At 36.0% G+C, this 72,089-nt stretch overlaps 2 protein-coding genes across 3 annotated transcripts; both read left to right on the forward strand.

Moving 5' to 3' along the window:
* Positions 1-5,898: 5,898 nt before the first annotated feature.
* On the forward strand, positions 5,899-26,613 carry LOC149231766 (uncharacterized). 2 transcript variants are annotated; one of them, XM_089379278.1, is made up of 6 exons: positions 17,767-17,948; positions 18,038-18,279; positions 21,152-22,068; positions 22,167-23,301; positions 23,418-23,771; positions 23,877-26,613. In XM_089379278.1, exons 3-6 carry the CDS (start codon positions 21,530-21,532, stop codon positions 26,109-26,111), a joined length of 4,263 nt encoding a protein of 1,420 aa, XP_089235404.1. In that variant the 5' UTR covers positions 17,767-17,948; positions 18,038-18,279; positions 21,152-21,529; the 3' UTR covers positions 26,112-26,613. The 2 variants fall into 2 exon arrangements, with proteins under 2 accessions (XP_089235405.1, XP_089235404.1); XM_089379279.1 differs by lacking the exons at positions 17,767-17,948; positions 18,038-18,279 and adding an exon at positions 5,899-6,035.
* Positions 26,614-48,535: 21,922 nt separating this feature from the next.
* LOC149231767 (disease resistance protein L6-like) lies at positions 48,536-51,899 on the forward strand. The gene is made up of 4 exons (XM_089381740.1): positions 48,536-49,038; positions 49,138-49,379; positions 49,772-50,253; positions 51,627-51,899. Exons 1-4 carry the CDS (start codon positions 48,536-48,538, stop codon positions 51,897-51,899), a joined length of 1,500 nt encoding a protein of 499 aa, XP_089237866.1.
* Positions 51,900-72,089: the final 20,190 nt, after the last annotated feature.

Genomic DNA, 72,089 nt, shown 5'->3' on the forward strand with positions numbered 1-72,089 from the left:
AACACCAGTGGTGTAGATAGGGAATTTTCCAGAGGACACCTTGACTTTATTTGCAAGGAAGGAAGGAGGAACCTGCTAAGTAACTCTATGAAGGCAAGAAGAGGGACAGGTGGCAGAGGAATCATTACTTTACAAATTCCCTTTGTATACCCACCAGCTGGCCGTCGCTAGCATCCTATTTTGTAGAGTAGATGTAAGGCAACCCTTTAAATAATTGAATTTTTAAACTCCAGTTGTTGAGATGGGGAAATTTCCAGCGACACCTTCACTTTATCACCCGCCTTTGTTTTCAAGGGAATACATTGAACAATGAAAAATAAATAAATCTACACCTTTCAATAAATAAATAAAATAATAATAATCACTTCTTTCATAATTAGGTTCGGTTCGCTCTGCTCTTATCCACGCAATTTAAACGCAAGTCGTTGAAATGGGGAATTTTCCACGCAACCCCTAACTTTTCTTTTCAAGGGACCCATTCACATGCAAGTTGCGGGGAGATCTACGAGGAATAAGGAGCAACCCGCTGGCCGTCGCTCGCATCCTACAAGAGGAATCATTACTTTACCAGAAAAGGGACAGGTGGCAGAGGAATCATTACTTTACAAATTCCCATTGTGTGCCCACTCGCTGACCGTCGCTGGCATCCTGTTTTGCAGGCTAGATGTAAACGTTGTGGACTGTGAAATAAGTTTAGGTTTTGACTGTGAAATACAGGAGCATCTTGGACAACTACATAGAGAGACAGCTAATTATTGTAACTTGCTTCTACCTGTTATCACGAATTATTTTTCTTATTTTATTTTAAATTTATAAATAAAAATAAAATATTGAATCGTAAATTGAATGGTATTTTAAATGGTATATAGCGTTTTTGGCTTTATTTATAATACTTTTATTTAATTCATGAAAAATTGTTAAGTTATAAAAGATTAGCTTATTTTTATTCATATAGATCATTTCATAATTCATATTAAATTATTATTAATTAATATTATTGTTTTTTAAATTTAATAATATTTTTTAATTTTTATTTTTGAATATATTATATGATGATAATTAACTTCTATTAAAATTAATGTGGTTTATTGGATTTTAAGAAAGTAAGATATTAATTCTGATTTTTTAATATTTTATTTCTACAATAAAAAAGAAGAGGAAGAAATGTTCCTAAATTACTATAATTTTGCTGACTTAACCAGTCAAGAAGGTTGGTAGGTGTTATGGGAATAATCCAACACTGGGTTTCACTTCAAAACTCATGATAATTGGTTCTTATCTTCGCACTGTTCATTTTCTTATTAGGATTGGTTAAGACACATAATTCTAGTTAGTAAGAGTGGGGTTAATTGCCTCATTATAATATCTCAACTTCTTTTTCCCCTCTAGCTCCTTATCATCCCACAACTTATCTTTAAATTTGGAAGTAATAGTATTTTTAATATTATCCTTATTCTCCAAGATGATGTCCTCTTTTATTCAATAATGGTCGAGCCAAGCCTGGGCATCCTTGTGCCATTCTCGCTTGAACTGGTGATGGGGTTTAAGATAAAGTTCCACTTTATCTTAAATCACTTTCATAGCTCTAAATTTTGTAGATTTTATTTTTAATTTATTTGTTTCTACATTATTTATCTATGCATATAAGAGACAAAACTTGCCTATTATATATATATATATGTGTGTGTGTGTGTGTGTGTATATATATATATATATATATATATATATATATATATATATAATGCTATCATATCTATAAACATTGAGTTCACCACATGTACTCTTTAGGTTAGCGGCCAACAAAGTCATTATTTTTCTGAAACTATTTTAGTTTTCCCAATAATACGGAAAAGAAAATTATGATAACCATGATTCATATTTTCCTCGAAATTTCTTAACTGCAAAGAAAAATTCATCAAAACCATGAAAAAAATAAAAATAAAATCTACTAAACAATTAGATTCCCCTCACTATGCCCCGCCACCGCCCAAACTTTAAATAATTGAATTTTTAAATAACAATGGTTGAGATGGGGAATTTTCCAGGCATCACCTTGACTTTATCACCTGCTTTTCATTTCAAGGGAATACATTGAACGATGAAAAATAAATAAATCTACTTCTTTCAATTAATTTTTTTTAATAATAATCTACTTCCTTCATAATTAGATTATGTTCACTATGCTCTTAATGGTCCCCTTCCACGGCCCAAACATTAAATAATTGAATTTTTAAACACCAGTGGTGTTGATAGGGAATTTTTGCGGGGACACCTTGACTTTATTTGTTAGAAAGGAAAAACCTGCTAAGTAACTCTATGAAAGCAAGAAGAGGAACAGGTGGCAGAGGAATCATTACTTTACAAATTCCCATTGTGTGCCCACCAACTGGCCGTTGCTGCCATCCTGTTTTGCAGACTGGATGCAAGGCAACACTTGTCCCAATTGCAGGTTCTCGGGGCCAGGCCTTCGCCTCCGTTTACATAGACGGAAGTTGGTGGGTAATACTAAAGTATTAATACTTTCCAGGCGACACCTAGCTTTATTGTTTGCTTTTCTTTTGGGACCCATTCACATGCAACCTGTTGGCCGTGGCTGGCATCCTGATAGAGGAATCATTACTTTACCAGAAGAGGGACAGCTAATTATTGTAACTTGCTTCTTTTTAAGGAAGAAAATCTGTTATCACGATTTTTTTTTTAAATAAAAATAAATAAAATAAAATATTGAATGGTAGAGTGAATGGTATTTTAAATGGTATATAGCATTTTTGGCTTTATTTACAATATTTTCAATTTAATTTATGAAAAAATGTTAAGTTATAAAAGATTAGCTTATTTTTATTCTTATAGATCATTTCATAATTCATATTACATTATTGTTAATTAATATTATTTATATTTAATTTAATTTAATAATTTAATTAATTAATTTTATTTTATTTATTAATAAGTATAAGATATTTATTATAATTTAAACACTTATATATATTATTAAAATATTTATCTAAAAAGTTTAAAATTAAAATGTTATATGTATTATAATTTAATATATTATATATTATTATTTTTTATGTGTGGTTTACAAACATGCTAGGGTTGGAATTTCAAAATGGACTCACCATTTAAATTTCACTGTTTTCACACCTTCCTGATATGTCTACACAATTTTAAAGAAGGATCTTGAAGGTTTTGTAATTTTTTAATTGTATTTGACAAGCAAATCACTCCCTGACTCACGTGCAATTTTTTTGTCAAATTCCATCCGTAATGGTCACTACATAGACAGATCCACCTAAAGGGATCACCTCTCATTGCCTCATTAGCAGAGCCTAACTCTGGGAACATCAAGAATAATTGACCCCGTGAACTCCCATTAGCAAAGTGCTTTAATGATGGAAACTAACCCCTTTTTTTCCTAAAAAAAACAAGTATTTTCATTCATAAATTGGATTTGAAAAAAAAACAACAACATCATTCTGTATATGAAAAAAAAACAACAACATCATTTAAAATGTAATAATTATATTATGTAAAAAACAATATCCACATACACAATGTGAACAATACATAAGAGTAAACAATATGGATTATGAGTATCATTGCTTTTGTGTGAAATGTTTAAAATTTTAAATTTTGATATCACATCAAAAGAATTGTGACTTACTCAAAAATAAAATAAAAATTATGGTTGTAGTAACAATCAAGACCATACTTTTAAACACAGATTTTAACTAAATAAAAAAATTTCATGTTTAAAAAAAAAAAAAAAAATAGAAAAAATAAAAATAGTGATGAAAATAATACTGTGACTAAAGTAAAATATAGTTTTTCTATAAAAATAAGAAGAAACGAAAATAAATCAATAGAAATAGTGATGGGAAACATATTATAAGATTACTTCTTTATTCCATACAGCATCATCACTTACATATTCCAACAAATCCTAGAAATTCCATTTACTCAAATTTAAAATTAATAAAAGTTGATGATAAAGTAATATATTTTCAAACATTTCAATTTCTTCCCTCTATTTAACCGGTCCTTGGATTTAGTGATGCCTGAGAACTTGCTCCGGTTACCGTTTTCTGGCTAAAAGTATTGGCACTCGACGATCTGGTCTTCTATATACCGTCCATCTGGCACGAAGAACGTGCAACTTACCAGCTAGCTTGTAATACTGTGTGCTGGTTAAATACTCAGGCTATCCAGGGCTTTAATGCGCCTGGTACACAACACGAGTAAACCCATACGACGGCTACCCTCCTGGGTTCCTATGCCCATTCTTACGGTGGAGATGAGACCTCCCAGATCGACGGTCGAAATCAATCGAGGTATGGGTGGTATGACTTAAGAGAATTTGCAAATTAAGTAACTCATATTAAACTGCAGGCGTTGGAGGTGTTTCAGGAAAAAAGGAATCATTTCTAAACGATACATACTCCAAAGTCAAGTAGCCAGCGACGGGTGGCAAAATTAGTTTATGTCATTGCCGTCAAAAATTCATTGAAAAGTGAGGGAAGCGTGGCTGTATGTTGTTGTTATTGCACTCAAGTATTCATAGAAAAGTGAAGAGTGGTTGTATTTTTAATTTTTAATAATGTTTGGTTTGCAATCAAGTATTTATAGAAAATTGAAAAGTAAGGAGTGGTTGTATTTTTAATTTTTAATAATGTCTGGTTTGCAATCAAGTATTTATAGAAAATTGAAAAGTAAGGAGTGGTTGTATTTTTAATTTTTAATAATGTCTAGTTTGCAATCAAGTATTTATAGAAAATTGAAAAGTAAAGAGTGGTTGTATTTTTAATTTTTAATAATGTCTAGTTTGCAATCAAATATTTATAGAAAATTGAAAAGTAATGGCAGATGAATTTCTTATTTTTATTTTTACATTGTACCCCTATTCAGTCAGATATATATTAAAAAATGAGACTAGTGATACTGAGATCCAGCTTGCAGTCATAGACTTTCTACACGTTTCTCTTTAGCCATCAAGCTCTGATTTATTGAAAACGAGGTGCATAGTAAACCCTCCGAACTTTGAACCATAATTGCTTTGAAAGGATGTTAAGGCGTGTAATAATCATTGGTAATAAGTATTGTGGGATGATATTTTTGGTAATTATTGGGATGACATTTTTTATTATATTTTACAGACTTGATGTTTACATTATATATATTAGGAATGGTAACTATATTAAAGTTAATTTAAATAAATTGGATTAGCTCATTCTATGTCAATTTTGGTAAAAGGAAAAGAATTCTAAGATATTAAGATATTTATACCATTATATATTTTAATTATTATATATATATATATATTAATTTTTAAAAATATTTAAATTTAATAAATTTTTATTTATAATAAGTATAAGATATTTATTATAATTTAAACGCTTATATATATTATTAAAATATTTATTAAAAAAGTTTAAAATTAAAATTTTACATGTATTATAATTTAATATATTATATATTATTATTTTTTATGTGTGGTTTATAAACATGCTAGGGTTGGAATTTCGAACTTAATCGCGAACTTCAACGAATATGTTCAGGTTCGACGGTTTTCGTTAGACGGGTTTGTTGATGGTTTTAGAGGATAACCAGGGGCCGCATACCGCATACCGCCTTTTAGCGATTGTTCCAGCCAAATTATTTTTTATAAACCATTGCTGGCTAGCGTTTTGGCACACATTGTCGGCTGAGCGTTTGTTTGTGCGGCTGTGCCATTTGTGGAGTTCAGTTTGCGACTTTGGGTTTGCAACTTTGCAGTTGCAGTTGCAGTCAGTTTACTGTTTGACAGTGTTTGAAGGTTTGAAGTTTGAAGACGTGCCTGAGGGCCGAGGCAGTGGGCAGTGTGCCGAGGCTTGCCGCGTGAGGACTGAGTCCTTGAGCAGTCGACGCAGAGTCCAGACCACCGACGCACCGCAGGCGGCGGCACCAGTGTCACAGTGTGCACGCAGTGACGGCGGACGCAGCACCTTCAAGTTCAGTGACCAGTCTAGTCTTCTCTGTTCAGAGTCCAGACTCCAGAGGTATTTACAATTTTAAGTTTTAACATTCACTCTCGAGTCTCACAGTCACTCCGAACTCGTCGTTTTTCTGCACATAAGTCTCGCGGGTTTTGCAGCTTTGCTATTTTTGGTTTTATTAGAGGGGTGCATGTCTGCTCACTCTGGTTGTCATCAGCCTGATTCCTTTGTGGTGGTATTTGGCTTGTTGATTGCGACTATTTTTTTGTCCAAGCAGAAGGTTCAAAACTTCAATCTCTGCAATTGCTTTGGTCTAGAGTCTAGACTCTAGCCTCCCTGGCCTGTCATAATCGCCTGTGCGCAGCCTCGCAGGCACTTGTGATTGGTGTGACGTGTCTATGACTCTACTTAATGTTACATTCTTTCTTTAAGTTTATACAGTGACATAACTCTGTTGTTGGCTTGTTGCTTGCTACCTTTTCGTGGTCCAAGCAGAAGGTTCAACTTCTACAATCGCTTTGGTCTAGCCTCGGCCCTCTTCGGCCTGTCATAAATTCATAATCACCTGTAGGCTGTAGTCTCAAGTTCTGGAACTTCATGGATTGCACTTCAGTGCTTAAAAGTTAACACTGAACAGTAACTCTGTATGCTTCTGTGACCTGTCTCAGCAATTTTCTTTCATTATCTATCCCGGAATCCGTGTTTTTGTAGCCTAAGATCCTCTGACTTGTACCTTAGTCAAACTTGAAACCTATATGGCTATATGTTAATGTAACTTGAGCACCCGAGGCCTAAATAGAGACGGTGGTAGATAATAACTTAACTTCCAGAGCTTGAATCCATTACCACCTATAGAAGAAGCAGACATGCGATGCCAAAACAGGTTGATGGTAATTATTGACCTCACCTCTGTAACTCTGTTCTGAATTCTGCATGAAAAGACATATAGCAACAGAATATTCCTGCATACTACCGTTCTAGCATCTCTGAAATGACAAAATACTGCCATCCAAAGGAGGGTTGGAACTTGGCACACAATGGCATATGGCCATTTGGCCCTGAAGTAGCGTCCAACATACATTAGAATTAATGGGATCCTATTGGACATTGCGAAGAAATAGTTTAATATAACTATTGGTTGAACTCATTCAGAAACCTTTGAAAGTTTTATATATCAAAGTTTAAACTAGTCCAACAGTCCAACTAGACCATCTATAGAAAGAAGCAGATAATGATGCCAAAACAAAGTGATAGTCGTCGGTTATATCACCTCAATTTCCCCCTAATTCTGCTCCTAAAAAGTACAGCCACAGAATGTTCTTGCAATTTACCTTTCTAGCATCTCCAAAATGGCAGAATACTGTCACCCAAAAAAGTCCAGATAACTATGATCTGCACATATCAACGATTCTACCCTAGGGCCTAATGTCATGTCCACACTATATTTGAAATTTTGAATTAATGAAATGCTCTTGGATATCACTGAGAAAGGGGTTAACAGTTATTTCTGCAACTCATCCAGAAACCTTGGAAAGTTCCATAACTTAGACCAGTCCACAATTGTGTATGCCTTTGAGAGTCCTATAGATGCAACTGTTTTCTGAATATCCTCAAGTAGAAATTAGAATTGCTCGCCAAAGGGGATGCTTGTAAGTTGTATCATTCCTCAGCATTCTAGATTATTTGTAAGTCAATAGTTCAACCTCTTGTCAAGCTTTGGATTTAAGGATGATCTTGATTAGGATGACAGGCTAAGTTGCTAACTTGCTGAAGAGTTTTTCCCATATTTTGAGTTTATTATTAGCTGAATTCTTCATATGTTTTCATGTAAAATACTGATATAATCATGGGCTAGTTCAACTGCCTTTGTACTTTTCATTAAATGATTTGCTTCAAGCAAGGCCCATTTAAATTTGTCTACGCGATGCTTGTAGGCTGTGAAACCCTGAAAACCAGTAGCTTGCCTACAATTTTCTGTTAATTAGGTTTTCTCCCAGGAAGTGCATGTCATGATGACTTCCAGATTAACATGTATTTTATGCACAACAGTCATATATTTATTAAATTATAAACTGAAAATCACAATTTATTATTTTTTCCCATAAACGAATCCTTAAGAGGAGCTGAGGAACACTTCTAGACATTCGTGAACGGTGTTCATGGCATCCATATTAAACCACTAGATAGTAAAAGATTAGAGTAAATCCAATCCAAGTGAAAAATAAGACAGGGGTACTTAAACTAACTTCCAATCCAAGTGGAAAATAAGACAGGGCAATACTTAAAACAGACTAAGCAATCCCCTGGGGCTTACAAAAATTATTCATAGGCAACTGAGTTACCTCATAAGCTTGATTGATGTTGTGAAATTGAGTCCCATAGTTATTTCCTTTTCAAACATTAGGATTATACTGCAACTCGATTATATCAACATCAGAGTTATAACGAAACGAAATTATATAAACATATGGGTTCGATATGATTTTCATGCAAAACAAATTATCGAACATGGATCATGATTCTTAAAACATTTCTATGCCCTGTGAATGGTTAGAAGATATTTTTCCCTAAAAACATGATTCACCATAAAACTTTGGATTTCATACTTCTGTCAGAAGTATACCATGCCATTTTGTTTTAATCATGGAATTACTGCTACTAAAAATATCTGAGGCTAAAATTTTGGGAAATTATTTCAAGCAGGTACTTCCATACTTGCAACAGAAGGCGACAGTAGGCTTTCTTGAAATCTTTCTCAGCAACCCCGAGGCTCAATCTCAGATCCTCATACTCCTCTTTCATCCCAGGGAAAGCAACATAGGTCATCATAGTTACATTTCTTATGCCTTCCTATTCTTCTTCTCTCCATTCTTTCTTCTTATGAATGAGTTACTGCTAGCATCAACCAGCCTTCCAAGTTTGACAGCCATGATATCTAACAAAATAACCCCGCTAACCTACAAACATAGTTGTAAGTCCAGATGCAAACCAATCTAATCCTCTAGATCCTTAGATGAGTGTAAGGAAACCCAACTACTAACCTTCAAAAAAATACAAAATAATTAGTAAGAATTGCAAAAAATACAAAATAATTAGTAAGAATTGATGCAGATATGGGTCTCAAAGAACATGAGGAAAATAACATGAGAGGACCTATAAGGTAAGAATGCATACGTTAAGAGAAGATAACCTATCACTCTTCCTACTACCAAGGTATCTATGGAACGAGCCATTACAGTAGAAGTGAAATCCAATTTTCTTCCTTCCCACCTTTGTTTCAAAAGAATTCAAAATTGAAGTCCATTCAAGTGATGTGATGAATGTAGTGCAAGTGTCTTATGGCATGTAAATTAATGGAATGAACTAACCTGACATGTTGCCTACCACATGTATGATAATGAGATGAATTTCTGCCACATATGAACCGAAATAGAGGACAACCACTATAATTTTGAGATCTACATTTACGCTTTACTTGGCCTCTTTCAAACGCTCTCATAAATACTAACTCTTAAATTTTATACTAACTCTTAAATTTTAGAGAAGGTTGATTAAGACTTGATTCTTGAGATTGTGTTGGCCAAGATTTTGAACAACATTGTCCCAAGAAATAGAAGATTCTTTGAGTGACCATTATCCTACAGTATTATGGCTAGCTAATGAGTAATGGACAAATATGAAAAGAGGATATGATTGTACTGTTTGTTGGACATGTACTTCCCCATAGGTCGATATCTACTTTGGTAATGTTGGTGGAAGCATGTTGGAAGTTGTTTTGAACCACATCACTGAGTGACCATTATCCTACAGTATTATGGCTAGCTAATGAGTAATGGACAAATATGAAAAGAGGATATGATTGTACTGTTTGTTGGACATGTACTTCCCCATAGGTCGATATCTACTTTGGTAATGTTGGTGGAAGCATGTTGGAAGTTGTTTTGAACCACATCAATATGAAGGCTCGAATTCCAGTTTGTGGAATGATCTCTCGCTATAATTAGGTGGTTATAAATGATGTATTGTTATACCAGTGGAGTCTATATGCCATAGCTTAGGTTGTTATAGTTTATTAATGTATATTATACATGTGTGAGTAGGAATGAAAGCAACGTTTTGGATTGGGAAACCTGCTCAACTTGGTGGGGAAAGGTGCCAAAATGAAGGCTTTCTGTGTGGGAAATACCTTCATCTAATGCCAAATTTGTTTGAGGAGATGAGAGGGTACATCAAGCAAGGATAAATTAAATACAAGGAAGATGTTATAGTGAGGTTGGACAATATTTTTAAAGGTGTCAATTCCATGTTTAGTGGAGAGAATATTGGTAAACCTGTCATTTATCTCAAGCCTCCGCAACCCAAATAAATTCTGCATGAAGGCATCACAATGAATTTTGGATGAATATGAGAGGGCATGTTTCTTGAAGAGGATCATATCTACAATGGAGTGTTTTTTCCTCAAACAAGTGAAATAAATTTTGATTGAGCATGAGAGGGTGTGTTTCTTGAAGTGATGGGAATGGTTAGAGGTTTTTACATATCTACAAGGGATATGTAGTCATATTGCTCTTCATGACACAAGCTATTTTCACTTTTTATAAATGATAACTATTTGTGGATTTTGAATTTTGGTTTTAAATATTTTTTTTGAAATTTTAGTTTTATTTATTAATTTTAATTTTTTATTATATTTATTTACACATTAATCTATATAATTTTATGTAAATATTTCAAATATATTTATTAATTTTAAATTTTATTATATTTATCTTAAATTAGACTATATATAATATTATTAATCTTATTTCAAATGTAATAAGTCCATAAGAAATTTCAACATTTTAGAAAAAAAAATAAGTCCATAAGAAATTTCAACATTTTAGAAAAAAAAAATTAATAGATATTTTATTTATGCGCAAATTTGATGCGTGGAAAACATGATGTAATCAGATTTGTTGTGAATTTTTCTAATCCTCGGTCATGCCCTGCTTGATGGTTAAAATGTCTGAATAGATGGAACGATAAATTATAGGTAGTGCACACTTTTCTCTTCTAAAAAACGCTCATTTTTTTCATTTGTCTTCTCTGAAATGGATGTATCACAAGAAGTCGTGTCATGAAGCTATAATGCTCCCTGCAATGTAGGTGGCCATCACTGTATATGGGGCTTCTAAGTCACAGAGTTATAAATAGAAATGGTGTTGTTTATTGAGGTGTCAATTTGTGTGGAGTTAAAAATTATCGGAATTTGGTTTATTGTTTTTTTCTTAAATTTATATTAAGAGAGTTTGAATTGTGTTTTTGGAAAATAAATTTAGCATTTTTAAAAAAATTTAATGTATTTAAAATTTTAAAATCTAACTATTATAATTTGCATTTCCCAAAATATCTGTTAAATTTTATCAAAATCATGCAAAAATTAAATTACAATATTAAAAAAATTGTAAAATTCAACTATGCTCCATTTATTAACTAAATATCAAATACATCTATTTCTTTTGTTTTGTTATCATACATTTTAGATTGAAATCTAATAATAATTTTTTTTTAATTATAATATTTTATTTTTATATTTTAAATATAAATAAATAAATAAATTAAAAAAATATTTTATTCTTATGTTTTTAGATATAAAAATAATTTTAACATTTTACACAAATTTAAAAACATTTAAATTATGAATTAATAATTTTTTATTTTTTTTTTCATTTCTAATAGAAATTTCAATGTAATTGACAAAAAAAATTATAAAAAAAAACCCGAAAGGTCCTCGCATCATACCACTACAATCCATAATAAAAAGAAATGTTGTGACTAGCAATTCACCTAAGGTCCCCGCATCTTACAGCTACAATCCATAATAATAAAAAATGTTGTGACTAGCTTGTGAATGTGTGGGTGGAGTCCAAAGTTTCCAAGATTAATCGAGAATATTGTAATTTTATTTTTTATTGCCTATTGTGTGTGCGTTTTGTAGTACCTCTTGAAGCAATTGGAATAAATAATGTCTGAATTTGAAGTTCAATGGTAACAGAAAAGCGTAGGGCCTAATTAGATTATGTTCACAAGTGGTCCGTCCCACCGCCCAAACATTAAATAATTGAATTTTCCAGGAGACACCCTGACTTTATCTGCGAGGAAGGAAGAAGGAACTTGCTAAGTAATTCTATGAAGGCAAGAAGAGGGACAAGTGACAGAGGAATCATTACTTTACAAATTTCCATTATATACCTACCAGCTGGCCCTCGCTAGCATCCTGTTTTGCAGACTAGATGTAAAACAATCCTTTAAATAATTAAATTTTTAAACTCTAGTTGTTGAGATGGGGAAATCTCCAACAACACCTTAGCCGTGTTTCTTTTCAAGGGAATACATTTAACAATAAAAAATAAATAAATCTACACCTTTCAATAAATAAATAAATAATAATAATCACTTTTTTCATAATTAGATTCGGTTCACTCTGCTCTTATCCACGCAATTTAAATGCAAGTCGTTGAAATGGGGAATTTTCCACGCACCCCTTACTTTTCATGGGACCCATTCACATGCAAGTTGCGGGGAGATCTGCGAGGAATAAGGAGCAACCCGCTGGCCGTCGCTGGCATCCGGCAAGAGGAATCATTACTTTACCATAAGAGGGACAAGTGGTAGAGGAATCATTACTTTACAAATTCCCATTGTGGGCCCACCCACTGGCCATCCTGTTTTGCAGTCTAGATGTAACCGCCGTGGACTGTGAAATAAGTTTAGGTTTTGACTGTGAAATACAGGAGCATCTTGGACAACCACATAGAGAGACAACTAATTAGTGTAACTTGCTTCTTTTTAACGCAGAAAACCTGTTATCACGAATTATTTTTCTTATTTTATTTTAAATTTATAAATAAAAATAAATAAAATAAGATACTGAATCGATAGCGTTTTTGGCTTTATTTATAATACTTTTAATTTAATTCATGATTAAGTTATAAAAGATTAGCTTATTTTTATTCTTATTGATTATTTCATAATTCATATTAAATTATTATTAATTAATATTATTGTTTTTTAAATTTAATGATATTTTTTAATTGTTATTTTTGAATATATTATATTATGATAATTAATTTTTATTAAAATTAATGTGGTTTATTGGATTTTAAGAAAGTAAAATATTAATTTTGATTTTCTAATATTTTATTTCTACGATAAAAAAGAAGAGGAAGAAATGTTCCTAAATTACCATAATTTTGATGACTTAACCAGTCAAGAAAGTTGGTAGGTGTTATGAGAATAATCCAACACTGGGTTTCACTTCAAAACTCATGATAATTGGTTTTTATCTTCCCACTGTTCATTTTTTGTTCATTTTTTATTAGGATTGGTTAAGACACATAATTCTAGTTAGTAAGAGTGGGGTTAATTGCCTCATTATAATATCTCAACTTCTTTTTCCCCTCTAGCTCCTTATCATCCCACAACTTATATTTAAAGTTGGAAGTAATAGTATTTTTAATATTATCCTTATTCTCCAAGATGATGTCCTCTTTTGCAAAATTTTAATTGTTTTTGACAAGCAAATCACTCCCTGACTCACGTGCAATTTTCTTGTCAAATTCCATCCTTAATGGTCACTACATAGACAGATCCACCTAAAAGGATCAACTCTCATTACTCCCATTAGCAAAGTGCTTTAATGATGGAAACTAACCCTTTTTTTTTCCTAGAAAAAAACAAGTATTTTCATTCATAAATTGGATTTGAACAAAAAACAACAACATCATTCTATATATGAAAAAAAACAACATCATCATTTAAAATGTAATAATTATATTATGTGAAAAACAATATCCACATATACAATGTGAACAATGCATAAGAGTAAACAATATAGATTATGAGTATCATTGTTTTTGTGTGAAATGTTTAAAATTTTAAATTTTGATATAACATCAAAAGAATTGTGACTTTACCTTTTGAATATGATTTTTGATTAAGATTAAATTTTTCTTTTATATAGCTTAGCTTTTCTCTGAGATAAAAAAATAAAATAAAAATTATGGTTGTAGTAACAATCAAGACCATATTTTTAAACATAGATTTTAACTATATAAAAAAATTTAATGTCTTTTTTCTTTAAAGAAATAAAAGTAAAGAAAATAAAGATAGTGGTGAAAATAATAGTATGACTAAAGTAAAATATCGTTTTTCTATAAAAATAAGAAGAAACCAACCAACATAAGTAAATAGAAATAGTGATTGGAATCATACTCTAAGATTACTTCTTTATTCTATACAACATCGTCACTTACATAGGGAGTTGTCTATAATGCGACTTTTTGAGATTCCGGTGACGGAATCCGGCGGAAGAAATTGAGATGAAATCATGATTTGTTGCAGTTAAAATGGTTTTTTAACTGCATATTCGGATTCAGCACCCTGAAAAACCCCTGGGACAGTTTCATTGTGCAGAAATTAGCTATCAAACTTGGATTCCAATAAATTACTGCCGGATTTTCACCGGAAAAAATCGCCGGAAAGGCTTTCAAAAAGTCGCGTTAAAGACTACTCCCTTACGTAGTCCAACAAATCCTAGAAATTCCATTTACTCAAATTTAAAATTAATATGATATATCATCCCAAAGTTGATGATAAAGTAATATATTTTCAAACATTTCAATTGCATTAAGGAACTCATATTAAACTGTAGGCGTTGGAGGTGTTTCAGGGAAAAAGAATCATTTTTAAACGATACATACTCCAAAGTCAAGTAGCCAGAGACGGGTGGCAAAATTAGTTTATGTCATTGCAGTCAAAAATTCATTGAAAAGTGAGAGAAGCGTGGCTGTATGTTGTTGTTATTATTGCGGTCAAGTATTCATAGAAAAGTGAGCAGTGGTTGTATTTTTAATTTTTAATAATGTCGAGTTTGTAATCAAGTATTCATAGAAAAGTGAGCAGTGGTTGTATTTTTAATTTTTAATAATGTCTAGTTTGCAATTAAGTATTTATAGAAAATTGAAAAGTAAGAAGCAGTTGTATTTTTTATTTTTAATAATGTCTAGTTTACAACCAATTATTTATAGAAAATTGAAAAGTAATGGCAAATGAATTTCTTATTTTTATTTGTACATTGTATCCCTATTCAATCAAATATTTATTGAAAAATGAGACTACTGATGCTGAGATCCAGCTTGCAGTCATAGACTTTCTACACGTCTCTCTTTAGCCATCAAGCTCTGATTTATTGAAAACGGACCCTCCGAAGTTTGAACCAGAATTGCTTTGCGACAAAAGGATGTTAGGGCCTGTAATAATCATTGGTAATAGGTATTATGGGATGTAATAATCATTGGTAATAGGTATTATGGGATGACATTTTTGGTAATCACTGGGATGACATTTTTTATTATATTTTACAGATATTTAATGTTTACATTATATATATTAGGAATGGTAACTATATTAAAGTTAATTTAGCTCATTCTAGGTCAATTCTGATAAGAGGAAAGAAATTCTATATCTTGATAGTTTAATTATATATATATATATTTAAAAATATTTAAATTTTATATATATATAAATATTTAAATTATATATATATATTTAAAAATATTTAAATTTAATAAATTTTTATTTATAATAAGTATAAGATATTTATTATAATTTAAACACATATATTATTAAAATATTTATCTAAAAAGTTAAAATTAAAATTTTATATGTATTATAATTTAATATATTATATATTATTATTTTTTATGTGTGGTTTACAAACATGTTAGGGTTGGAATTTCAAAATGGACTCACCATTTAAATTTCACAGTTTTCACACCTTCGTGATCTATCTTCACAATTTTAAAGAAGGAACTTGAAGGTTTTGCAAAATTTTAATTGTATTTGACAAGAAAATCACTCCTTGACTCACGTGCAATTTTCTTGTCAAATTCCATCCTTAATGGTCACTACATAGATAGATCCACGTAAATGGATCACCTCTCATTGCCTCATTAGCAGAGCCTAACCCTAGGAACATCAAGAATAATTGACCCCGTGAACTCCCATTAGCAAAGTGCTTTAACCATGGAAACTAACCCTTTTTTCCTAGAAAAACTGAAGTATTTTCATTCATAAATTGGATTTGAAAAAAAAACAACATCATTCTGTATATGCACGTATAGTGCATTCCTTGGGATTTTCTTCAATCCCACATGAGGTTAGTATGTTCAATCAATCAAACAAAAAGCCAACCCACATAACTAAAAAAGGCAGGCATGCCTCACAATGAAAAAACCCCAAAGGGGCCATAAAAAATATAGTCCAAAATGACTTCAAAGGGGCCATAAAAAATATCACCCAAAACTATTAAGGCCCCAACTAAACAAACATAAAGGCCTCCATGAATCACCCAATAAAAACCCACAACACAATCACTTCGGTGGGAAATAGTACAAAAGATCAGTGAACCCAAAACTATTAAGGCCCCAACTAAACAAACATAAAGGCCTCCATGAATCACCCAATAAAAACCCACAACACAATCACTTCGGTGGGAAATAGTACAAAAGATCAGTGAACTACCCCAACAGAACAAGTATAAAGACCTCCATGTAAAAAGTCACCCAATAAAACCCCACAACACAATCACTTAGGTAGGAAATAGTACAGAAGATCAATGAACGATCATGGTAACAGAGGACCAACATATAAAGAGGCACAAAACAAAGACATTTGCGACAAGAAACAACTACAATCGAGCCCACTCTCTCAACTCCCCACATGCACCCCCAAAAAATGACGCAACCTAAAGCAACACCATCCAACCCAAGTATTGGATGCAAATAAAGAATCACGAGAACTACCAAAGCCCACACAAAAAAAAAAAAAAAAAAAAAATCTAAAAAGACCAATCAACAAAAAAAATTGTCAAACTATAGCAAAGCTTTCCAAAAACCCTCTATCTAATTTTTATCATTCAATTAAACTAACCCTTAAAATTACATATTATATAATTCTTACCATTTTTAAATAAAAAAATTAATATTAAATATATCCCAATCCAATGCACTTCAACATATTACAAGTTTGGTATGCATTTAATGCTGAATTAATTTCCAACACAAAATAATACAAATATGTTTTAATTTAAATTAAATAACATTAATACAAATATATTTTAATTTAAATTAAATAACATGAAATTTGATGAAGGATATAATATATATGAAATATTTTATAAAATATAAAGCTATTAAATTAACCCTTAAAATTAAGCATCATATAATTATTAAATTAAAAAATTAATATGGTATGCATTTAATGCTGAATTAATTTCCAACACAAAAATAATACAAATATGTTTTAATTTAAATTAAATAACATTACAAATATGTTTTAATTTAAATTAAATAACATTAGTACAAATATATTTTAATTTAAATTAAATAACATGAAATTTGATGAAGGATATATTATATATGAAATATTTTATAAAATATAAAGCTATTAAATTAACCCTTAAAATTACGCATCATATAATTATTAAATTAAAAAATTAATATTAAATATATCCCAATCAAATGGACTTCAACATATTACAAGTTTGGTATGAATTTAAAGCTGAATTAATTTCCAACGCAAATACGTTTTAATTTAAATTAAATAACTTGAAATTTTATGAAGAATATAATATATATGGAATATTTTATAAAATATAAAGCTTGTGTACAGTTGTGGAGAATGTTGATGTGGATGTATTTGGATTTGGAGTTGAGTCGGTCAGTGGGAATGCCAATGTGTCTGGATTTGGACTTGAGCAGGTCAGCGGGGAATGCGTTTCCGGGAAGTTTACGGTGACCGAAAGATATGGCCACGTATAAATCACTGTTTCTTATGTCCTGAATTTCGGATTCCTTGAATTAACAATTGGATTTCTAATAAAGGCCGTGAAGAGTACTTCATTTGATTTCATGATCAATGATCCAGAAATATTGGGTATTTCTCTTAACCATTTTCGCTTTGTTTTTGGAGGTTTGGAACAACCTTCCAAGGTATTTCACGAAGGGTATCTGCGTTGAGTTCAGAGAGTCTAGCTAGGGTGGGGCGCACACTGTTTCTGGGTTCCAGAGAATTGCAGATCTAGAACTCAATATCAGCCATTTGAGAGCTGCGTTGATTTCAGAGAGTCTAGCTAGGGTGGGGCGCACACTGTTTCTGGGTTGCAGAGAATTGCAGATCTAGAACTCAATATGAACCATTTGGGAGCTGCAACTCTGGGAGAGCATGTCTATGCAGTGGCTAGGCCTATGGTCTGTCTAGAATCCAGGTTAGTTTTCAGAATTTTCGGAATCATATAAAAGTTATATTATGTTATAACAAGATAGTCCTTGAAGCCCAAGAAAAACACCCGTCACGGGAGAGATGTGAGCAGAAAGAGTGGTAAAATAAGTGCTATGATATTTTACATTCTCTTCAGCATTTGGTTTAGCTAAAGCTTGGTTAACTGGCACAATCTGTTATCATAATCACATAAAACCGTTAAACAATTTCGTACCTATTTTATTCGCGGACATTAGATGGCCTCAACTAAGACAGGAAAGCCCTACGAATTTATAATAACAGAGGTGTTGAAAGACACAATTTTTTCAATTAGTTTTGCAAACGACTATATGATCCCTCCAAACAACCAAGCTGGAAAGAAATTTTGATTATACAAGTTCTTAGACCATTGGACTGGTGATGTTTCAGAGTTTTAAATGGATTTTTAAATTAAAATAAAAATCTAGATATTTTTTTTCATTTTTATTTGTGGCTGAAGACTGTTGAGATCAATGAAAATGTCTAGAAAATTGAACCCATCAGATTTTTGGGATTTCTGAAGTTTGAGATCAATAAAAATGTCTAGAGAATTGAACCCATTAGATTTTTGGGATTTCTGAAGTTTCAGAGTATGATTTTCTGAACCCATGACTTTTCGGATTCCTGAGATTTCAGAGTATGACTTTTCTGATTCATAAGGTTTCAAAGTTTTTAATATAAAGCTTTTTCAAATTAATATAAAAATCCAGATAATTTTTTGTATTTGAGGTTGAAATACCGTTAAAATGCGTGAGAATGTCGAAATTACTGAGGGTGTAGAGAAAGTTAAACCCATAAACTCTTGGACTGGTAATGTTTCAGAGTTTTAAAAGTTTAGCTTTTCAAATTTTGCACGAAAATCAAGATATTTTTATTCCCATGCGGTTGAAGGACTCTGAGATCGGCGAGAGTGGACCAATTGATCTAACCTTATAATTATGTAATATAGAAATTTACAGTTTGTATCACTTCTCAATTTTGACTCTATAATTTGGGTTGTTTCACAACTTTTTTACAACTCAGATGGTTTCAAAATTCAAAATCTTTTTAGGATATTGTCATAATAAAACCCTACTCGATCATGAAATTTCAACTAATTTTTTTATCAAATTTCTGAACCAATGCATATCCCTTTATTACAAGATGATTAGGTTATTCAATCGGTGCTTGGATCCCTTTATTACAGGATTAGGTTATTCTAATATTATTCCGCCCTCTAAGACCAAAAAGAAATGGGTTTAATATATACTGGTGTTGCAAATTGGGTGAGTTTCATGACAATGTTTCTTTAAAATTTTTGAAAAAGAAAATCAAATGCTGAATATTTGCTTCCAAACGTTTGATTTAAACGAACTTTTACTTTTCCTATTACCAGTTTTAGAATTCAAAAAAATTATACAAAGCCCTGTCGCCTGTGAATTTCTGTAAAGCTTTTATAATCCGGAGAGTCTAAAAATCAATGGTTGGGCAAGGCAAATCAAATCAAGGGCTGGGCTACGCAATTTTTGCAGTGTTTACGCTATATCTATAGTCACAATTCAGTTTTTTTGAAAAAAAAAAAATTATTATGGAAAAGAAAGTAAATATATGAATAAGAGTAAATTTCAATCACTATACATGTGTTGGTAGTGTTCAGACTAGTCATTATCTGTCTGCTGACACAAATCTACTTAGACTTAAAATGTGATAACATCTTTGTTAATGGTAACCATGGTGAGGTCAAAATTTGGTATGGGATGTTATTGGTATTCATTGCAGAGAAAGCATGCAAAGCACCAAAAAGAGAGAACTCTCTTTCATCCAGGCTTGAAAAATCAAATTCTCCACCTAATAGCTCAGAGTTATTAAAATATTTGAGAGAATAACACTTTTTCAAATATGAAAATATTAAATTAACTTTTATTTTCATTTAATTCGAGTAATGTCAAACATAGTAATGTGAAACTCTTGTCACACTTTCTTTAATATTAATTATGATATTTTTAATTGATTTTAAATTTTAAAACTTCTTAAAGTTCAAAAACAATGTGAACCATACATAATAATGCATTATAGACTGTAAATAATATGGATTTTGAGTATCATTGTTTTTATATGATATGTGTAAGATTTTAGATTTTGATATAACATTAAAAGAATTATCATTTTATCTTTTCAACATGATTTTTGAGTAAGATAAATATATTTTTTATTTATTTAGCTTTTATCTGAAATAAAAGAAAATAGAAATTGTGGTTGGAGTGATACCAATAAAAACAATATTTTCAAACACAAATTTTAACTAGATAAATATTTTCCCGACATTTTTCTCAAAAAATAAAAGTTAAAAAATAAAGATAATGATTAGAATAATCCCATAGCCTGATTATGTAAAATATCATTTTCCTGTGAACAAAAATAAAATAAAATAAAAATAAATTAATAAAAATAAAAGTAAATTAATAAATATAATGATTAGAATATAAAATAAAAGTAAGTTAATAGAAATAAAAAAAAAGTTAAATTAATAAAAATAAAAATGAATTAATAAAAATAATAATCAGAATATAAAATAAAAGTAAATTAATAGAAATAAAAAAAAATTAATAAACATAATAGTTTGGAATAATAGCATAGTGTAACTAAGATTACTACTTTATTATTATTATTCCATATAATATATCACTTATGTACTGGAGCAAATCTTAAATATTACCTTTACTCAAATTTAAAATTAATATGGTCAATAAATCATTGAAAAGTTGATAACAAAGTAATATGTTTGAAAACATTTCAATTTCTTTTGTTAATGCAAATTAAAAAGGGCATATTAAACTGTGTGGGTGTTGGTGTTGTGGCAGGAAAAAGGAATCTTTTTAAAGGATACATATTCCAAAGTCAAGCATCGAGCGGCCGGTGGCAACGGAATATTATTGCAGTCAAATATTCATAAAAAAGTGAGGGACGGGTGGCTTTATGTTATGCTCCTAATAATAATATACAGGTTGCAATCAAGTATTCATAGAAAATTGAGGTCTTCGCAGATCGAATCTTTCCTTTACTCGACAAATTCCCACTGTGTGCCCACCAGCTGGCCGGCGCTGGCATCCTGTTTTGCAGACTAGATGTAAGTGCTGTGGACTGTGAAATAGGTTTAAATTTTGCTGGGAAGGGCCAAAATACTTTCCTTCACTTAATCCATCCATCTCTGCTTCACTTCTGCCTGTATCTCTGTTTCAATGGCAAACCTGCAAACATCCACGGTTCATCCCACCGAAGACACCCCCTCCACATCCGGTGGCTACTACTACGAGGTGTTTATCAGCCACCGTGGCCCGGACCTTAAAGACACCTTTGCCAGCCACGCTTACCATCGCCTTCTTTCTCATGGAGTGCGACCGTTTTTCGACAGGGAAGAATTGCGGAAGGGAGAGTCTTTATCTCCTCAGATTAAAGCCGCCATCAGAACCGCCGCTGCTCATATTGCCATCTTCTCTCCTGGATATGCCGATTCGAAGTGGTGTCTTGATGAACTTTCTCTTATATGCAAGTCTGGGGCTACTATAATCCCAGTCTTTCATAATGTGGAACCTTGTGAGCTTAGATGGACTAAGGGTGCTGAAGCCCTAACTGTGCATGAGCAGAAGGGAAGATATGCTGAAGCCCTAGCTGTGCATGAGCAGAAGGGAAGATACGAGCCCGAAAGGCTTGAAGATTGGAGAAAAGCTCTCAAAGACGTCTCGGAGATAAGCGGTTTTGAACTCAAAACCTACAATGGGTTGGAACTTGAACTCTTAGCCCTCTCTGTTCATATTATTAATCTAACTGGTATTGATATACATCTAATGTTTTTTTGGCTGTATTTTGAATTTACAGTGACGAGGGGAAGCTGTTGGATGATCTCGTGAAATGCGTCCTTAAAAAACTCAGACCAACAGGTTTGACTGTGGCAACATATCCAACAGGTCTTGAAGAGAAATTAACAGACTTTGAAAAGATCCTGTCATTGCAAGAGGGGCAGAGTGCAAAAGTAAAGGTGATGGGAATTGTGGGCATGGGTGGAATAGGCAAGACAACAGTAGCTAAAGAACTCTTCAATAAGAAGAGCTGCAATTTTGGTGAGTCCTGCTTCTTATTTGATGTTAGGGAGAATGCAAGTAGAGGGTCTTTAAATTCCTTGCAAGCCAAACTAATAAAAGACTTAGTTCGTAGAGATGTGCAGATAAATCACATTGATGAAGGCACAAAGGCGCTCAAAACCTATCTCAAAACTTCTCCCCACGCTCTAGTAGTTTTAGATGACGTAGATCATGCAGATCAGTTGAATGCTTTTAGGCCATTAAAGGACGTCCTTCGTTCGGATAGCCTAATTTTGGTTACATCTCGTTACAAGGATGTCCTCACAAGCTCAGGATTAGTAGGATCGTCATTAGTAGAATCGTCAATCTATAGAATGACTGGTCTCAATGAACAACACTCTCAAGAGCTCTTTTGCTCTTATGCCTTTTGCAATCCTCATTCGCCTTCAGAATTCAAAGATCTGGTAGATGAATTTTGTAGGGCCTGTGATGGATTGCCCTTGTCTTTGAAAGTCTTTGGCAGTTTTCTGTGTGGAGGGAGGGACAAATCTTATTGGGAAGGGCTACTGAATAAACTTAGCCAAATAAAACTTCCGAACGAGGTTCAGCAAACGCTCAAACTCAGTTACGATGCATTGGAGGAAGAGGAAAAGCAAATATTCTTAGAGATTGCCTGCTATTTCATTGGGGAAGACAGGGATATGGCAATAAGAATATGGGATGGATCAGGCTGGAACGGTCAGTCGGGCCTTGAAAATCTCCAGGACAGGTGCCTCGTTGACGTTGACACAGAAAATAATACCATAAAAATGCACGATCATCTTAGAGACCTGGGAAGACAAATTGTGGATCAGCAGAAGTCATGTGGAGTAATCCCATATCGTGAATGGCGTGTGACGAAGGACATTCCTGAGTTGTGGCGGCAATATTCTGTAAGTGCTTGAATTATTCATACAGCTTTATGGTTTCTTTATTCAGCAAAAGCAGAAAAGAGGAATCTTGTTGCTCTGTTTAATTTGTTTGTTGCTTGTTTTTAACGAATGAACAGGTAATAACTGAGGTGCGCGGAATTAGGACGGTTCATCGCCTCAATGCGTACCCAGGACTTTCAGCAGAAGGGTCGTCATGGTTGAAAAGTTGGTGTGAAGAGGTGTTCGGAAACTGCTTGAGGAAGTTGATCGATCCTTCACCGTATCGTTTCAGTAAGTTACAACTTGTTGCAACTGAAGGTGATTATTTAAAAAGCATATTGAATAGGGTTAAGTCGCCAGATTTGATATGGCTACGCTGGAGTGACTGTCCGGACAGCTGCCTGCCTCCCTGGCTTCTGAATCTGATGAAGAATGTAAGGGTCTTAGAAGTGAGCGGAAAGAAATTGGGTACACTATGGCGAACATCTCAGGTGAAAGTTAACGCTGATTCCTTCGTTTGCATGTCTATTATTCTTATTATTTGCCGCTCTATTTAATGAGATGAAAATATCTTATATTTCACTATTGCGTTGCAGGCACCTCTAGAGTTGCGGGAATTGACTATTCATTCTTCTCGTTCTCTTTTCAAGTTTCCAAAGTCCATTGGTCAGCTGAAGCACATAGAAAAGATTGTGGTTTACTCAGGTGTCGAATTGTTACCAGAAGAATTTTGTGATTTGCACTCCCTGAAATACCTCGATATGTCTGGTTCCGAACGCTTGAAAATGCTTCCAGATTCCTTTGGTTGCTTAACAAATCTCGTGCACCTTGATCTCAGTTCTTCCTCGAGTTTGCAAATGCTTCCAAATTCCTTCGGCAATTTAATTCGCCTCAAATATCTGAATCTCAACAGGTGCTCAGAGTTGACCATATCCAATGAAACATTTGCAAATGTCCGTTCTCTTGAAGAATTACATCTGCGGGGTACAAATTTACAAAAATTGCCTGAGGATATCAGAAACCTCAGGAATCTGGAAGTACTTACTGTGGGAAGCCATTCCTTGAAAGAACTGCCATGTTCGCTGGGTCACCTGAGCAGATTGAAGCACATGGAGCTCGTCTATTGCAGAGAACTGAAATCTTTGCCCGATTCGTTGGGACTGCTGACTCAGCTGTCAGAGTTGAAGATAGAGGAATGTGGAATAGAGTCCTTACCGGCAGAAATGGAGAAATTGAGCAACCTGGTAAAGTTAACAGTAAAATCCTGTCCGATACGCGAGCTGCCATTGAAAAGCGGGGTGGAAGGAGCACTGTCCCGACTGGAATACTTAGAGCTGGAGAGAACAGAAATATCGAAGATATGTTTGGTTGAGGGTGTTTGTCCCAGCCTTAAATTTCTCAATATCTTATATTGCAATGATCTGGTGGAGGTTGGAGCACTGCCACCAACACTCATAAAACTGTTGGTGCTTGGTTGTAATAAGTTGAGGAAAATAGAAGGGCTTTATAATCTTACGAACCTTCAAGAACTAGACATCACCTGGTGTAAAGAGTTGGAGGAGCTGCCGTGTCTTGAAAGGTTAATATCTTTGAAGACGATCCGGGTGTATGGCTGTCATAAGGTGAGGAAAATGGAAGGGCTTCATAATCTTACAAACCTTCAAGAACTAGAGATCTGGGGGTGTAAAGAGTTGGAGGAGCTGCCGTGTCTTGAAAGGTTAATATCTTTGAAGAAGATCACTCTGTATGATTGTGATAAGGTGAGGAAAATGGAAGGGCTTCATAATCTTACAAACCTTCAAGAACTACACCTCACGGGGTGTAAAGAGTTGGAGGAGCTGCCGTGTCTTGAAAGGTTAATATCTTTGAAGAACATCTATCTGAAGGGTTGTGATAAGGTGAGGAAAATGGAAGGGCTTCATAATCTTACAAACCTTCAAACACTAGAGATCCGGAGGTGTAAAGAGTTGGAGGAGCTGCCTTGTCGTCTTGAAAGGTTAATATCTTTGAAGAAGATCACTTTGTATGATTGTGATAAGGTGAGGAAAATGGAAGGGCTTCATAATCTTACAAACCTTCAAGAACTACACCTCACGGGGTGTAAAGAGTTGGAGGAGCTGCCGTGTCTTGAAAGGTTAATATCTTTGAAGAACATCTATCTGAAGGGTTGTGATAAGGTGAGGAAAATGAAAGGGCTTCATAATCTTACAAACCTTCAAGAACTATACATCGGGGATTGTAAAGAGTTGGAGGAGCTGCCGTGTCTTGAAAGGTTAATATCTTTGAAGATGATCACTTTGTATGATTGTGATAAGGTGAGGAAAATAGAAGGGCTTCATAATCTTACAAACCTTCAAGAACTATACATCGGGGATTGTAAAGAGTTGGAGGAGCTGCCGTGTCTTGAAAGGTTAATATCTTTGAAGAAGATCACTTTGAATAACTGTCATAAGGTGAGGAAAATGGAAGGGCTTCATAATCTTACAAACCTTCGAGAACTATGGATCTGGGGGTGTGAAGAGTTGGAGGAGCTGCCGTGTGTTGAAAGGTTAATATCTTTAAAGAAGATCAAGGTTGATAGGTGTCGTAAGTTAAAAAGAATAGAGGGCCTGGGGCAGCTGACACAGCTTCAAGAACTACACATCAACGAGTGTGAAGAGTTGGAGGAGCTGCCGTGTCTTGAAAGGTTAATATCTTTGAAGACGATTTACATTAATGACTGTCGTAAGTTAGAAAGAATAGAGGGCCTGGGGCAGCTGACACAGCTTGAACAGTGTTCGGTGGTTGTATATATAGACGGACAACGACAGAGAGAGCAGCAGCTGGATTGACGTACACCGTGGCTTCAACAGGTGGCGTGAAGTACACGGTGGCTTTATGCGATGTTATTGGTGATGAGGGTTGGAAATGTGCAATCTGTGTTGAAGTCTAACTTGTAATTATTGAAAAGCTTTATCTACGGGTGTAAAGAGTTGGAGCTGCCGTGTCTTGAAACGTTTAATATCTTTGAAGAATAGAGGGCCTGGGGCAGCTGACACAGCTTGAAGAGTGTAGCGTGGTTGTATATATAGAGGGACAACCACAGAGACAGCAGCAGCTGGATTGACGTACACCGTGGCTTTATGCGATGCACCAGCACCAGAAGAGTGTAGCGTGGTTGTATATATAGAGGGACAACCACAGAGACAGCAGCAGCTGGATTGACGTACACCGTGGCTTTATGCGATGCACCAGCACCAGAAGTTATTGGTGATGAGGGCTGGAAATGTGCAATCTGTGTGTTGAAGTCTCGATACAGCTAATTATTGTAACTTGTAATTATTGAAAAGCTTTATCACGAATTATTTTTCTTATTTATTTTTTATTTTAAATTTTAAAAAATAATAAATAAAATAATAAATAATAAACAGTAGATTGAATGGTATCTTAAATGTCGTATTCTTTTCTGCTTCATTCATCATACTTTCAAATTAATTTATGAAAAAATGTTAAATTATAAAATATTATCTTATTTTTATTTTTATAAATGATTTCATAATTCACATTAAATTTATTATTAATTATTATTGTTATTTTTTAAAATTCAATAATATATTTGATTTATTATTATTATTATTTTAATATATTATATTATGAAAAAATATTAAGTTAATTTATAATTTTTTATTATTATTTTTATTTCCGTATATAATTTAATAATTTACATTAAATTTATTATTAATTAATATTATTATTTTTTAAATTTAATACTATATTTTATTTCTTATTAAAATTTATGTTTTTATTTTTAAATATATTAGATGAAGATGATTAACTTCTACAAATACCAATGTGGTATGTTGGATCTTAAGAAAGTAAGAAATTAATTCATAATTTTTAATATTTTATTTTTATAATAAAAACAAAGGGGAATAAACGTTTTTAAATCACAATAGTTTTGTTTAATAAGTCAAGAAGGTTGGTAGTGTGACAAATGTTTTGGAAATGACAACCTTGTAATCCAAGATAATGTGCTTTTCATCTTTAACCCTTTTAGTATAAAAAATTCGACAAATTATTTCATCCCAAAGGTGTTATGGGAATAGACCAACACTTGGTTTCACTTCGAAGCTCATAAGAATTGATTCTTATCTTCGCAATGTTCATTTTCTTATTAGGATTGGTAAAAACAAACATAATTCTAGTTAGTAAGAGTGGGGTTCATTAACTCTTTATAATATCTCAACTTCTCTTTCCCCTTTAACTCCTCATCATCCCACAACTTATCCTTAAATTTGGAAGTAATAGTATTTTTAATATTATCCTTATTCTCCAAGATGATGTCCTCCTTTATCCGACAATGGTTGAGCCAAACCTGGACATCCTTGTGCCATGCTCGCTTGAGCCGGAGGTGGGGGTTTTTACTAGAGTTAGAAACAATTTTGGGGAACTTCTTGCCTTCCATGTTGTAAAACTTCTTCTTATACAACAGATACCTAAACATAGCCATGTTTTCAATGGGGAAAGACTAGCTTCAATCAAGAGGATATGATAGGGAGTATTTCATTTAATCTTAAGGTTGTAGGTTATAAATTTCTTTATCCAATCTTCATGATTCTCTAGATATACTACAACCCCAACCCTCACAACCATATAAAATAATAGGGTTGACAAGAGTCTCAAAGAGGAGTTCTTTTCTACTCCAAACCTAAAGGTCAATCGACTTACAATTGTTTTCAAGCTCATAATAAGTTTTCCATCCTCAAATAATCTTTTTCTCAATGTTATAATTCCAGTTGAGTTGATGATTAATGTCAATACCTAAATATTTGTATGAAGGAAACTTATGCAAGTAATCGTCTTGTCTGTATTAATAGTCATACCCATCCTGGAACAATGATCATGGAGGATTTTATGTTGCTTGTCGAGATCATGATGGATTTTGGTCAGGAGGAAGATATCATCAACATAAAGGAGAAGAGTAATGACCATACTAGCAAGCTTGGGGCCATTGCATCCCGTAGCTTCCAACCACTCTTTTAGCTCATCAATGTAAATGCCAAAAAAGGGTATGGGATAGGGGGCACCTTTGCATAACTTCGATATTGCATTTAATTTCTTTAGACCAACCCTTGGTGGTCTTAAGCTTAGCGACGACATTCTCGTATAGCCAAATCACAACAACCGTCAACTCAAGAGGAACCATTATCTATTCGAGTCTTTACCATAGCTTATCCCGAGGAACTTTGTCGAAAGATTTTGGAAATCAACAAAACAACGATGATAATACTATATTTTTATTTGAAAATAAAATATAATTTTATGAAATTTTGTATATATATGTATGAACAATTCTTTGAACTGATATTTTCTATGACTACATTAGTTCATTTATTCATATTAATTGATTTTTTAATAAAATATTATTCGACATTATTTTAGTTTTTCTTTTCTTTTTTATTAGTTAATTTAATAATACAAAAAAAAATTATAATTCAAAACATAAAAAAGTATTAACATTATTAGAAAAAAAAAAAAAAAAATAATATACAAAGGGCTGCCACATTTTCAAATAAAACAAAACTCTACACAATCAATTAAACAAGTGGGATAACTACATAGCAACATAGTCCCTGCCTCTTTTGGTATTTATCGGTATGCTAGCATTGTTGAGGAAGTACAAGGTCCACGTTTTGTCATTATTTGAAAATAGTTTTTTCTGTGTTGCACCTCCTGTTTCTGTAAGTTACTATGACAAATACTAATTGCAGAGCCCTCTACACCTTCTTCATTTGTTTACAACTAGTAATTATTACAAAATGATTTAGAGTAAATGTTATTAAGCGCTCAAACGATGTCTTGATTACATGTCGATTCGCCCAATAAATGGCGAAAAAAATACATTTACCGATAGGGGAGATTTTATTAATCATAGGATTAAGCCTTAATTAATTTTTTAATATGCATTAATCCACGCCATGGGAGGTTGATTGAGTTTATGTGACATTTCATCGAATCGTTGCCGCAAAATAGGAAAATATGTGTGTCAACTAACGTGAAAATTGACGGTTTACACTTTTTAATTAACCTGAGTTAGCAGTAGCCATTGTGGCAAGCATAGTGTGTAAAGTGATGACATATCGCTCTAAAATAAGGAAACATGGTAGTTGCAATATCTAATTTATGCATGTTGATATGGCCAAAATAGGTGACATGTGGCAGTACAAAGCTTGAGGTGTCGAGTGGAGCATAATACCCACATTAGGCTTAGTGATTCATTTCTCGACGCGTATTCATAGTGTATCACTTAGAATTGGCAGGGAACATGGCCTAATAGAAGTTGTGAGACAAAGATCTTTATGTCATTTAACATAAGCATTAATGCTAGTCCTTTTCCAATTAATACATGTCATTGTGTGGTCTATATTGTTTGTCCATGTTAGCAGCTAGAACAACTCATCATAAAACACTAAGTTCAAGGATTAACAGAAAAAATAAATGTCTTATGTTATATAACAAAAGCGAATTCCCATTGTGGCATAACATGAATGTTAATCCTTGCAATTAAAGAATTAATCTATGCACTTTAAGTATTAACATCAGTAATTAAGGGTAATCAAATTTATTATGGTTAATGCGTATATTGGACGCCATTGCACATTTAAATGGAACTAATTGTCACATTTGTTCAACGAAGACTCAGGTGTTAGATGTATTTTCAGACCTTAATGGAAATTCATAAACATTTGTACTATAGTAATGGTGAAATGATCATGTATTTATGGCTTAAGAAAATGAAAACCTATTAAATTTTGATAATGATTCTTTTTTATTCATGTTGCATAGTTGTCGCATTGTTACATTGTTTAGGCCAAAGACACAGAAAGATCTAGGCTAAATAAACTCGAATTTGCAAAAGATACAAAGAACAATAATCCAATGCAAGTCATTTTACTGTCACTATTGTATTAAAAGCAAAAAGCAGCAGTAAGAAGAAATCGTAGTGGGTTCTTCTCATTTAAATGATCTCCAAGTCAAAATGAATGAGAGAACATAAGCTAATGAAATGTGTACTCTTGTTCAAAATCCAAAATTGAAATGGAAAATCAAGCCTAAGTATTATTGTTTTAGTGCTACAGGAAGAAGCATTGGACAACCTACATCAAGAAATAAACCGAGAATCACTACGACACCAAAGGCCCAAGTTCAACACACAAAAGGGCATGAAATAAAAATTTCAATTGACCACTGTGAGAAACTCGTAGCTTATAGATGTACACTTTATGGCAAGAACATTTAAGGTACCCCATCTTATATTCTTAGTCATCAAATTGTTGTGAATGAGGATGACAAAGAAGCTGAGAGACCTTTGTAATGAAATAGGAAAAGAGGTATGTGACTATGGTTGTAGCTTATCCAATACTCAAAGATAGCAATAATAAAAGGTAACACATTATGGAGTGGGGTGACAATAGCTCCAAAATTTCTTTCAAGAAATATGTAAGTATGTCTAAAGTAAAAGTTTTAATCTCATATTTTTGTTTACTTAACTCATATATATAGTAAGTTAATGTTTAGAGAGAAATAAAACAACAAATGCCCATATGAGAAAACGTTTTAGAAGGAATGGAATAAAGGTGGTCACCTTAGGAAGATTGTCTTAAAACCTACTTGAAAATACTTAATTAAATTCCAAAGCCTTCCATCGACAATTAAGCCAATGTTCAAAAAGTGTCATCTAACACAAGCCATCCATATAGACATAACAATCAACTTAACCAATAGGATGATGCCAAAATCATTATGTAGTTGCATAAAATATTTAATTTACTTTCATTATGTGGAACTATTTAAAGGATAAATGATATGCTAAAAATGATTACAATTTTTCGAGAAGAAGACTTTGCATTGTTATAAAGCCGAATTTTGAAATTTTGAAGACTACACAAGCTAATGGTCAGATTCTCTATCTGGTACACCATCTGTTTACAAAGAATTATATGAGATATAGTAAATGTTGAATAGTGTAGCAAGAAAGTCTCAATTTGACTTTGCCTTAGTTAAATTGAAAAAAATTGAATTTCCACACCAGCAGACAACTTGGAGGCAGTTAACTTGGGTGACATGGCTCTTGTCACTCAGTTAGCTCAGTAAATTCAAGTTAGAGGGCTTGAGTTCAGTTAAGCATGTGTGATTGATAAATTATAGTAATCCAATTCAGTTATATCTAGTTGAGTTAAGTTAAACTAGTTTTAAAAGTTGTAGGAACTAGTGGAAGGTCAGTTGTGCAGTGGGACAATAGTCTAACTCAATGATCATCTAGTTAACTGATCAATCAGGCTAAAATAACTAATGCATGCAGAGAATTTGAGTTCCCAACTATGGTGGAGATTCCAGGGCAGTGTAACAAAAAGTTGTAAACTATTTTGAGTGTACATGTGTTGCATGGAGTCAGATGATAAAACCTTGGGAATTGCACAATCAATTGGAGGAAAATTCCTAAAACATAGGGGCTAATTCTCTAGGATTTGCGCAAGGAATAGGGGCTCAAGCAAAGGCAACAATTGACTAAGTTTGGGTCAGAGATTCTCATTGAGTAGAGAGATAGGTTATTCACTTGTAGGTTGAGCTCAGACATAGCCAGAAATTGTAATACATCTCTATTCATATGATTAATGCAAAGAGGCTTGAGGGTTTTTTCCCAGTTGGGTTCCTTCAAGAAAAAAATATTGTGCATGTTACTTATAATTGTATGTTTGCGATTGTTTTTCTAAATTGTGAATTGAATTCCGCAGAGCAGTAGAGTATAATTGTGTTTCTTGATTTAGATTAAAATTTCTTGAGCAGTTGCAATTCTATCACCAAATTTCTACATGGTATCAAAGCATGATTCACATTAGAACATGAATTTCTAAGTGTTTTCTCAGGATGTTCAAATTTGCAGCTTCAGTGTAGCAGGATCTCTTCAGAGTTGGGAGAATGGCCTTCAATGGAATGAGACTAAAGTATGCCTTGAAAGGCAGCTTGAATTTCATTTCATGGAAGGATCGCATGGAGGTAGTTCTTGATGACAACGACTTACTAGAATACATCAAGACAAATGTTGTAAAACTGACAGAATCTGATGCCTAGAACCTAGCCCAATGAAAGAAATATGTATCCAAGGTGAGGAGAATAATATTGGAGGGAGTGTGAGACCGCATTGTATCAAATCTCCATGGGAGAGAAACTCCTTTCACAATGTGGAAGGCACTTACTGATTTTTTCGAGAATAATAGTCATCATAGAAAATTGGCCCTCAAAGACAAACTTCGAAACATCATGATGCAGAAGAATGATAATATTATGCAGTATCTCACAAGATTTATACAAGTTCGGGACGATCTTGGATGGGCTAGTGTGAATGTTGCAAAAGATGACCTAGTGAGCCTAGCTCTCATAGGCCTTCCCAAAAGCTGGCATAGCTACCAGGATTCGGTGAACGAGAGGGAGAAATTACCAAATTGGGAACTCTTGTGGTCCGATTTGGTACAAGAAGAGTTTAGGCAGAATACCAGAGATGGAAGTTCATCCAAGGGCAAGGATGAAGAAGCTTTTTCATTGGTTGGAAAGGGAAAAAAGGTTGAAGGGAAGAAATCTCAAACCAAACAAGAATCTAACCAAGGGGCAAGAAGAAATACTTTTCTAACATAAAATGCTTCAATTGTCATGAATTTATGCACCATGCTATGAAGTGTCCACACAAAAATTCTAGCAAGAAGAACTCAGTAGGAGCAGTAGGTGAAGCTTTGACTTCACAGTTCGAGTTTGACTTCACCCTTATCGTATGCATGGTCAGCACTATGATGGGGGGTGTGTGGTAATTGGACTCCGATGCCTCGTTCCACATGACAGGGTGTAGAGATTTTTTCAATGACCTAGAGGAAAAAGATATCCATATGCATATTGAGCTTGGGGACAACATAGGGTCCAATGCTACTGGGATCCCCTCTTCGCCTCAAAGATTTCATGTTTTTTCCAAGCCTAAAGAAGAAACTCATATTTGTAGTAGTTTTAGAAGACTATGGTTATGATGTGATCTTCAACAAAGGGAAAGCATTCTTGAGACGCATAGCCACTGGAAAGGTGAAGTAGATCAAAGTTCGTGTGAAGAACCTATATAAACTTGATGTGGAATATTGTGCTGGATTAAGAAGTAAGACAGAGAAAGTGAAAAGTTGCAATGTTGGTGAATTTTGGCACAGGAGATTGAGCCATTTGCATCATGGCACCTTAAAGATTATGCAACAAATAACCACTAGCCTCCCTAAAGGAGCACTTGAGCATTGGGAATTTTGCAAAAGTTATACCTTAGGGAAGTAAGTAAAATCCACATTCCATTACTGAGACAACAAAGCACATGCACTCTTGGAAAGATTCCACTTTGATGTTTGTGGAAATTTCTCGACAACCTCCATTGCCAGACATAAATATTTTGTTATTTTTATTGATGATTTCTCAAGGAAATGTTCGATCTTCTTCATGTGAAAAAAGGACGAGGCATTCTCAAAGTTTGTATAATTCAAGGCACTAGTTGAGAAAGAGATCGATAAGAAGGTGACAGTTCTCAGGAGCGATAATGAAGGTGAGTATGTTCCGAATGACTTCAAATATTTCTGTGCAAAAGAAGACATTCGAAGAGAGATGACAACACCCCAAAACTCACAATAGAATGTGGTAGTTGAGACTAAGAACCATAGAATTGTTGGAGAAACAAGAGTTATGCTACATGACCAAGGCTTACCATTGCATTCATGTGCAGAGACATGTAACACAACAATCTACTTGGCATAGAACCAGAGTCCTCATTAGATTCTTGGTATGATTACATTGGAGGAGGCTTTATTGGGGAGAAATTTAGATGTATCTCACTTTAGGATTTTTGGAGCCTTTGTTTACTGCCATGTCTCCAAAGATTGAAGGAAGAAGCTTGAGCTGAAAATAGAGTTGGGAGTTTTTGTGGGTTAGAACGAAACTCTACAAAACTATTGGGTGTACCGACCTTCCCTCAGAATGACAGTTGTGCGATGAGATGTAAATTTTGATGAGGAGAAAGCGATGTAGTGCTCACTTGAGAGGGAGCTTTAGATACCACAAGAAGAAGAGATTTTAGCTCCAAAGGAGGAGCCTCAAGAAGTTGCGGAGCAGCCAAAAATAGAGGAGAAGAAGGTGGAGACATCCACTCAAGCAGAACCATCCAAAGAAGGCAAAAAAAACCAAGGAAGCTGATAGATTAGCGCAAGATGTTGTTAAAAAATTTCAACTATGGTCAAATTCCACTTTGGATAGCTCACTTGATGGAGATAATGATTGCATTTAATTCCTCTTTTCGAGTTGCAGTCACTCACATAGAATCTCATCCATGCAGCTAGAGCCTTCCAGTTGCACGGATAACTCTCCATACATGCGATTGGGGGTTTAAGGTTTCTGCAGTCCAGATCTGACCCTAGTCGCTCGCATGCTAGGATTAAGGGAGTGACTGGGAATCTATAGTCGCTCGCATGACACCCTCCTCCATGTAACCAAGACCTTAAAGATGGAATCTCAATCTTCCGAAGATTTCACTGAGTGATTGCAGGGTTTGGAAATTGGTTGCAGACAATAACAGTTGATTACAGACTTCATAATCATATTTTTGAGTATATGTTTTGTTGGGTTCATTTATGGTTGTTTTTTATGGTTAGTTGCATATATGTATATATGGATCATTTTACTCTCTTTTTCTGAATCATTTGATGACGATCTAATAAGAAGAAGAATTTGAAAGGGGTTTACCCATAGTGGGTTTTTCTCTGGTCTTTGACCAATCGTGGTGTCTCTATGTGTGAATGATTTCCTTCTATTGTTCCTTTATGTTTCGATGCATTGATGATGATGATATTGTTGTTTCTACATAGTTGCATATGATAATGAATAATGATGTAATATGAATAATGTTATGATGTTATGGGGTGAACTTAATGTGTTAATAAGGAAATGCAATTATCAAAACAAAAAACAATATAACCCTATGAAAAGTTAACATGGTATCAAAGTTGGGATGAAGAAAAGTCATGGAGATCACCCCCATTGAGACACTTTCGATGGAAGCAAGAGAATATGGAGGAGACCTACAATAATTCTAAGGTTTGAAGATAACCTTAGGCAATTTGTGTATTAGGGTGTGATGGATATCATGAGGTAAGAGTTTGAGATAAACCATGATTTATGGAAATATTTGAGATATTAAATCTAGAAACCATAGCATGGTCAAAGTAAAGATGCTCAAGCACTCGGGACAAATTTGATGAAGCCCTAGATGGGATAGTCTCTAGTAGGCTTGGTTGTTGATAAAGTTAATTGAAATAGTAAATACATCAATTGGACTATGGATAGTGATGGCTCTTAAAGGCTAGTTCAAGAAGGAGAGGATCACCTCTCATTGAAGATAAGTTCTTTTCGATTTATGATGCTTATTTATGTCCTTACTTTTGTTTAGACTTATTGATCTGATTATTGTTTTGATAATTATTTATACTTCCATCATGTATATTTAAGTATATGGATGTTTCTAACCTCCTTAATGAGATGTGATAAGTGGATCCTTATTAAGGATCATTTGAGATGCAAAAAAGATGGCTAGAGTTGGAAAATGTAAAGAGGCACTTGATGAAAAGATGACAAAGTGATACAAGCTTCCTATGTCAAATGAAAAGATACACAAGTATTTGAATACTACAAGGTATGCATGGTATATTGTTTCAATGTTATGTTTCAGCTGTAATATTCGATAGAAATGAAAGCCCTAAGGTATGATTAGAATGTCTCCTTCTCAAATTGTTCATGCATGCATATGAAAGAAATTTGGATCCATACTTGATATTGAACAAGTATCTTACCTTCTAGACATGATGAACTTCTTGATTCTATGAGACTACTTAAAATTTGATCTTTGATATAGTGGCATACTTGATGTTTGACTTACATCTATCATTTTTTGGTATCTTGATCCCATGAAGAAGGCTAGCACCTTGATTCTAATAGATGGTAACTTGATGCTACTAATATTGTTTGTGAAAAGAATGATAGCTGTGATGATAGAAATATAACAATGATGTTGATATTCAGGATCTTTTGTTGACCATGGTTATGTTTTCATGTGCTTAGTAATTATGGATTATGGTAAAATTGAATGCCCTGAATTGATTGAGCTATGTGACAAAGAAGTAATGCATGTGATCATGATTCTTGAAGTATGCTCCTATTAGCTATTTGACAAAAACCATTGATGAAATATTGATGTCATGATTCCATGATGAAGTAGTTGTTAACATGATAAATATATGTGATATAATATGAATTTATGATCTAACAGATATGCTAATGCATGATATGATCATAGACAGGTTGATGGCATGAATGAGGATGACAGAAGTGGATTCCCATTCATAGGGAGAACCTCTCCATAAGATCCCTTCTCCTATTTTCATTTGCATTATATACTCTTTACTATTGAAGTATAATTTATGGGCATGAATAGACAAATATATGACAATATTGATTTGCAACAAAGTTCTGATATGAGGTGAGAGAGTTTTCTATTACTCTAAGCCTAAGTCGGATGGAAGAAATCCTACAGGTGCGACTATAGCCTCCCAACTACACGGAAGCAAGCTAAAGGGTGCGATTGAGGCACTGAGATAGTTCTAGGTAGATCTGACCACATTCGCTCACTTACAGTGCTTCAGAGAGCGACTAACAAGCCACAGTTGCTTGCATAACATCTTGAAGGGTGTGACTGTAGTATCCTGACCACACAAAGGAAGGCCTATGGGTGCGACTATGCCTGTAGGACACAAAATTGAGGTTTTGTGCATGATATTATATGTTCACCTAAAAGATGTCTATCCTACAGATGTGGAGTAGAAAAAAGAAAGATACGTGAGTTGTAAAGTTTGAATTTTTACTATAATATGAATATATAGATTGAACTTGTGTTTACAGGTGTCCAGGACATGCATATAGATATGTCATTATGATTTATCTATTGAAGTTTGTGCTACAAGAGTTTGACATGATTTCGCTGATTGATATAGATGATCAGTGTTTGGAATCTTAACATGATACTTGATAATGACTTAGAACTTTGCCTTGATGTTGAGATATGTTTTGGACTATAGATATCACTATGATAGTGAATATGGGATCTGACCTGATGACCAATGATTTGATTTGATGACTGATGATTTTCCTTGATGACAATGCTATGTGGGAATGATGAATTTCAGTGACTAATATTGGTATTCGATAATGGTTTTGTATTGGACTCCTCATTCTTAGCACATTGGTTGAAGTCTTGATAGTTGTGTTTTAGTATGAAGTAATCTCTCGATAAGTGGATGGAATTTGCATGACTTATTCTTAGTGTATGCATTTGCATCTAGTGACTTACATTATGAGCATACTATTTGGAAATGACTACTTATTGACATAGATAAATTCATAACTTGACATTTGGATGAATTTTGGGTTGATATTGCTTACGACAACTTGTTGGCACGATAATAGATGAAGTAATGACTTGATGAGAGCTCTACTTGTCACTTGGTCTAAAGAATGTGATAGTATGATGAATTTGATATTAGTTTTGATCTGGCTTCTAAACTTTGATGAGAAGACTTATTTGATTTGATTGTACAATATTTATTTATGTGAGACTGAGCATATTGGTTTCGAAAAGTTTTATGTTTGTAGAGAGCTTTAAATGGAGCTAGCTCCATGATCCAGATATGTCTGCATTGTCTGTTATCCGGTGAAGCCAAGAAGATGTGTTCATCCAAACCTCTAATTCAAGAAGTGTTCCAAGGTATGGCTTTGGTTTTGGTTTTATATACTGATGGTCTACTTCATGAGGATTACTGAGTTCAAGAATGATCTCCTATCTATTGGAGAAGTCATTGGTGGCAGGGAGCTTACTCTTATCGCACTTGAAGGCCTTACAAGAGAATGAGATTTGTTCAACACTACCATCCTCAACAATGATAAGATTCAGTGATTTGATGAATTATTGGTTAGATGCACTCAAGAAGAAATAAGGATGATGGAAAGAGACAAGCCCTCAAATGGAAACAATCCTACGCCTTCCTTGATCATTCTAAAAGGAGGAACAATGATGGTCCAAGGAATCGAGGACAACAGTTCAAGCAAGGATTCAAAGAAGGAAGAAAAGGAATATGCTTAAATTATAACAAGTTTGGCCACTTCACTAGAGAGTGTCCTCACAAGAAGGATACTCCAAGAGATGATGACAACCATAACAACAACTTCAAGGGAAATGACAATCAAAGGAACAACAGATTCAATAACAAAGGAAAGAGAAATGCTCCCACTACTTGAAATGGGAATGGTCGTCCTCCCAAGAAGTCGAGAAACTCTAGGTATGAATAAGTTAATGTTGTAAAGCACAAATAATTTTATCTTATTTCTTCCCTCACCACTGCCTCTCATTTGGATACATTGGATCATTGGTTGATTGATAGTGGTGCCTCAAGGCACTTCACTGGGTACAAAGAATCTCTCTCTAACTTGACTGAAAAGAAGATGAATATGGAGATTATATTTAGGGATAATGCCACTGATCCCATAAAAGGAATTGGGATTGTTACTCTCCACTTAAATCAAGGTCAAACTCTTCATTTACAATAAGTACTATATGTACCTGATTTGAAAAATAACTTGGTCTCAAGGTGATATTCATTGATAAAAAAAATTTGTTTGGAAAAGGAACCCAAGATATGCATTCACTCTTGGATTCAGGTTTGAAGGTCTCTATTAGGTTGGAGGAAGTTCGTTGGGAGCAATGACTTGTGATACTTCTCTTCAATCCGAATTATGGCACTGAAGATTTTCTCACCTTCATTTCAAAGCCTTACCTAATGTAAGTAAGATGGTCATAGGTATGCCTGAATTCAACTTAAATTATGAAGGTGTTTGTCAGGGATGTGAAGCTGGAAAATATACAAGGGGACCATTCCCCTCAAGTGAAACTCAAACCACCGATATTATTCAATTGGTCCATTATGATCTATCAGGTATGTTGCTCGTGACATCTTTGGGTGGATATTTGTACTATGTTATTTTTGTGGATGACTTCTCTCACAAATCATGGATCTATTTCTTAAAGAAGAAGGATGAAGTATTCAAATGGTTCCACTCTTTCAAAGCCTTGGTCGAGAATCAAATAGGGAAGAAGATCAAAATATTGAGGATTGATAATGGGACAAAATATGAGTCAAATGAATTCAAAGACTATTGTAGAGAAGATGGAAATAGAGGAATACCATTACTGCATATACTCCTGAAAAAAATGGTGTTTCCGAAAGGAAGAATCATACTTTCATAAAATCCATCTGTGCTAGGCTTCATGATCAAGGTCTTTCGAAATTCTTATGGGGAGTTTCCAACACTGTTGTGTATATCCAAAACAGATGCCCACATCAAGCTTTGGACTTCAAGTCACCCAAGAAAGTTTTCACTAGTAAGAAACATGATGTTTCTCATTTTAGAATTTTTGGTTCTCAAGGATGGAGCCTACACTAAATGGATGTCAAAACTTCCTTCTTGCATGCTTCACTTAAAGAGGAAGTCTATGTGGAACAACCCGAGCGGTTAAAAGTTCAAAATAGAGAGACACATGTATGCAGGTTGAATAAATCCCTCTATGGGTTGAATCAACCCCCTAGGGCTTGGTATGATAGGATTAATAGCTATCTTATGAAGCTGGTATTTACAAGGAGAAATCCTGACCCGAACCTATACTTCAAGGTTGAAAAGGAAAAACCTTTCATTTTGGTTCTTTTGTGTCGATGGTCTCTTTATGAAAGGTGATGACACTCTCATTTATCAATGCAAGAGGGAGTTGGTTTCCTAATTCGAGATGAAGGACCTAGGATTGACGCATTACATCCTAGGGCTAGAGAATTGACAAAAACCAGGTGAGATTTCTCTTTCTCAAGGAAAATACATTGTGAAGCTACTTGAGAGATGTGGAATGGTGGATTGCAAGTCCGTGACTATTCCGATGGAACTCAAATTTAAGAAGCTATGTGGAAGTATTGTTGGACCCGGATTAGTGAACTCTTCCGAGTATCATCAACTTGTGGGGGCCCCGATGTTATTGGTCATCTCCCATCCTGGCATATATTTCGTTGTGAACACGTTGAGTCAATTTATGGTTGATCCTCATCACGTTCATTGGATTGCTACTAAGAGTCTCTTGAGATATCTACAGGGCACAATCCATTATGAACTGAGATACACTGCTGGAAACTTGAGGCTACATGGATATTTAGATGTTGACTAGGCTGGAAGTGTGGTGGATCGTAAGAGCACATATGGGTGTTTATTCTCTTTGGGTTTTGCTTCTATATCTTGCATGAGTAGGAAGCAAAAATCGATTGCACTAAGCACCGCTGAGGACGAATACATTGTTGAGAGTATGGCCTATTGTGAAGTATTTTGTTTGAGGAAGCTCTTCAATGAGCTATTTGAGAATGTGTTGGATACCACCATGATCTACTGCGACAAACATAGTGGGATTCACCTATTAGAGAATCATGTGTTCCATGATTGCTCCAAGCACATTGATATTAGGTACCACTTTATCAAATATATGGTACAACGAGGAGCAATACGGCTCCAACACATCAGGACGAATGAGCAGGACACAAACATTCTCACAATGCCTTTGAGAAAGGTCAAATTATTAACCTTCTGAGAGAGACTTGGAGTCATGGAATGACCCTCCTATGAGGGTCTCATATGAGTTGGACATAGAGCTCTGGGAGCTCTTGGGGGGTTGGGGTACTTCTTGGAGCTATGAGCAACCATAGGGTGAGTTTTTCACCTTCCCCTAATGGTGCTCTTGATACAATGTGAGTGGTTCACCTTCCCTTGTGATACCCCATTATGGTTGACATGTGTATAGGATGAGTGGTTCACCTTCCTTTACCCGAACACATGTATGTAGGGTGAGTGGTTCACCCCTATGATTGACATATGCATAGGATGAGTGGTTCACCTTCTCCTATGGAATATGAGCAGGACGAGTGGTTCACCTTCTCCTTTAAATTTCCTAGCACGCATCCTACCCATAGAGTCTGGGACTCATGGGAAGTACCTCTCATCTAGCTAATGAGTTGGGAAAAGATGGTTAGGGACCATAACACTACTGATGGATGCATCGTGTACTGGCATACTCCCTATGACTAGGATGCATGGTGTTCAACAACTTGATCTAAGATCAAGGAATAAAGTTTATTAGTGGAGAGTGGTATGATCTTATAACTCACTCTCGATCACTTCTTATTCATTATTACTTCATGGCTCAATAGAGCAGAGCAAAGAAGTGCACAACATAGCAGGGCAGTGATGACAGGGATGGTATAGGGATGACATAATGGCATGATGATGACAAATGGATTCACATATGGAATTCTCCCTAGTTGAGAGGGAGTGTTAAAATTGGTAACTAGGGCCAAATTCCACCTTAGGATAGCCCATATGATGGAGATGATTATTACATTGGATTCCTCTTTTTGAGAGGTCCAATTTTGATATAAAGATCATCTCATTCTGACAAGAAGAAATGGAATTTTGAATTTATTCTCTCTCATGCACAAATTTTCAAGGTCAGCCTTATTCAAATGTAGGCTCATAAACCCAATAGATGTGTCTCCTCACCCTCAACAAAGTGCATAAATAGGAGTGACCTCTCTCCTCATTCAGACATCACTCATCTCATCACATATCTCTCTCTCTCCTCTCTTAATTGGTTCTTACATATTGGAGGAAGCCCTCTCTATTTCACATGTGTGAAAGGAGGACAAATTTCTAGGTTAGTTTGCTGGCCAAAAATTTCAGGAAATAGGACAATGTTGACCAACATTTACTTGTGTGATTTTGACCAGCGTTGACTTCGTTCTAGTGGGAAACATTTTGATTTTTGGAGGCTGCATTGATTGGCACATTTTTCGAGGTGATTGGGATAGGTTGACTAAGTTGACTTCAGATTTGACTGCATAATTTACAACACAATTTTCTCTCTCCTTTGAATGGTTTGACTGATATTTGGGCTAACTTTGACCCTCTTGGAAGGATGAATTTATCTGCTTTAGACCAAGCTACTTGGAGGACATTTTGGATTTTTTTTTACCACCGTTGACTTTCTGGTTAGGGTTGCAGTTGACTTTTGATTTGATACGATTGTTTTGGGCAAGTTAATTTGACATTTTTACTCTCTCTTTGCTAAACTATTGAAGAATAATAAAAATATTTGATCAAAGGGTTTCCCCATATTGGGGTTTTTCCCAGGCATCTGCCACATCTTGTGTCCTCTTGTCTTGGGTTGTCTTCTGTACATGTTTTTATGTTCTATCTGCATTTACTGTTGATGTGTTTAAGTTAATGTGATTTTTACTGGATATAATTGGAAATTGTCATTGGGTTGATAAGAAATTTTGAAGTAAATTGTGCTAAAGCATAGAACATACCATTGTTATCTCAAATTAACAAAAAGTCTCCACCATTATCTGTCCTCAACACCTTAATATTCTTCTTTATCTAATTTTCCACTAGAGCCTTAAATTCTTTAAACCTGTCAAAGACTTCATATTTCTTCCTAAGAAAATATATCCATGTATTCCTCAAGAAGTCATTTATAAATGAGACATAGTACACAGACTTACCCAGTGATGTAACCGACAAAGGTCAAAACACATCATTGTGCACAAGCTCTAATATCCCTTTAGCCATCTTAGCACCCAAGGGGAAATTCACTCGATTCTTCTTCCCATTTACACAATGTCATAAAAATAAAAATCCATAGAGAAATTAGACATACCTTCTACCATACCATTAACATGCAATATTCAAAGGCATTTCTCTCTAGTATGTCCAAGCCTTTGATGCCATAGCATGGTCTTTTCTCCAGAGACCACTAGATTTTCTACTCCACTTTCAGGAACCAAAAGATTGTTGCACCTATCAATAATAGTGTTATCCAGAAGCTTGTACAGAGTTCCAATCCGAACTCCCTACATCAATACCAGTGCTCCCTGAACCATCTTACATGTATATTTCTCAAACATTGTTTTTACTCTTGTATCATCCATCTTACTTACAAAAATAAAATTTTTGGCAAATGCAGATATATGCAAAACATCAGGAAGTGTTCTAATCCTTCCACCTTGCAAAGTCAGCTTGACTTTTCCACATCTAATGATTCTGGCCTTCCTGTCATGTCCCAGGAAGACATCACCACCATTGTATTTATCGTACTCACAGAACCACTCCCTATGGGGATTAAAGTGGAAGGATGCACCTGAGTCAATCAACCATGGCTCATGATCTACATGTGCACTTGAAGAATAAAGCAAGTACACATCCCCACCTTCATCTGAGGTGGTTTTCCTCTATGTAGAAGGAGCATCATCCGATCCCTTTCCTTTCTTAGGAGCCTTAAATTTACAATTTTTTTTGTAGTGCCCTTCTTTTCCACATTTCTAGCATACCTTTATAGGTTTTTCCTGGAGATTTAGATCTCCCACTTGAGGAATTATTTCTGTTTCTGTTCTAGGACCGTCCTCTTATAGACAAGGCATCCCCATTCTAGCTCTCCATATTTTTCTGTCTTATCTCCTCTGACAACAAGAATGAGACTATTTCATCAAAATTCAAGGTAGTTTTATTGCTACCTATTGCAACAACCATACTATCCCATGAATATGGTATAGAACATAGCAAACTCATGCACTTATCTTCGTCTAAAATTTTAACATCAACATATGACAAGTGACTTACCACAATATTAAATCCATTCAGATGCTCTGTCACCGTGTCTCCATCCTTCATCCTTTGGTTATACAACTTTTCCCACAATAACAGTTTGTTCACCAAAGACTTATAATGGTACAAAGTACTTAAATTGTCCCAAAAGCCTTCATCGTAGCTTACCTTGATACATTAAAAAATACTAAATCTAAGAGACACAATCGTATTGTGCTCTGCACCTTTCGATCTAACCACGCCCAGTACCAAGGTCTACAACAATCCATTGACCTCGATCCACCAACAAATCCTCCATCTTGAGCTTCCACAAATAAAAAATCTGACCATTAAATTTCTTGATCTCTATATTTCTAGTGTTTGTCATCTTCTTTCACTGCAAGAATCGATCTCGCATATCTCCCACTGAAGAGGGTCTACCATAGGCCCGAGAAAACCCCTCAATAACAAAGGCGTCCCCTTGAAGCCAAAACTGTTCTAATACCAAATGTAGGTTTTAACCCTGCACTTAAATTACCTACAAATGTAGGTTACAATATATATATATACATGCCGAAGCATTCATAAACCCCAATCCATAACCTTGTATTAGAACATAGCCACAGTTCCCTTGATCGGATCTACAAAATACCATGGGCTAAAAACCATCATGTCCAAAACCATGTGCAAAACCGATGCACAAAACCATGAGTACGTCCGCCTAGCATTTGTGGGTCCACCCCGATCCTTGGGTCTGCCCAACTATTATTGGGTCCACATAAAAATAAAATTTCCTCAGGCACTGCCCTAGGCCCTGTGCAAAGGGGGCTACCACCCCCCTGGAACTCCCCCAATAGAACACACACCCAACAAATTTGAATCTAAAGCACTCCACAAAAACTCACAAACAGGAGATATATAAGTGCATCTCATAAAAAGTTGAGAGTGGGACTCCTCCTATGCTTTGCACAGGGGACACCGATTGGGACCAAATCAATGGTACCTTCTAAGCGTGTCTCGGGAGAGTAAATTGTCAATGAGAGCTAGCCATGCAGAGAATTTGGCCTTTAGAGGGGCGTTGGATCACCGTATATATCTCCACAACCAAATTCTTTCCTTACTAAAATATTCTTCAAACCACACCTTATAACCTAACTTGGTAGTGCAAGCTCATGTGTGGGGATTTTTTTACCAATTTACACATGATTATCCACCAACAAGTTGATGTATCGAGCTCATTCTACTACTATTTCGCCTGCTAGACCCAAGTTTGTAGCTGACTTCAATCCACTCCAGGTTTTATGTCCAAGGGGCTAGGCACTAGCATCTATTAGAGTAGTAATATTCAAATGATCAAGAGAGGATAATAGAGGATCAAAGAGGTTGTAATAATTACTCACACCATACTAGGGGTTACGTCCTATTTTTATATGATGGCCATCCCCTACACGCCACGAAATCCATTTTCCAACCAGGGGAAAGGGTCTTACCATTGCTTTCCAAACTATTGAGTCTTTAGAGAACTTATTTGGTACTTTCAACAATTCCACAAGTAATTCCCTAAGAAAATATTTAGCTTGCATTACTTTGTATCATAACGCAAGACCTAATTTCCATAGGCTATATATATATATATATATATATATATATATATATATATATATATATATATATAACTTACAAAATCAAATATTTCTATATGAGAGTTTTTTTTTAATGTAAAAAACTATATGTGTGTGTGTGTGTGTGTGTGTTAATATTCATTAAAAAGTATTTTTACTTTTTAATGAATATTAATGCATGTGCACACATATATAATTCAAATGTATTAAATAAAAGAAATACTGAAATTTTTAAATTCAAATTTATTGAATTTAAAATTATTAAATAAAAAATAATTGTTAATATTAGTTAAACAATGTCTCTTATTGGGGTGAGGGTCCACACTTAGTATTTATGACCTTGACCACAATGAACAATCATATTATGGAGAAGAGGGGGCGATGCCACAATCGTCACCACACTCAATGGAGGAAGGAGGCATGACCATCCCATCCTCCATTTGGTAGCCCAGTTTAAATGAGAATCCTGTACATGTGGATTAATGATGCTGCAATTAAGGATTTGGGTGGTTGATCTTCTAAAGTTTCTCGATAGAAGCATGCTTAACACACAAGCCAAGTTTCATTCTATTTTAGTTTTCACGCTGATGCATTGAATGTTGGTGCTTTTCATTGGAGTTCTTGCCTAATATAAGGAGAATTACCACTATCTCTTTATTGTTTCTTATTCTTTGGAGGGGGCAGGTCCAATTCCTTTGGATCTGGCCTCCCTCGCTACCATTTCTATTTGGACTCTTTCATCCTCCTTTGGTCACATTTGGTGCTTTTGAGTCGGTCCACTGATAAAAGTAGCTTTAGAGGGAGGTGTTTTTCTTTTAGTAGCAACACGGAGGAGGTTAGGAGGTATGCATTTGTAACCTAATTCTTAGTATGCTTAGCTCGAGAGGGAATCCTTCATGGTGGCAGGCACTTGCAAGTATATAGTTCTCATTTTAGAACTCTGATTTTCGTATTTTATTTACTCAGTGGTATTTTGCACAAAGAGTTGGATGGGTGGACTATTTTGGTATTAATATAGTTGGTATTTTAGCATCTCAATTTTTCTTTTGGAGCATATTTTTAGTCTCTACTAGCCTATCCCCTACAATGATTTTAAGCCCTATGTTGCTTTCACTGTCTCTCACCACAACACTGTCCATCCTCTCAAGTTTAGTTGGCAATGTAGCTTTCATTGTCTTTATCATTCACTTGATGAACTCATCCCTCTCACTCCCTCCATTTCCCTCTTCATCGTCCCTCTCCTAATTACATGACAGAGAGCCTCGAGTTGTAGAAGCTTAGCTGGCTCAGTGGAAGGGAGTGCTCACACTCGCCTCTGTGCCCATAACGATACTAGGTGTTATCAGAACTGGACCCTTGAACTTGTTGATAAGGAATTGAGAAAACACATGTTAAAGTTGATGCAAACCAAGACTAGTATACTAATGTTGAAATCTTCACTTCGGTGCCCGAATGGGTGCCTAATCATACCCGGGGAAGCTAGAACCAATGTTTGTGCACAATTGAGCTATATTGGAACATTAAATCATTGCTCAACAAGGTCCTTTTGGAACACAATGAAGCCAAGAGCGAGATTGTGTTGTAGCTTAATGAACTCTTGCTAGAGCACCATGATATGGACTTGGAAATAGAGACATGGCCTTGGGCCTAGCGAGAATTGAGGCCCTCTTATACAAGGGCAAAGAACCAGCCTTACTAGTATTCCTTATTGATCTAATAGAGGTTTCCACTTTATCTTGAGTCACCTACATGGTTCTAAATTTTGTACATTTTGTTTTTGATCTAGTTGTTTCTATATTATTTATTTAAACATATAATAATACTAATGCTCACAAAGTTTAATTGCCTATATATATATTATCATATTAAAAAACATTGAGTTCACAAAATATAATCTTCATGTTATAGGGCAAATAAAGTCATTATTTTTCTAAAGCTATTTTAGTTTTCCCAATAATAATTAAAAAATTATGATAACCATGATTCATGTTTTCCTCGAAATTTATCAACCTCAAAGAAAAATTCATCAAAACCATGAAAAAAAAATCTACTAGATTTTCTTAACTATGCTCTTATTTGTCCCGTCCCACAACCCAAACTTTAAATAATTGAATTTTTAAACACCAGTGGTTGATATGGGGAATTTTCTGGCCATCACCTTGACTTTATCACCTGCTTTTATTTTCCAGGAAATACATTGAACAATGAAAATTAAATAAATCTACTCCTTCCAATTAAAAAAATTAATAATAATCTACTTCTTTCATAAATAGATTATGTTCACTATGCTCTTAGTGGTCCCATCCCACAACCCAAACTTTAAATATTTGAATTTTCCTAGCGACACCTTGACTTTATCACCCACCTTTCTTTTCAAGGGAATACATTGAACAATGAAAAATAAATAAATAAAATAATAATATCTACTTCTTTCATAATTAGATTCTGTTCACTATGCTATTATCCATGTGATTTAAACACCAGTCATTGAGATGGGGTATTTTCCATGCACTACCTAACTTTATCGCCTGCTTTTATTTTCAAGGTACCCGTTCACATGCAAATTGTGGGGGAGATCTGCAAGGGAGGAAGGAGCAACCTACAAAGTAATTCTATGAAAGCAAAAAGAGGGATAGGTGGCAGACTAATCATTACTTTACAGATACCCATTATGTGCCCACCAGTTGCCGATCGCTGGCATCCTGTTTTGTGGACTGTGAAATAGGTTTAGATTTTTTCTTAGGAGGGCCAAAATACTTTGCTTCACTCAATTTATCCATCTCTACTTCACTTATGCCTGTATCTATGCTTCAATGGAAAACCTACAAACATCCACCGTTCATCCCTCCATCGACACCCCTTCCACATCCGGTGGCTACTACTACGATGTGTTTATCAGCCACCGCGGCCCAGACCTTAAAAAAACCTTTGCCAGCCACGCCTACCATCGCCTTGTTTCTCATGGATTGCGACCATTTTTCAATAGGGAAGAATTGCGGGAGGGAGAGTGGTTACATCCTCAAATTGAAGGCGCCATCAGAACCGCCCCTGCTCATATCATCATCTTCTCTCCTCGATATGCCAAGTCGAAGTGGTGTCTCCATGAGCTTTCTCTTATATGCAAGTCTGGGGCTACTATAATCCCAGTCTTTTATAATGTGGAACCTTCTAATCTTAGATGGACAAGGTGGTATGTTCAAGCCCTAACTGTGCATGAGCAGAAGGGCAAATACGACCCCAGAACCCTTGAAGATTGGAGAAAAGCTCTCAAAGACGTCTTGGACAGAAGCGGTTTTGAACTCAAAACCTACAATGGGTTGGAACTTGGAACTCTTAGCCCTATCTGCTCATATCATTAGTCCAAATGGTATTGATATACATCTAATGTTTTGTTGGCTATATTTTGAATTTACAGTGATGAGGGGAAGCTGTTAGATGATCTCGTGAAATGTGTCCTTAAAAAGGTCAGAAAAACAAGTTTGGCGGTGGCAAGATATCCAACCAGTCTTGAAGGGAAAGTAGCAGAGTTTGAAAAGATCCTGTCATTACAAGAGGGTCAGAGTGGAAAAGTGAAGGTGATGGGTATTATGGGCATTGGTGGAATAAGCAAGACAACACTAGCCAAAGAACTCTTCAATATAAAGAGTTCCAATTTTGGTGAGTCCTGCTTATTATTTGATGTTAGGGAGAATGCAAGTAGAAGGTCTCTAAATTCCTTGCAAACCAAACTAATAAAAGAATTAGTTCATATAGAGGTGCGGATAGATCACATTGATGAAGGCACAGAGGTGCTCAAAACCTCAAAAATTCTCCATACGCTTTAGTGGTTATAGATGATGTAGATCATGCAGATTAGTTGAATGCCTTTTTGCCATTAAAGGATGGCCTTCGTTCTGATAGCCTAATTTTGGTTACATCACGTTACAAGGATGTCCTCATAAGCTCAGGACTAGTAGAATCGTCAATCTATAGATTGATTGGTCTCAATGAACAACACTCTCAACAACTCTTTTGCTCTTATGCCTTTTGCAATCCTCATTCGTCTTCAGGATTCAAAGATCTAGTAGATGAATTTTATAGGGCATGTGATGGAATGCCCTTGTCTTTGAAAGTCTTTGGCGGTCTGCTGTGTGGAAGGAGGGACAAATCGTATTGGGAAGGGCTATTGAATAAACTTCGCCAAATAAAACTTCCAAAAGAGATTCAACAAAGACTCAAACTCAATTACAATGCATTGGAGGAAGAGGAAAAGCAAATATTCTTAGACATTTCCTTTTATTTCATTGGGGAAAACAAGGATATGATGATAAGAATATGGGATGGATTAGGCTACAACGCTCTGGTGGGCCTTGCAAATCACCAGGACAGGTGCCTAGTTGAGGTTGACACAGAAAATAATACCATAAAAATGCACGATCACCTGAGAGACCTGGGAAGAAAGATTGCAAATGAGCCAAAGTCATGTGGAGTAATCCCACATTGTGAATGGCGTGTGATGAAGGACATTCCTGAGTTTTGGCGGCAATATTCTGTAAGTGCTTGAATTATTCGTACAACTTTATGGTTTCTTTATTCAGCAAAAGCAAAAAAGAGGAATCTTGTTGCTCTGTTTAATTTGTTCATTGCTTGTTTTTAATGAATGAACAAGTAATAACTGAGGTGTGTGGAATTAGGATGATTCATCGCCTCAAAAAGTACGAACAACTTTTATTCGCCTCAGAAAGCACAAACAACTATTCATCATGGTGTGAAGAGGTGTCACCGTATCGTTTCAATCTTGTTGCAACTAAAGGTGATGATTTAAAAAGCATATTGAGTAGGGTTGAGTTGCAAAATTTGATATGGCTACGCTAGAGTGACTGTCCATACAACTGCCTGCCTCCCTGGCTTCTAATTCTAATGAAGAATGTAAGGGTCTTAGAAGTGAGCGGAAAGAAATTGGGTACACTATGGCGAACAAAATCTCAGGTGAAAGTTAACGCTGGTTCCTTCGTTTGCATGTCTATTATTCTTATTATTTGTTGCTCTATTTTATGGGAGATTATTGTTGCTATCGATATAGTAGTACAGTGTCGGGATATGGGGATGATAATATCTTATATTTTACTATTGCGTTGCAGGCACCTCTAAAGTTGTGGGAATTGACTATTAATTGTCCTCATTCTCCTCTTTTCGAGTTTCCAAAGTCCATTGGTCAGCTGAAGCACATAGAAAATATTGTGGTTCACTCTACCATTGGCCTCAAATTGTTACCAAAAGAATTTTGTGATTTGCACTCCCTGAAATACCTCGATCTCTCTAGTTCCCAAAGCTTGCAAATGCTTCCAGATTCCTTTGGGTGCTTAACAAATCTCCAACACCTTAATCTCTCTCACACTAGATTGCAAATGCTTCCAGATTCCTTTGGTTGCTTAACAAATCTCCAACACCTTAATCTCTCTCACACTAGATTGTAAATGCTTCCAGATTCCTTTGGGTGCTTAACAAATCTCCAACACCTTAATCTCTCTCACACTAGATTGCAAATTCTTCCATATTCCTTTGGTTGCTTAACAAATCTCGTGCACCTTGATCTCCATTCTTCCTCTCATTTGCAAATGTTGCCAAATTCTTTCGGGAATTTAATTCGCCTTAAATATCTGAATCTCTAGAAACTCCAGGGGTGCAGAGAGTTGACCATATCGTATGAAACATTTGCAAATGTCCGTTCGAATTTGAGATGTCATCGTATGGAAATGTTGCATTGGCAAGTTACACATCAATAGTCCCTGGAAGGATTACATCTGTGGTGTACAAGTTTACAAGAATTTCCTGAGGATATCATAACCTTAGGAATTTGGAAGTATTTTATGTGGGAAGTGATTGCTTGAAAGAACTGCCATGTTCACTCATTCACGTGAGCAGACTGAAGCACTTGGAGTTCTATGGATACAAAGAACTGAAATCTTTTCCCGATTCGTTGGGATTGCTGACTCAGATGTCAGAGTTGAAAATAGAAGAATGTGGAATAGAGTCCTTATCGACAAAAATGGAGAAATTGAGCAACCTGGTAAAGTTAACAGTAAAATCCTGTCTAATACGCGAGTTGCCATTGAAAATGGGGGTGGAAGGAGCACTGTCCCGACTGGACTACTTATAGCTGCAGAGAATAGAAATATCGAAGATATCTTTGGTTGAGGGTGTTTGTCCCAACCTTAAACATCTCAAAGTCTATGGTTGCAATGATATGGTGGAGGTTGGAGCACTGCCGCTGACACTCATTGATCCAAAATGGATCTTGGATAGACTTCTAAGTCTAAAGTGTTCCTCACAGAGGAAAATGAAAGTCCAAGGATGCTCCTAGAAATAGTCCCATTACAGAGATCTTTTCATTCTGAATCTATTGCAACTTGAATGGGCTAAAACGGACTTCGGATGATGGAGTTATCGCAAAAAGAAGCTTGCCTTTGTTCCTTTGAAAAGGAGGCAAATTCTTCCAAAAATGGCATAAAAGGCCTTATAAAGGAAAATCGCATCGGAAGGGTTAAGCGGAGGACTTAAGGCAAGGGCGGAAGGAACCCCCTTCTGTGACCTCCGACTTATCGCATCGAAGGTAGGCCTTCGCCCGATATCGGGACTCCAAGCATAGCGACATGCGACTGGGCGATATGCAATATGAAATGGAGCGATTGCGATATCGGTGTCGGTGTATGCCATGGTATAAGGGAAGAACCCCTGGGCAATAGCGAATGCGATATGCCAATAGCGACGTGCGATCTGAGCCGTCGGATCGGGAAAAGGGATCAATGGTCAAGATTTGATCAGTGATCAGCAATCAATGATCCCCAATGCTAGGGCCAATGCGATTGCAATAAGCGATAAACGGCCGAACCCGACGGGATTATAAACTCGATTGCATAAAATTTGAAATCCAATTTTTCGAGATTTCAATGTATTCCCATGTATTGAGGTTCTTAGACCTCCTGCCTATGCGATGTGATATGCCAACTAAAGGCGGACCCGATAGGGTTTATAAGGGCGATTCTATAATGTTTGAAGTCCGGATTTCGCACCTGATAGTGTATTTTCGGTAAAACTCTGTGTATTGGAATTTTGTTCCAATTTCGGGTTTTACTTGAAGGAAGGCCTCGATTCCTTTGTAACTACCCTTGATCATTGTACCATGCTACAAGTGGGTGTTTTATAGACAATGATGCATTTGTAATGTAGAGAGAGCCACAGAGCCATAGAGATAGATGGCTAGTCGAAGAGATAAGGAGAAGAAGAAGCCGCAGAGCCACAGAGGAATGATTACACGCAAAGAAACGGCTGGGGAAGCCAAAGAGCTAGAATGATGCCTCAAGAAAGCCAGAGAGCTCAATTAACGAGGTAGCGGGAAGCGCAGGTAGCTGAGGGAGTTTTTGGAGTCACTTGGAGGTCGAGCGAAAAACCAGAGAGCTGAAAGTTGCTGAGACAGTCGCTTGGAGGTCGAGCGAACTGCTGATAGCTCACAGAGCCAGAGCCAAGAGCCAAGAGCCAAGAGCCAGAGCCAAGAGCCAAGAACCAGAGCTAGAGCCAAGATCTAGAGCTAAGAGCTAGAGCCAAGAGCCAGAGCTAGAGCCAAGAGCCAGAGCCGAGAGCCGAGAGCCAGAGCAAGAGCCAGAGCCAAAGCCAAGAGCCAAAGCCGAGAGCTAGAGTGAGAGCGAGAGCCAGATCCATGAGCCAGAACTGAGAGCCAGAGAGAGAGACAGAGCTAGAGCCAAAACCAGAGCCAGAGCCGAGAGCTAGAGCGAGAGCCAAAGCCAAAAAGCCTGAGAGCTTCAGAGCCAGGGATAAGATGGTGTTCTAAGCCCATTATGTTCTATGTAAACCAGTGGTGTTGAGCATGGAGCTTGTAAAATAACTTATGCCATAATCCCAGAGAGCCTAGTTGAGTTGACTAGAGCTCACAGAGACGTAGCCCAAGAGTTTTGGGTGAACTCCTAATTAAATTGTTGTCTTATGTGTTTGTTATTTGCTGTATTGTTTTACTGTTACATGTATTCACATAACAATAGAACTTAAGGCATTTGAACAGTTTAAAAATAAACATAATCATACACCTATTTTCAAGCATATTATTAATTCCGCAATTGGTTAATCATAAGGTCTTGGGAATATTTAAGCTTTTGAAGTGGGAGAGGTTCTTGTAAGCTTGACAAGAAGCCTTTAGGTCCCCATTTTCAGATTAGGTGGTATCAAAGCCTGAGATTTATTAACCCCACCTTCAGGAAGGTGATATCAAAGTTGGTTATACTAGAGCAAGTGGTATCATGAAGCAGAATGCTTGATTGACATAGCAAAGGATTGCGTGTCTGAAAGGTGTTTGGGTAGTCAAGGATTGATTGTTTGATTGATTGTATGCTTGTTTGCAGACTAACTATTGTTTGAGTTTGCAGAGGTGAAGGGAAAGCTATTGATAACTCTGTCTAATAAGGTCAAGAAGGAAGAAGGACTGAAGGCATTCTTCTTATCCCAAAGGACCTCAAGGCAATCCTTGAAGCACAAGAGGTTTGTTGCAAAAGGTTGCTTGAATAAGCTCTTTGTTAATCTTGTTTGAAGTTCTTTTATTCATTTGCATAATGACAACTTCTACAAGTGGATCCTCAAATTCCTCCTTCATCACAAGATTCTTTGATGGAGACATGAAGCAAGACTTGTTCGTCATGATGGACAAGGTGAGAGAAATGTATGAGGATGGAAAGAAGAGGAACATACTTAGAGAATAGTTGAATTCCGTGGAGGAGGAGAAGTGGTTGCTTTCTCACAAATTGCAGGAAATGGAGAGGCAACTTCATATTTCAAATATGAACGTGAAAAGGATGCATGAGTTGGAGACACAACTCTTTGTTGCCAAAGAAGCCTTAGTCAAGTATCAGCTTGAAGAAGAGGTAAACCATTCCAGTTTGTCTTCAAATTCTTCTAAGAATGCTTATATTGGTTCTTTTGAAAAGCATACCAGAGGCATAGGTTCCAAGCTAATGTCCAAGATGGGCTATGAGGGAAAAGGATTGGGTAAACATGCACAAGGTATTGTTGAGCCAATAATGGTTGAGGAAATGCCTAAGTATTTGGGTCTTGTCTATGGACAGTCTTATGGAGGAAGTTCAAAAGCTACCATGAAGGCCATTGAAACAGTTCCAAGAAGGAGTTTCATTTCAAGTCTTCTACCTCAAAAGTGTAAAGATTGTATTTAGGAGGAATGCAATAGCTTGAAACATCATTTGCAGGATAGAGGTGTTCAGAAGCATACACTTGAACCAGGGAGTTGTGGAAACTCTGAAAGCCTTGAAGAGATTGATGGTTTTCCAAAGGGAGCCACTTCTTCATTTGATTCCCTCCTCATGAAGGCAATAAAGGTGAAAGAGAAAGGTATAAATATGGTTCTAATCATATTCCTTTTGATTTTGCAAGGCATGATAAATTTCCACATAAGTATGGGAAAAGAATTGCATGTTCCTTTTGTGGTTTGGATAACCATCATGTTTCTAGATGTTGGAAGAGGATAGCCACATGCAGGAAAATTTTGAAGGAAAGGAAGCAAGAAGCCAAAGGTCTATTGGACAAGGAAAATCATGCTGTCAAGAGGATGTGCATGTGTTGCACTTACTTCCATAAGAAAGGACATCTTGCTGAAAAGTGTTGGACTCTGAATCCAAAAATACTTCCACAAAAGTTGAAGAAGGTGGAAAGAGAAGATGGCAGAAATGGAAAGGAAGTTTCCATGATTGATGTGTTTCAGGATGATTCGCATGTTGATGCTGATGTGCAGACAAAGGTAGCACCTTTGAAATGGATTGGTAAGAAATGGTTAGAGTTCTTATCCAATTAAGATTGCATGTCTATTGATGCATCTCTTTGCATTTCTTTGTTAATGGAATGCAAGTTGAAGGTTTTTACCAAGAAGGTGAATGGAAAAAGTTAAGTATGAGACTCACTTTATTGCTGCAACATTATATTTCATTTCAGCTTTGAAAGTACAATGTGCTTAAGCGAAAGTTGAAAGATGAAATGCATGCATGAGCTTGATGTGCATGAACACAGGGATGCTGATGATTTCCTTGTTTTTGAACATGTGTGTGTGATTAACTTGAAGAGTTGATTGATTTGTTGTAACATGCATGTAATGTTGACTTGGGAAAAGTTAACTTGGTCTCCAAGATGGAAATAATGATGAAGTGTTTCATCTTTTGAAAAAGAGTCCTAATGGTATTTTTCTACATGCTTGACTTGAAGGGTCATTTGTTTTAAAGGAATGTTTTGTGGGCTTGTTATCTAGTCCATCATTTGTATGCAGATGTAAGACATGGAGGTGTTCATAAGCTGTGAAATCTATTTATTTTGTTGAAGCAGGAGCTTAGGCCATCCAGTTGTTGTGTGTATTTTTGTTGTTGTTAACAGTTGTTGTTGACAACTTGTCAAACAGGTACAAATGAGAATTTTGTGAAGCAAATTTGCTTCACATTTGTTTGAGCTACCTTGGATCAATGATCAAGGCAAAGAAGTTCAAACTACCTTATGTAACCTTCTCAACAGGAGTTTTTCATGAAGACAGGAGGAAGACAACTCTTCCCAGGAGGACCAGCACATCTAGGAAGGAAAGTGGTCAAAGACTTTGGTTCAGAGGCACTATGCAGAGGAAAGTGTATGGAGGCTGAAAGAAGAGGGTGAGGTACTCTTATTTACTGTTCAGATCAGTATATCAGTCTTTTGGAGACCAAAAGTTCTTTTAGTGGGAAGGCATGATCCAAAATGGATCTTGGATAGACTTCTAAGTCTAAAGTGTTCCTCATAGAGGAAAATGAAAGTCCAAGGATGCTCCTGGAAATAGTCCCATTGCATAGATATTTTCATTCTGAATCTACTGCAACTTGAATGGGCTAAAACGGACTTCAGATGATGAAGTTATCACAAAAAGAAGCTTGCCTTTGTTCCTTTGAAAAGGAGGCAAATTCTTCCAAAAATGGCATAAAAGGCCTTATAAAGGAAAATCGCATTGGAAGGGTTAAGCGGAATACTTAAGGCAAGGGTGGAAGGAACCACCGACTGTGACCTCCGACTTATTGCATCGGAGGTAGGCCTTCGTCCGATATCGGGACCCCAGGCATAGCGACATGCAACTAGGCGATATGCGATATGCGATGGAGCGATTGCGATATCAGCGTTGGCGGATCGGCGTCGGAATATGCCATGGTATAAAGGAAGAACCCCTAGGCCATAGCGAATGCGATATGCCGATAACGACGTGCGATCTTAGCCGTCGGATCGGGAAAAGGGATCAACAATCAGGATTTGATCGGTGATCCCCGATGCCGAGGCCAATGCGATTGCGATAAGCGATAAAGGGCTGGATCTGATAGGATTATAGAACCGATTGCATAAAATTTGAAATCCGGTTTTTCGGGATTTCAATGTATTCCCATGTATTGAGGGTTTTAGACCTCCCGCCTATGTGATGCGATATGCCGACTAAAGGCAGACCCGATAGGGTTTATAGGGGTGATTCTATAATGTTTGAAGTCTAGATTTCGCACCCGATAGTGTATTTCCGGTAAAACTATGTGTATTGGAATAATGTTCCATTTTTGGGTTTTTCCTGAAGGAAGGCCCCAATTCCTTTGTAACTGTCCCTGATCGTTGTACCATGCTGTAAGTGGGCGTTTTATAGACAGTGATGCATTTGTAACGCATAGAGAGCCACAGAGCCACAGAGCCAGATGGCTAGTCGAAGAGACAAGGAGCAGAAGAAGTCGCAGAGTCGTAGAGGAATGATTACACGCAGAGAAACGGCTGGGGAAGCCGCAGATCCAGAAGGATGCCTCAAGAAAGCCAAAGAGCTCAATTGATGAGGTAGTGGGAAGCACATGCAGCTGAGGGAGTTTTTGGAGTCGCTTGCAGGTCAAGCGAAAAACCAGAGAGCTGAAAGTTGTTGAGACAACTGCTTGGAGGTCGAGCGAATTGTTGATAGCTCACAGAGCCAGAGCCAAGAGCTAGAGCCAAGAGCCAAGAGCCAGAGCTAGAGCCAAGAGCAAAAGCTGAGAGCCAGAGCAAGAACTAGAGCCAGAGCCAAGAGCCAGAGCCAGAGCTAGAGCCAGAGCCAGAGCTAGAGCCAGAGCTAGAGCCAGAGCCATGAGCCAGAGCTGAGAGCCAGAGCCAGAGCCAGAGCCAGAGCCAGAGCCAGAGCTAGAGCTAGAGCCAGAGCCAAAGCGAAAGCTAGAGCCAGAGCGAGAGCCAAAGCTAGAAAGTCTGAGAGCTTCAGAGCCAGGGATAAGATGGTGTTATAAGCCCATTGTGTTCTGTGTAAACCAGTGGAGTTGAGCGTGGAGCTTGTAAAAGAACTTATGCCATAATCCCAAAGAGCCTAGTTGAGTTGACTAGAGCTCACGGAGACGTAGCCCAAGAGTTTTGGGTGAACTCCTAATTAAATTGCTGTCTTATGTGTTTGTTATTTGCTGCACTGTTTTACTGTTACATGTATTCACATATCAGCATAAACAACAGAACTTAAGGCATTTGAACAGTTTAAAAGTAAACATAAGCATACACCTATTTTCAAGCACATTATTAATTCTGCAATTGGTTAATCACAAGGTCTTGGGAATATTTAAGCTTTGGAAGTGGGAGAGGTTCTTGTAAGCTTGACAAGAAGCCTTTAGGTCCCCATTTTCATATCACTCATAAGGATTTCATTGGATCGTTGTGATAAGGTGAGGGAAATGGAAGGGCTTTATAATCTTACAAACCTTCAAGAACTATGGATCTAGTGGTGTAAAGAGTTGGAGGATCTGCCGACTTTGGAAAGGTTAATATCTTTGAAGACGATCTCTTTGAGGGGTTGTGATAAGGTGACAAAAATGGAACGACTTCATAATCTTACAAACCTTAAAAAAATAGAGATCTGGGGGTTTAAAAAGCTGGAGGAGCTGCCCTGTCTTGAAAGGTTAATATCTTTGAAGAAAATCTCTTTGAGGGGTTGTGATGAGGTGAGGAAAATGGAAGGGCTTCATAATCTTACAAACCTTCGAGAACTACACATCTGGGATTGTAAAGAGTTGGAGGAGCTGTCGTGTCTTGAAAGGTTAATATCTTTGAAGACGATCAAGGTTGATATGTGTTGTAAGTTAAAAAAAATAGAGGGTCTGGGGTAGCTGACACAACTTGAAGAGTGTAGCGTGGTTGTATACGATGCACTAGAAGAGATTGATGTTGAGATTGTTGATGAGTACCGGAAATGTGCAATCTGCGGAAAGTACCTTAGTATCTCGGACAACCATAGAGACAACAACACTCACTTGAAGTACACGATGGCTTTATGCAATGCACCAGCACCAGCAGCTCGCTTGAAGTACACCGTGGCTTTATGTGATGCATCAGTGGTGATTGGTGATGAGTACTAGAAATGTGCATTCCCAGAGAGCAGCATTTGTGTTGAAGTCTCAGAGATAGCTAATTATTGCAACTTGTTTCTTTTTAAGTTTTTAACGTAGAAAATGCTTTATCACGAATTATTTTTCGTATTTTTTATTTTAAATTTAAAAAATAAAATAATGAACCGTAGATAGAATGGTATTTTAAATGTCATGTAGTGTCTTCTGCTTCATTCAAAATACTTTTAATTTAATTTATGATGATTATCCTATTTCTATTTCTATAGATGATTTCATAATTCACATTAAATTTATTATTAATTAATATTTTTATTTTTTAAATTCAATAACATATTTGATTTCTTATTAATTTTTTTTAATATATTATATTATGAAAACTGTTAATCTATAAAAAAAAAAAAAAAAAAAAAATAAAATAAAATAAAATAAAATAAAATAAAAAATATTATCTTATTTTTATTTCCGTAGATAATTTAATAATTGACATTAAATTTATTATTTTTTAATTTAATAATATATTTTATTTCTTATTAAAATTTACTTTTTATTTTAAATATATTATATGATGATGATTAACTTCTACAAACACCAATGTGGTATGTTGGATCTTAAGAAAGTAAGAAATTAATTTATAATCTTTAATATTTTATTTCTATAATAAAAAAGAAGGGGAATAAAGTTTCTAAATCACAATAGTTTTGTTTAATAAGTCGAGAAGGTTGGTAGTGTGACAAATGTTTTGGAAATGAGAACAAATGTGAGTAACAACCTTGTAATCCAAAATAATGTGCTTTTGATCTTTAACCCTTTTAGTATAAAAACTGTGACAAATTCTTTCATCCCAAGGTGTTATGGGAATATACCAACACCTGGTTTCACTTCGAAGCTCATAAGAATTGGTTCTTATCTTCGCAATATTCATTTTCTTATTAGGATCGGTAAAGACAAACATAATTCTAGTTAGCAAGATTGGGGTTCATTACCTCTTTATAATATCTCAACTTCCTTTTCCCCTTTAGCTCCTCATCGTCCCACAACTTATCCTTAAATTTAGAAGTAATAGTATTTTTAATATTATCCTTATTCTCCAAGATGATGTCCTCCTTTTTTCGACAATGGTCAAGCCAAACTTGGATATCCTTGTGCCATTCTCGCTTGAGCCTGAGGTGGGGGTTTTGACTAGAGTTAGAAACAATTTTGGGGAACTTCTTAGCTTCCATGTTGTAAAACTTCTTCTTATACAACATATACCTAAACATAGCCATGTTTTTAATGGGGGAAAGGCTAGCTTCAATGAAGAGGATAGGATATGGAGTATTTCCTTTAATCTTAAGCTTGTAGGCTATAAATTTCTTAATTCAATCTTCCTTCATGATTCTCTAGATATACTACAACCCCAAACTTCACAACCATATAAAATAATAGGGCTGACAAGAGTCTCAAAGAGGAGTTATTTTTTACTCCAAACCTAAAGGTCAATCAACTTACAATTGTTTTTAAGCTCATAATAAGTTTTCCATCCTCTAATAATCTTTTTCTCAATGTTATAATTCCAGTTGAGTTGATGATTAATGTCAATACCTAAATATTTGTATGAAGAAAACTTATTCGAGTAATTGTTATCGTAAATGAAATTATCATGATTGATCTTTTTGGGTTTAAAGTTTAGAAACCTTGGCGAATCTCACTAGTAAAATTATTCAAATTTCTAATAATTTTATATAATCTCTATATAAAATTTTGGCAATTTTTAAGGTAAAATGATTTTATACTATAAAATTTGGACGAATACTTTTTTAGAAAAAATGAAAATTAACGAATCTTCTTTTTGGAAAAAAACATGGAAAATTTTCCACTTGCGAATATTAGCCCCCCAAATTTTCCCTGCCCATCTTGTAGCAATGATCATGGAGGATTTTATGTTGCTTATCGAGATCATGATGACTTCTGCTAGGAGGATGATATCATCAACATAAAGAAGAAGAGTAATGACCATACTCGCAAGCTTGGGGGCATTGCACCCCGTAGCTTCCAAAAATTCTTCTAGCTTATCAATGTAAATGCCATGGGTATGGGATAGGGGGCACCCTTGCATAATGTTGATATTACATTTAATTTGTTTAGACCAACCCTTGGTGGTCTTAAGCTTAGAGACAACATTGTCGTATAGCCAAATCACAACAGCCGTCAACTCGAGAGGAACCATTATCTATTCGAATGTTTACCATATCTTATCCCGAGGAACTCTGTTGAAACTTTTCGAAAGTGAACAAAACAATGACAATAAGACTATATTTTTATTTGAAAATAATTTATAATTTTATGCAATTTTGCATATATATAAACAATTCTCTGAACTAATATTTTCTATGACTACATTAGTTCATTTATTCATATTAATTTATTTTTTTAATAAAATATTATTTTACACATTATTTTAGTTTTTTTTTTCTTATAATAATACAAAAAAATCATAATTCAAAACATAAAAAATTATTAACATTATTAGAAAAAAGAAAAAAAAGAAACAAGAAGTAATATAGATAGGTCTGTCATATTTTCATATAGAACAAAACTCTACACAATCAATTAAAGAAGTGGGATAACTACATAGCAACATAGTCCCTGCCTCTTTTGGTAGTTATCGGTATGCTAGCATGACTGAGTAAGTGTAGCATCCACGTTTTGTCCTTAATTGAAAATGGATTTTTTACATGGTGCACCTCTTGTTTCCACAATCTACTATGACAAATATTGATTGCAGAGCCCTCTACACCTTCTTCATTTGTTTACAACTAGTAATTATTACATAATGCTTTATGGTAAATGCTATTAAGCACTCAAAAGATGTCTTGGTCACATGTCGATTCGCCCAATAAATGTCGAAAAAATTTACTTTTACTGCTATGGGAGATTTTATTAATCATAGGATTAAGCCTTAATTAATTGTTTGATATGCATTAATCCACATTGTGGGAGGTTGATTGAGTTTATGTGTCATTTTTCCAAATCGCTGTCGCAAAACAGTAAAATATGTGTGTCAACTAACGTGAAAATTGACAATTTACACTTTTTAATTAACTCGAGTTAGCAGTAGCCATTGTGGAAAGCATAGTGTGCAAAGTGATGACATATCACTCCAAAATAAGGAAACATGGTAGTTGCAATACATGATTTATGCATGTTGATATGGCCAAAATAAGTGACATGTGGTAATACAAATCTTGAGGTTTCGGTTGGAGTATAGTACCCACATTAGGCTTAGTGATTCATTTCTCGATGCAAATTCATAGTGTATCATTTAGAATTGGTGGGGAGCATGGCCTAATAGAAGTTGCGAGATGAGGATCTTTATTTCATTTAACATAAGCATTAATGCTAGTCCTTTTCCAATTAACACATGTCACTGTGTGTTCTATATCATTTGTCCATGTTAGCAGCTAGAACAACTCATCATAGAGCGCTAAATTCAAGGATTAACAGAAAAAATAAATGTCTTATGTTATATAACGAGAGTGACTTCCTATCGTGGAACAACATTAATGTTAATCTTACAATTAAAGAATTAATCCATGCATTTTAAGTATTAACATCAGTAATTAAGGTAATCAAATTTATTATGGTTAATGCGTATATTGGAGGTCATTTCACATTTAAATGGAATTAACCGTCACATTTTTTCAACGAAGAGTCAGGTGTTAGACATATTTTCAGACCTTAATGGAAAGTCATAAACATTTGTACCAGAGTAATGGTGAAATGATAATGTATTTATGGCTTAAGCAAATGAAACCTTATTAAATTTTGATAATGATTCTTTTTTATTCATGTTGCATAGTTCTCGCATTGTTGCATTGATTAGGCCAAAGACATGGAAAGATCTAGGCTAAATAGGCTCAAAGACACAAAAGATACAAAGAATACCAATCCAATGAAAGTTATTTTAATGTTATTGTTGTATTGAAAGCAACAATTGGTAGTAAGAAGAAATTTTAGTGGGTTCTTCTCATTTAAATGCTCTCCAAGTCAAAATAAATGAGAGAACACAAGCTAATGAAATATGCACTCTTGTTCAGAATCCAAAATTGAAATGGAAGATGAAGCCCAAGTATTATTGTTTCAGTGCTACAAGAAGAAGCATTGGACAACCTACATCAAGAAATAAATCAACAATCATTATGACACCAAAGGCCCAAGTTCAACATACAAAAGGGTATGAAATAAAAATTTCAATCGAGAATTGAGAGAAACTCATAGCTTATAGATGTACACTTTATGAAAAGAGCATTTAAGGTACTCCATCTTATCTGCTTAGTCATCAACTTGTTGTGAATGAGGATGACAAAGAAGCCGAGATACCTCTATAATGAAATAGGAAAAAAGGTATGTGACTGTGATTATAGCTTATCCAATACTCAAAGCTAGCAATAATAAAAGGTAACACATTATGGAATGGGGTGACAATAGCTCCAATTTTTTTTCAAGAAATATGTAAGTATGTCTAAAGTAAAAGTTTTAATCTCATATTTTTGTTTACTTAGCTCATATATATAAGTTAATGTTTAGAGAAAAATAAAAGAACAAATGCCCATATGAGAAAAGATGTTAGAAGCAAGGGAATAAAGGTGGTCACCTCAGGAAGACTGTCTTAAAATCTACTTGAAAATACTTAAGTAAATCCTAAATTCTTTCGTCAACAATTAAGCACTCAGTGGAAACCAATGTTCAAAAAGTGTCATCTGTCACAAGCGATCCATATAGACATAAAAATTAATTTAACTAAAAGGATGATGCCAAAATCAATATGTAGTTGCATAAAATATTTAATTTACTTTCATTATGTGGAACTAGTTAAAGGATAAAGGATATGCTAAAAAGGATTACAATTTTCTAAGAAGAAGGCTTTGCCTTGTTATAAAGCGAAATTTTAAAATTATGAGGACTACACGAGCTAATGATCAAATTCTCTATCTGGTACACCATCTATTTACAAAGAATTACATGAGATGTAGTAAATGTTGAATAGTGTAGCATGAAAGTCTTAATTTGAATTTGCCTTAGTCAAATTGACAAAATTTGAATTTCCACATCAACAAACAACTTGGAGGCAGTTAACTTGTGTGACATGGCTCTTGCCACTCAATTAGCTCAGTAAATTCAAGTTAAAGGGCTTGGAGTTTAGTTAAGCATGTGTGATTGCTAAATTTTAGTAATCCAATTTAGTTATATCTAGTTGAGTTCAGTTAAACTAGTTCTAACAGTTGGAGGAACTAGTGGAAGGTCAGTTGTGCAATGGGACAATAGTCTAACTCAGTGATCATCTAGTTAACTGATCAATCAGCCTAAAATAACTAGTGCATGAAGAGAATTCGAGTTCCCATCTATGGTGGAGATTCCAAGGCAGCATAACCAGCAGTTGTAAACTAGTTTGAGTGTACATGTGTTGCGTGGAGTTATATGATCAAACCTTGGGAATTGTGCAATCAATTGGAGGAAAATTACTAAAAAATAGGGGTTAATTCTCTAGGATTTGTGCAAGGAAATAGAGGCTCAAGCAAAGGCAAAAATTGACTATCTAGATCAAAGCTTCTCATTAAGCATAGAGATAGGTTATTCACTTGCATTTTGAGATCAGATAAATCTAGCAATTGTAATAACCCTCTATTCATTTGATTAATAAAAAGTGACTTGAGGGGGTTTTCCCAGTTGGGTTCCTCCAAAATAAAAATATTTTGCATGTGTGTTATTTATTAATGTTTGTGATTGTTGTTCTAAATTGTGAATTGAATTCCACAGAGCAGTAGAGTAGAATTTCATCTCTTGATTTAGATTAAAATTTCTCGAGAAGTTGCAATTATATCACAAAATTTATACATGGTATCAGAGTAGGATTCACATTAGAACAAGAATTTCAAAGTTGTTTCTCAAGAGGTTCGAATTTGCAGCTTCAATTTAGCATGATCTCTTCAAAGTTGAGAGAATGGACTTCAATGGACTGAGACTAGAGTATGCCTTAGAAGGAAAATTTAATTTCATTGCATGGAAGTATCACATGGAGGCGGTGCTTGATGACAATGGCTTGGTAGAATACATCAAGACAGATGTTGCAAAATCAGCCAAATCAGAAGCCCAAAACCTAGCCCAATGGAAGAAATATGTAGCTAAGGCGAGGAGAATAATCTTGGAGGGAGTGCGAGGCTACATTGTCTCAAATATCCATGGGAGAGAAACTCCTTTCGCAATGTGGAAGGCAATGGAAGAGATGTTTAAGAATAATAGTGATCATAGAAAACTGGACCTCAAAGACAAACTTCGAAACATCAAGATGCAAAAGAATGATACTATTCCTCGGTATCTCACCACATTTACACAAGTTCGGGACAAGCTTGGTGGGGTTGGTGTGAATGTTGCAGAAGATGACCTGGTGAGCCTAGCTCTTCTAGGCCTTCCCAAAAGATGGCATAGCTACCAGGAATTGGTGAACGAGAGGGATAAATTACCGAATTAGGAACACTTGTGGTCCGATTTGGTACAAGAAGAGATTAGGAAAAATACCAAAGATGGAAGTTCATCCAAGGGTGAGGATGAAGAAAATTTTGCATTGGTTGGAAAGGGAAAGAAGGGAAAAGGGAATAAATCTAAAACCAAATAAGAATCTAACAAGGGGGAAAGAAGAAATACTTGTCCAAAATAAAATGCTTCAATTTTCATGAATTTGGGCACTATGCTACGAAGCTTCCACACAAAAAGTCTAGCAAGAAGAACTCAACAGGACCAGTAGTTGAAGCTTTGGCCTCATATTTTGAGCTTGAATTCACCCTTATCATATGCATGGATATCATTGTGATGGAGAGTGTGTGGTACTTGGAATACGGTGCCTTTTTCCACATGACATGGTGTAGAGATTTTTTCAGTGACGTAGAGGAGAAAGATCTCCATATGCATATTAAGCTTGGGGACAATGAAAGGTATAGTGCTATCGGTATTGGTATATTAACATTTAAGAGGGAGTAGGAATCCCCTCTTCACCTCAAATATATCATGGTTGTTCCAGGCCTAAAAAAGAATCTCATAGTTTTAATAGTTTTGGAAGACCGTGGTTATGATGTGATCTTCAGCAAAGGGAAAGCAGACTTGAGACGCATAGACACTGGACAGGTGAAAAATATCGAAGTTCATGTGAAGAACCTTTATACACTTGATGTGGAAGATTGTGTTGCATTAAGAAGTCAGGTAGAGAAAGTGAAAATTCGCAATGTCGGTGATCTTTGGCACGAGAGATTGTGACATTTGCATCATGATGCCTTAAAGATTATGTAGAAAATAACCACTCGCCTCCCTAAAGGAGAATTTGAGCAATAGGATTTCTGCAAAGGTTATACCTTGGGGAATTATGTAAAATCCACATTCCATGATCGAGAATGTTTGTGGACCTTTCTCGATAGCCTCCATTACCAGACAGAATATTTTGTTATTTTTATTGATGGTTTCTCAAGCAAGTGTTGGATATTTTTCATGCAAAAGAAGGATGAGACATTCTCAAAGTTTGTAGAATTCAAGGCGGTGAGTATGTTTTGAATGAATTCAAATATTTCGATGCAAAATAAGGCATTCAAACAGAGCTGACAACACCCCAAAACCCACAGAAAAATGGGGTAGTTGAGAGAAAGAACCGTAGCATTATTGGAGAAAAGAGAATTATGCTACATGACTAAGACCTACCACTACATTTCTGTGCATAGACATGTAACACAACAATCTACTTGCAGAACCAAAGTCATCATCGGATTCTTGGTATGATTACACCGGAGGAGGCTTTATCGGGGAGAAAGTCAGATGTGTCTCACTTCAGGATTTTTGGAGCCTCTATTTACTGCAAGGTCTCCAAATATTCAAGGAAGAAGCTTCAGCCAACAATATAGTTGGGAGTTTTTATGTGTTAGACCAAAACTCCACACAACTTCTAGGTGTACTTACCTTCTGTTGGATAGGTAAATCCCCTCTGCGGACAGAGGCGATCCCACTAGCTTAAAACAGAACTAGCCACAATCGATTCATGCTGCCACGCAAGTTCCTAGTTGTACACTAAAAGTGAATTAAGAAGACCAACCTGGAATCCAACGCTATAGTCAAAGCAAAGTTGGTATTCCCACTCCCTCGCTCCAGCAGGTCACAATCCTTGCGATCCTTGCAAACGGACACCTGCACATGCAAAGGAAGAAACAGATACAAGCATAAAATCCACCAAGGCACAACTATATTTCAGTCATAAAGGAAATAAATCAAACATCACTATAATAGACAATGAGATTGGAACTATAATAGCAGTCGTTCATTAATGAATAATAGACAGGAAAAGTTACAACCAAGGTTCTGACGTTGAACCTCTCCTCTGGCTGGGTGAGCAATTATATGTGTCTTGCAATGTACCTCCTCTCTGGCAGCATAACCTCTCTATGCTTCACTATCACTCACGACAAGCGTAACCACAACTAGCATTCCTCCAAGAACTCAAAAACTCCAGAACTCCCCTGTCTAATGCATGAGGACAGATATTTATAGATGGAGAAGGGATAAAGATTCGATGAACCAGGACACCCATTGTGGATTGGCATTATCTCTGAAAAGCCACTGTGGATAGATGTCAAGGATAGATGATGACTCTCGACCTCTATCCGGTGGATTTTACCCTCAAAAGACTTCGTGATCTGAAGGGAAAAAGCAGATGGGCGAGCGTTTAGCAAAAATCATTACCAAATTGGGCTGGCGCGGGTGTTGTTCTGTGACAGAGCGCCAATGGTCGCGCCCTCTTTTGAGGATCTCAGTGATTGGCGCGGGTAAGATACTGTGGACTTGCGCCAATGGAAAAAGAGTACTTTCCAGGGATAATTTGCAGAAGGTGTCTTCAGGGAACATGAAGTACATACTCAGGGGAACATAATGCAAGTGTTTTTGGGTTATGTCACCGCTCACAGGTCCCAGAATGCGACCTCCAATGTATGGAAACGGGGCGATAGGGACGGTGACCAATGGTGACAAATTACTGTGTAACAGATGCCCCCTAAAGCATGAAGTCCGAGAGGTAGAGAGGGGTGAAATACTTTACAAGAACACACAAGAACACATATAGCTGCCGCCGAGGATCTGTATTGAGAGACACGACTGATAGTTCAATTACATGATGTACGTGGTATGGTCGCAGCCATCCATAAGAGAGTACATAAATAATCTAGATCCATAGTATGGACGCAGCCATCTGGTTAGGATCAACGAATTGAATCAGGTATGGTCACAGCCATCCAGTGAATGAGTCATGTATCAAGAATCACGCCTGGATTACAACAGACATAATCCAGGGTCTTGCGCTCCATCTCGACCCGAACAAGAGTACAAGTTCAAGCATGTGAACATGTAAGCTGAAGTCGAACATGCATGAACATCGTCTGATTACCAGTCAATATTGGAAACTGTTAACAGACGCGAGAGGTACCATCAATAATGACAATGGCCCTCAAGGTACTATAGGTACAATCTACGGCGTGTGAATTAGTGATCTGAAGTCGAACACCCGTAGAATCATTCGATCGGAGGCCAATGATGAAAACCTCACGTCGAACACGAAGAACCTGCCATTAAGGCATGCAGGCTCCAAGGCACCGGCAGGGAGTCTCTAGATCAGCTTCCTGGATAATGAGCTGAAGTCGACAGGAAGTGACCTTGATCGAAGGTGGGCCATAATGTTTCCCACATCATCGACACGAGACAAAGAGATAATGTTGTGAATCAAGATTGTACGAACTATCAGAGGGAGGTTGTTTCTTTGCAGAGGTCAACTTCTCTTGAACATATCGACGGCACATTAATGGAATTGGCAGTATTTGACATCAATGTATCAAAGGTCATGATGACGAGGCAATGAGTAAATGAGAGGTCAAATAGGGTACCCAAGGCCATGGAAGCAAGTGAAAAATTTGAGATGAGATATCCCCACCCTGGACACGAGAGTAGAAAAGTGCCATGTTCAAGAGCGACATACTGCCGACACGATAACAATTATGGTTCAAAAATTTTCTTTTCCCCCACCATTTCTGGCGAGTACCCCAGTTATTTTTAACAAGCTTGATGGGGATAGCATATGCTTGTGGTGTGTCATTTCGACAAAATCCGATGTCATCAGGTTTTAACGAGTCTGACAAAGGAAGAACTCGGCGTCTTTTCATGTTTAGAGAGTTTGAAAAGACAACAGAAAAGGAAACTCCAGGGGTATCCTTTTTCGTAAAGTTGTGTCTCTCGGGCCCGAAAAAGTATAAAATAATGCCCGAAAGAACCGCCCGACCATTATGATCGAGGAGTACTTTTCATAAATAGTGATTTCGACTTGAAAAAGTAAAAAAGCATTCAAAATCACGTCATTTCGTAACCATTAACGAGTTTGAAACGACAAAAACCCGGTAATCTTTTTATGTTTTAACGGTCGACAAAAAGAACTTAAAACGACTGCCCCTTATTAACGTTTAACGAGTCAAGAGGAGCGACTCGGCAATCTTTTCCTCTTTAAATGGTCAGAAAAGAGCTAAAAGCAGACCTCCATTTTTATTCTCTTTAACGAGTCAAAAAGGGAAAAATACTCGGCAATCTTTTCATTTTTTACGAGTCAGAAAAGAGCTTAAAAGGAGACTCGTCCTGGAGGAACGAGTGGTATAAAGGGTAGCAACTGGTTCCGGTAATGGTGGAACTGCTCAAAACATGTAATGGTCAAGAGGCTGGCCAATAAAACCACTCATCGCTGCGGTTCCTCAGGAAAGGATAAACAATCAAGTGAGAGCATATGATCGGCCAAAGAGATGGTGGCGATGGAATGAAACAACCAAGGCTCATCTAGCAGAATTTAGAAGATAAAAGGCAATCACGGGATGTAAATCAGGTATGGGTTCATTTTTACACAAGCTTGAACCATGGGGAACTTTGCTTGAATTCGGTTTCATGTTTACACAAGCTTGAAACGAAAAACTATGCTTGCTATGAATTTGCATGCCCCCAATATGATAATGCAAATCGAGGTACATGCCCCCCAAGCTTCATGGCATTCACAGAGTGGATGGAATGAAGGTTTACTTGGAAAGACTCGATTTTGAAAAGGAGGATGCATGCCCCCCGGGCTTCAGTCACGCGCCCGGGTCAGCTGCCGTCAATAGGATGACGGACTGGATGTTGAGGCATTTCCCGTGGAAATAAGACCATTTAGGAATGGTAGGTGACTATATGTGAAGTGTGAACCGGGGAACGAAAGTTGGTCTACGATCCTGATCGTCCTTCCTTCGTGCGGAAAACACATCACTCTGAAGAGTGAGGACACAATTGCACGTATGCGATAAATATAGTCTCGTCCAAGGAGTAAATTGTAATCTAACGGACCTTGGACTACCATGACGCCCATTTGAACGGTCTTCCCTTCTAATGTGATAGGTACATTGGGAAGAATTCCTAAAGGTCGAGTGGTTTCTCGATGAAAACCTGTAAGGTTTCTCATCTCAGGCAGAAGCAATGGCGAACCAAGTGCTTCCCAAGCTGTTGAAGAAAGGATGCTAACAGGAGATCCCTCATCAATAATGGTACCGGCCATAACCATTCAGTAGACTTGGACTATAATTCGAAATGGTATGGAAGCTGGTAACCGAGGATTGCCTAGTTGATCCCAATTGAAGGAAACAACTAGGTTGCTTGAAGGTGGGACCGGATAAACGGCCGGATATGACTCTGATGAACTTCCTTCCTGCTGCGAAGGAATGAGAGGGATTCTCACTTGATCATTAGAATCTATGTTTATGAATAGAATTTGGACGGTGTGGTCTTCATTCTTTACAGTGATAATATCATCTGAGGATGGAACTTCTGAAGGCAAAACCGGGTCAACTGTCATCTGGACCTTTTGAAAGACCGGGTCAACTGTCATCTGGACCTTTGGACTTTCGTTAATATCATCTGAGGATGGAACTTCTGAAGGAAAAACCGGGTCAACTGTCATCTGGACCTTTTGAAAGACCGGGTCAACTGTCATCTGGACCTTTGGACTTTCGTTTGGTTTGGATTCAGATGGCTCATCCTTGATGATAAACACTCCCGGAACAAAGTGGTGCATAGATGATGAACGTAAATCAACACTCTTTCCGACCAGGGACTGGTCTGGAACAGGCTGAGCACAGCCAGGTTCGGGAAGAGAAGGCTGGACCAAAGAGGAATCATGCTTGATCTCTTGGTTAGCGGAGAAATGATCTGCAGTTGCAAAAAGATGCTGATATCCAGCGGGTAGTTGGGGTAAGGGAGCTGACAGACTTTCCAAAAGACGGGAGGCTTCATCCATAAGTGGACAAAGGTGAAGGAGATGATTACCTTCACAAAGTCGACAAGGGAAACGAACCTTCCCTTTTCCCTTACCAGCTGATAAGGTATCGTCAATCTGCGATGACGAGGGGCGAGTCGGGTCACGGGACCATATATCTAGGACCCTGGGAATACCAGGACAATCAGTAAGAAAATGGTCCTCCTTGCATAATTGACAAGGAAACTTAGCCTTCCGCGGAGGAGCAGAAGGTGGCTCTACTTCAGGTATACTCGGGGTAGATGCGACCTTTCCCTTGGGAGACTTCTTCTGTTTGGTCTTCTTCTTCTTTTCCTTCTTAGCCACCTAGGTACTGGCGGAACTTTCACCAGGTGAAGTAGAAGATGAGGACGCAGCAATAGGCGAAGAAGGGGAGGGGTCCACCTTGGAATCAACATGATGTTGTTCGGGTGGAGGAGGTGGTGGTGGAACAGGAGTTATCACATTCGAGACCACCGAGTTTGAAAACAACCATACGGGCAAACCGATGGTTAACCCAGGCAAAGACAAAGTTGCGATATACTGAACACTGACATTTCCAACAGAAGGAAATGGACTAGGGTTTCCATCAGGGGGAACACC

This window comes from Pinus tabuliformis, chromosome J (genome assembly GCF_031772625.1).
Source record: "Pinus tabuliformis cultivar Carrire ecotype Pingquan chromosome J, CPIR1, whole genome shotgun sequence".
Taxonomy (NCBI): Eukaryota; Viridiplantae; Streptophyta; class Pinopsida; order Pinales; family Pinaceae; genus Pinus; species Pinus tabuliformis.

What these genes read in the sequence shown, in the direction of transcription:
- LOC149231766 (XM_089379279.1), top strand. Translation starts at nt 21,530, where the DNA reads ATGGCAAACCTGCAAACATCCACGGTTCATCCCACCGAAGACACCCCC. An exon ending in AGTTGTGGCGGCAATATTCT is followed by an intron (nt 23,302 to 23,417) that starts GTAAGTGCTTGA and finishes ACGAATGAACAG; the next exon opens with GTAATAACTGAGGTGCGCGG. An exon ending in CACTATGGCGAACATCTCAG is followed by an intron (nt 23,772 to 23,876) that starts GTGAAAGTTAAC and finishes ATTGCGTTGCAG; the next exon opens with GCACCTCTAGAGTTGCGGGA.
- LOC149231767 (XM_089381740.1), top strand. Translation starts at nt 48,536, where the DNA reads ATGGAAAACCTACAAACATCCACCGTTCATCCCTCCATCGACACCCCT. An exon ending in TATAAAGAGTTCCAATTTTG is followed by an intron (nt 49,380 to 49,771) that starts GTGAGTCCTGCT and finishes ATTCGTCTTCAG; the next exon opens with GATTCAAAGATCTAGTAGAT. An exon ending in AGTTTTGGCGGCAATATTCT is followed by an intron (nt 50,254 to 51,626) that starts GTAAGTGCTTGA and finishes TCACGTGAGCAG; the next exon opens with ACTGAAGCACTTGGAGTTCT.